The sequence below is a fragment of the Oncorhynchus kisutch genome, linkage group LG14 (assembly GCF_002021735.2).
Source record: "Oncorhynchus kisutch isolate 150728-3 linkage group LG14, Okis_V2, whole genome shotgun sequence".
NCBI classification, from domain to species: Eukaryota; Metazoa; Chordata; class Actinopteri; order Salmoniformes; family Salmonidae; genus Oncorhynchus; species Oncorhynchus kisutch.
Window position 1 is genome coordinate 76,586,931 of NC_034187.2, and position 72,089 is coordinate 76,659,019.

The following is a 72,089-nucleotide window of genomic DNA, read 5'->3' on the forward strand; positions in this document are numbered from 1 at the left end:
AGTGATAACATAAACATCTAGACTTGTAGAGTAACCCAACAGTGATAACACACACATCTAGAGACTTGTAGAGTAACCCAACAGTGATAACATACACATCTAGAGACGTGTAGAGTAACCCAACAGTGATAACATACACATCTAGAGACTTGTAGAGTAACCCAACAGTGATAACATTAACATCTAGAGACTTGTAGAGTAACCCAACAGTGATAACATACACATCTAGAGACTTGTAGAGTAACCCAACAGTGATAACATAAACATCTAGACTTGTAGAGTAACCCAACAGTGATAACATACACATCTAGAGACTTGTAGAGTAACCCAACAGTGATAACATACATATCTAGAGACTTGTAGGGTAACCCAACAGTGATAACATACACATCTAGACTTGTAGAGTAACCCAACAGTGGTAACATACATATCTAGAGACTTGTAGAGTAACCCAACAGTGATAACATACATATCTAGAGACTTGTAGAGTAACCCAACAGTGATAACATACACATCTAGAGACTTGTAGAGTAACCCAACAGTGATAACATACATATCTAGAGACTTGTAGAGTAACCCAACAGTGATAACATACACATCTAGACTTGTAGAGTAACCCAACAGTGGTAACATACATATCTAGAGACTTGTAGAGTAACCCAACAGTGATAACATACATATCTAGGACTTGTAGAGTAACCCAACAGTGATAACATAAATATCTAGACTTGTAGAGTAACCCAACAGTGATAACATAAATATCTAGACTTGTAGAGTAACCCAACAGTGATAACATAAACATCTAGACTTGTAGAGTAACCCAACAGTGATAACATAAACATCTAGACTTGTAGAGTAACCCAACAGTGATAACATACACATTGAGAGACTTGTAGAGTAACCCAACAGTGATAACATACATATCTAGAGACTTGTAGAGTAACCCAACAGTGATAACATAAACATCTAGAGACTTGTAGAGTAACCCAACAGTGATAACATACATATCTAGAGACTTGTAGAGTAACCCAACAGTGATAACGTAAACATCTAGAGACTTGTAGAGTAACCCAACAGTGATAACATATATATATATATATAGAGACTTGTAGAGTAACCCAACAGTGATAACATACATATCTAGAGACTTGTAGAGTAACCCAACAGTGATAACATACATATCTAGAGACTTGTAGAGTAACCCAACAGTGATAACATACACATCTAGAGACTTGTAGAGTAACCCAACAGTGATAACATACACATCTAGACTTGTAGAGTAACCCAACAGTGATAACATACACATCTAGAGACGTGTAGAGTAACCCAACAGTGATAACATACACATCTAGAGACTTGTAGAGTAACCCAACAGTGATAACATTAACATCTAGAGACTTGTAGAGTAACCCAACAGTGATAACATACACATCTAGAGACTTGTAGAGTAACCCAACAGTGATAACATAAACATCTAGACTTGTAGAGTAACCCAACAGTGATAACATACACATCTAGAGACTTGTAGAGTAACCCAACAGTGATAACATACACATCTAGACTTGTAGAGTAACCCAACAGTGATGACATACATATCTAGAGACTTGTAGAGTAACCCAAAAGTGATAACATACATATCTAGAGACTTGTAGAGTAACCCAACAGTGATAACATACATATCTAGAGACTTGTAGAGTAACCCAACAGTGATAACATAAACATCTAGACTTGTAGAGTAACCGAACAGTGATAACACACACATCTAGAGACTTGTAGAGTAACCCAACAGTGATAACATACACATCTAGAGACGTGTAGAGTAACCCAACAGTGATAACATACACATCTAGAGACTTGTAGAGTAACCCAACAGTGATAACATTAACATCTAGAGACTTGTAGAGTAACCCAACAGTGATAACATAAACATCTAGACTTGTAGAGTAACCCAACAGTGATAACATAAACATCTAGGCTTGTAGAGTAACCCAACAGTGATAACATACATATCTAGAGACTTGTAGAGTAACCCAAAAGTGATAACATAAACATCTAGAGACTTATAGAGTAACCCAACAGTGATAACATACACATCTAGAGACTTGTAGAGTAACCCAACAGTGATAACATAAACATCTAGACTTGTAGAGTAACCCAACAGTGATAACATACACATCTAGAGACTTGTAGAGTAACCCAACAGTGATAACATACACATCTAGAGACTTGTAGAGTAACCCAACAGTGATAACATACACATCTAGAGACTTGTAGAGTAACCCAACAGTGATAACATAAACATCTAGAGACTTGTAGAGTAACCCAACAGTGATAACTAAACATCTAGACTTGTAGAGTAACCCACAATGATACACTACACATCTAGAGACTTGTAGAGTAACCCAACAGTGATAACATACATATCTAGAGACTTGTAGAGTAACCCAACAGTGATAACATACATATCTAGAGACTTGTAGAGTAACCCCAACAGTGATAACATACATATCTAGAGACTTGTAGAGTAACCTAACAGCGATAACATAAACATCTAGAGACTTGTAGAGTAACCCAACAGTGATAACATACACATCTAGAGACTTGTAGAGTAACCCAACAGTGATAACATACACATCTAGAGACTTGTAGAGTAACCCAACAGTGATAACATACACATCTAGAGACTTGTAGAGTAACCCAACAGTGATAACATACACATCTAGAGACTTGTAGAGTAACCCAACAGTGATAACATAACATCTAGAGACTTGTAGAGTAACCCAACAGTGATAACATACACATCTAGAGACTTGTAGAGTAACCCAACAGTGATAACATACACATCTAGAGACTGTAGAGTAACCCAACAGTGATAACATACACATCTAGAGACTTGTAGAGTAACCCCAACAGTGATAACCATACACATCTAGAGACTTGTAGAGTAACCCAACAGTGATAACATACACATCTAGAGACTTGTAGAGTAACCCAACAGTGATAACATCCACCATCTAGAGACGTGTAGAGTACCCAACCGTGATAACATACACATCTAGAGACTTGTAGAGTACCCAACAGTGATACATACACATACTAGGAGACTTGTAGAGTAACCCACAGTGATAACATCACATTCCTAGAGACTTGTAGAGTAACCGCACAGTGATAACATACATATCTAGAGGACTTGTAGAGTAACCCACAGTGATAACATACCACATCCTGAGAGTAACCCAATTGTAGAGTAACAACAAAAGTGATAACCCACATTAACATATCCTAGAGACTTGTAGAGTAACCAACCAGTGATAACCTACCACATCTAGTACTTGTAGAGTAACCCAACAGTGGTACATACATATCTAGTTAGAACCCAGGAAAAAAATACTAGAGACTTGTAGAGTAACCCAACAGTGATAACATACATATCTAGAGACTTGTAGAGTAACCCAACAGTGATAACATAACATCTAGAGACTTGTAGAGTAACCCAACAGTGATAACATACATATCTAGAGACTTGTAGAGTAACCCAACAGTGATAACATACATATCTAGAGACTTGTAGAGTAACCCAACAGTGATAACATACACATCTAGAGACTTGTAGAGTAACCCAACAGTGATAACATAAACATCTAGACTTGTAGAGTAACCCAACAGTGATAACATACACATCTAGAGACTTGTAGAGTAACCCAACAGTGATAACATACACATCTAGAGACTTGTAGAGTAACCCAACAGTGATAACATACACATCTAGAGACTTGTAGAGTAACCCAACAGTGATAACATAACATCTAGAGACTTGTAGAGTAACCCAACAGTGATAACATACACATCTAGAGACTTGTAGAGTAACCCAACAGTGATAACATACACATCTAGAGACTTGTAGAGTAACCCAACAGTGATAACATACACATCTAGAGACTTGTAGAGTAACCCAACAGTGATAACATACATATCTAGAGACTTGTAGAGTAACCCAACAGTGATAACATACACATCTAGAGACTTGTAGAGTAACCCAACAGTGATAACATACACATCTAGAGACTTGTAGAGTAACCCAACAGTGATAACATAAACATCTAGAGACTTGTAGAGTAACCCAACAGTGATAACATACACATCTAGAGACTTGTAGAGTAACCCAACAGTGATAACATACACATCTAGAGACTTGTAGAGTAACCCAACAGTGATAACATACACATCTAGAGACTTGTAGAGTAACCCAACAGTGATAACATACACATCTAGAGACTTGTAGAGTAACCCAACAGTGATAACATACACATCTAGAGACTTGTAGAGTAACCCAACAGTGATAACATACACATCTAGAGACTTGTAGAGTAACCCAACAGTGATAACATACACATCTAGAGACTTGTAGAGTAACCCAACAGTGATAACATACACATCTAGAGACTTGTAGAGTAACCCAACAGTGATAACATAACATCTAGAGACTTGTAGAGTAACCCAACAGTGATAACATACACATCTAGAGACTTGTAGAGTAACCCAACAGTGATAACATACACATCTAGAGACTTGTAGAGTAACCCAACAGTGATAACATACATCTAGAGACTTGTAGAGTAACCCAACAGTGATAACATACACATCTAGAGACTTGTAGAGTAACCCAACAGTGATAACATACACATCTAGAGACTTGTAGAGTAACCCAACAGTGATAACATACACATCTAGAGACTTGTAGAGTAACCCAACAGTGATAACATACACATCTAGAGACTTGTAGAGTAACCCAACAGTGATAACATACACATCTAGAGACTTGTAGAGTAACCCAACAGTGATAACATACACATCTAGAGACTTGTAGAGTAACCCAACAGTGATAACATACACATCTAGAGACTTGTAGAGTAACCCAACAGTGATAACATACACATCTAGAGACTTGTAGAGTAACCCAACAGTGATAACATACATATCTAGAGACTTGTAGAGTAACCCAACAGTGATAACATACACATCTAGAGACTTGTAGAGTAACCCAACAGTGATAACATACACATCTAGAGACTTGTAGAGTAACCCAACAGTGATAACATACACATCTAGAGACTTGTAGAGTAACCCAACAGTGATAACATACATATCTAGACTTGTAGAGTAACCCAACAGTGATAACATACACATCTAGAGACTTGTAGAGTAACCCAACAGTGATAACATAACATCTAGACTTGTAGAGTAACCCAACAGTGATAACATACACATCTAGACTTGTAGAGTAACCCAACAGTGATAACATACACATCTAGAGACTTGTAGAGTAACCCAACAGTGATAACATACACATCTAGAGACTTGTAGAGTAACCCAACAGTGATAACATACATATCTAGAGACTTGTAGAGTAACCCAACAGTGATAACATACACATCTAGAGACTTGTAGAGTAACCCAACAGTGATAACATACACATCTAGAGACTTGTAGAGTAACCCAACAGTGATAACATACATATCTAGAGACTTGTAGAGTAACCCAACAGTGATAACATACATATCTAGAGACTTGTAGAGTAACCCAACAGTGATAACATAAACATCTAGACTTGTAGAGTAACCCAACAGTGATAACATACACATCTAGAGACTTGTAGAGTAACCCAACAGTGATAACATACACATCTAGAGACGTGTAGAGTAACCCAACAGTGATAACATACACATCTAGAGACTTGTAGAGTAACCCAACAGTGATAACATAACATCTAGAGACTTGTAGAGTAACCCAACAGTGATAACATACACATCTAGAGACTTGTAGAGTAACCCAACAGTGATAACATAAACATCTAGACTTGTAGAGTAACCCAACAGTGATAACATACACATCTAGAGACTTGTAGAGTAACCCAACAGTGATAACATACACATCTAGAGACTTGTAGAGTAACCCAACAGTGATAACATACACATCTAGACTTGTAGAGTAACCCAACAGTGATAACATACATATCTAGAGACTTGTAGAGTAACCCAACAGTGATAACATACATATCTAGAGACTTGTAGAGTAACCCAACAGTGATAACATACACATCTAGAGACTTGTAGAGTAACCCAACAGTGATAACATACACATCTAGACTTGTAGAGTAACCCAACAGTGATAACATACATATCTAGAGACTTGTAGAGTAACCCAACAGTGATAACATACATATCTAGAGACTTGTAGAGTAACCCAACAGTGATAACATACATATCTAGAGACTTGTAGAGTAACCCAACAGTGATAACATACATATCTAGACTTGTAGAGTAACCCAACAGTGATAACATAAACATCTAGACTTGTAGAGTAACCCAACAGTGATAACATAAACATCTAGACTTGTAGAGTAACCCAACAGTGATAACATACACATCTAGAGACTTGTAGAGTAACCCAACAGTGATAACATACATATCTAGAGACTTGTAGAGTAACCCAACAGTGATAACATACACATCTAGAGACTTGTAGAGTAACCCAACAGTGATAACATACATATCTAGAGACTTGTAGAGTAACCCAACAGTGATAACATACACATCTAGAGACTTGTAGAGTAACCCAACAGTGATAACATAACATCTAGAGACTTGTAGAGTAACCCAACAGTGATAACATACACATCTAGAGACTTGTAGAGTAACCCAACAGTGATAACATACACATCTAGAGACTTGTAGAGTAACCCAACAGTGATAACATACACATCTAGAGACTTGTAGAGTAACCCAACAGTGATAACATACACATCTAGAGACTTGTAGAGTAACCCAACAGTGATAACATACACATCTAGAGACTTGTAGAGTAACCCAACAGTGATAACATAAACATCTAGAGACTTGTAGAGTAACCCAACAGTGATAACATACACATCTAGAGACTTGTAGAGTAACCCAACAGTGATAACATACATCTAGAGACTTGTAGAGTAACCCAACAGTGATAACATACACATCTAGAGACTTGTAGAGTAACCCAACAGTGATAACATACACATCTAGAGACTTGTAGAGTAACCCAACAGTGATAACATACACATCTAGAGACTTGTAGAGTAACCCAACAGTGATAACATACACATCTAGAGACTTGTAGAGTAACCCAACAGTGATAACATACATATCTAGAGACTTGTAGAGTAACCCAACAGTGATAACATACATATCTAGAGACTTGTAGAGTAACCCAACAGTGATAACATACACATCTAGACTTGTAGAGTAACCCAACAGTGATAACATACACATCTAGAGACTTGTAGAGTAACCCAACAGTGATAACATACACATCTAGAGACGTGTAGAGTAACCCAACAGTGATAACATACACATCTAGAGACTTGTAGAGTAACCCAACAGTGATAACATTAACATCTAGAGACTTGTAGAGTAACCCAACAGTGATAACATACACATCTAGAGACTTGTAGAGTAACCCAACAGTGATAACATAAACATCTAGACTTGTAGAGTAACCCAACAGTGATAACATAAACATCTAGACTTGTAGAGTAACCCAACAGTGATAACATACACATCTAGACTTGTAGAGTAACCCAACAGTGATAACATACATATCTAGAGACTTGTAGAGTAACCCAACAGTGATAACATACATATCTAGAGACTTGTAGAGTAACCCAACAGTGATAACATACACATCTAGAGACTTGTAGAGTAACCCAACAGTGATAACATACACATCTAGACTTGTAGAGTAACCCAACAGTGATAACATACATATCTAGAGACTTGTAGAGTAACCCAACAGTGATAACATACATATCTAGAGACTTGTAGAGTAACCCAACAGTGATAACATAAATATCTAGACTTGTAGAGTAACCCAACAGTGATAACATAAATATCTAGACTTGTAGAGTAACCCAACAGTGATAACATAAACATCTAGACTTGTAGAGTAACCCAACAGTGATAACATAAACATCTAGACTTGTAGAGTAACCCAACAGTGATAACATACACATCTAGAGACTTGTAGAGTAACCCAACAGTGATAACATACACATCTAGAGACTTGTAGAGTAACCCAACAGTGATAACATACACATCTAGAGACTTGTAGAGTAACCCAACAGTGATAACATACACATCTAGAGACTTGTAGAGTAACCCAACAGTGATAACATACACATCTAGAGACTTGTAGAGTAACCCAACAGTGATAACATACACATCTAGAGACTTGTAGAGTAACCCAACAGTGATAACATACACATCTAGAGACTTGTAGAGTAACCCAACAGTGATAACATACACATCTAGAGACTTGTAGAGTAACCCAACAGTGATAACATACACATCTAGACTTGTAGAGTAACCCAACAGTGATAACATACACATCTAGACTTGTAGAGTAACCCAACAGTGATAACATACACATCTAGAGACTTGTAGAGTAACCCAACAGTGATAACATACATATCTAGAGACTTGTAGAGTAACCCAACAGTGATAACATACACATCTAGAGACTTGTAGAGTAACCCAACAGTGATAACATACACATCTAGACTTGTAGAGTAACCCAACAGTGATAACATACATATCTAGAGACTTGTAGAGTAACCCAACAGTGATAACATACATATCTAGAGACTTGTAGAGTAACCCAACAGTGATAACATAACATCTAGACTTGTAGAGTAACCCAACAGTGATAACATAACATCTAGACTTGTAGAGTAACCCAACAGTGATAACATACACATCTAGACTTGTAGAGTAACCCAACAGTGATAACATACACATCTAGAGACTTGTAGAGTAACCCAACAGTGATAACATACACATCTAGAGACTTGTAGAGTAACCCAACAGTGATAACATACATATCTAGAGACTTGTAGAGTAACCCAACAGTGATAACATACACATCTAGAGACTTGTAGAGTAACCCAACAGTGATAACATACACATCTAGAGACTTGTAGAGTAACCCAACAGTGATAACATACACATCTAGAGACTTGTAGAGTAACCCAACAGTGATAACATACACATCTAGAGACTTGTAGAGTAACCCAACAGTGATAACATAAACATCTAGAGACTTGTAGAGTAACCCAACAGTGATAACATACACATCTAGAGACTTGTAGAGTAACCCAACAGTGATAACATAAACATCTAGACTTGTAGAGTAACCCAACAGTGATAACATACACATCTAGAGACTTGTAGAGTAACCCAACAGTGATAACATACATATCTAGAGACTTGTAGAGTAACCCAACAGTGATAACATACATATCTAGAGACTTGTAGAGTAACCCAACAGTGATAACATACATATCTAGAGACTTGTAGAGTAACCCAACAGTGATAACATACATATCTAGAGACTTGTAGAGTAACCCAACAGTGATAACATAAACATCTAGAGACGTGTAGAGTAACCCAACAGTGATAACATACATATCTAGAGACTTGTAGAGTAACCCAACAGTGATAACATACATATCTAGAGACTTGTAGAGTAACCCAACAGTGATAACATACATATCTAGAGACTTGTAGAGTAACCCAACAGTGATAACATAAACATCTAGACTTGTAGAGTAACCCAACAGTGATAACATACACATCTAGAGACTTGTAGAGTAACCCAACAGTGATAACATACACATCTAGAGACGTGTAGAGTAACCCAACAGTGATAACATACACATCTAGAGACTTGTAGAGTAACCCAACAGTGATAACATTAACATCTAGAGACTTGTAGAGTAACCCAACAGTGATAACATAAACATCTAGAGACTTGTAGAGTAACCCAACAGTGATAACATACACATCTAGAGACTTGTAGAGTAACCCAACAGTGATAACATACATATCTAGAGACTTGTAGAGTAACCCAACAGTGATAACATACATATCTAGAGACTTGTAGAGTAACCCAACAGTGATAACATACATATCTAGAGACTTGTAGAGTAACCCAACAGTGATAACATACACATCTAGAGACTTGTAGAGTAACCCAACAGTGATAACATAAACATCTAGACTTGTAGAGTAACCCAACAGTGATAACATACACATCTAGAGACTTGTAGAGTAACCCAACAGTGATAACATACACATCTAGAGACTTGTAGAGTAACCCAACAGTGATAACATACACATCTAGAGACTTGTAGAGTAACCCAACAGTGATAACATACATATCTAGAGACTTGTAGAGTAACCCAACAGTGATAACATACACATCTAGAGACTTGTAGAGTAACCCAACAGTGATAACATAAACATCTAGACTTGTAGAGTAACCCAACAGTGATAACATACACATCTAGAGACTTGTAGAGTAACCCAACAGTGATAACATACACATCTAGAGACTTGTAGAGTAACCCAACAGTGATAACATACACATCTAGAGACTTGTAGAGTAACCCAACAGTGATAACATTAACATCTAGAGACTTGTAGAGTAACCCAACAGTGATAACATAAACATCTAGAGACTTGTAGAGTAACCCAACAGTGATAACATACACATCTAGAGACTTGTAGAGTAACCCAACAGTGATAACATACATATCTAGAGACTTGTAGAGTAACCCAACAGTGATAACATACATATCTAGAGACTTGTAGAGTAACCCAACAGTGATAACATACATATCTAGAGACTTGTAGAGTAACCCAACAGTGATAACATACACATCTAGAGACTTGTAGAGTAACCCAACAGTGATAACATAAACATCTAGACTTGTAGAGTAACCCAACAGTGATAACATACACATCTAGAGACTTGTAGAGTAACCCAACAGTGATAACATACACATCTAGAGACTTGTAGAGTAACCCAACAGTGATAACATACACATCTAGAGACTTGTAGAGTAACCCAACAGTGATAACATAACATCTAGAGACTTGTAGAGTAACCCAACAGTGATAACATACACATCTAGAGACTTGTAGAGTAACCCAACAGTGATAACATAAACATCTAGACTTGTAGAGTAACCCAACAGTGATAACATACACATCTAGAGACTTGTAGAGTAACCCAACAGTGATAACATACATATCTAGAGACTTGTAGAGTAACCCAACAGTGATAACATACACATCTAGACTTGTAGAGTAACCCAACAGTGATAACATACATATCTAGAGACTTGTAGAGTAACCCAACAGTGATAACATAAACATCTAGAGACGTGTAGAGTAACCCAACTGTGATAACATACATATCTAGAGACTTGTAGAGTAACCCAACAGTGATAACATACATATCTAGAGACTTGTAGAGTAACCCAACAGTGATAACATACATATCTAGAGACTTGTAGAGTAACCCAACAGTGATAACATAAACATCTAGACTTGTAGAGTAACCCAACAGTGATAACATACACATCTAGAGACTTGTAGAGTAACCCAACAGTGATAACATACACATCTAGAGACTTGTAGAGTAACCCAACAGTGATAACATACACATCTAGAGACTTGTAGAGTAACCCAACAGTGATAACATAACATCTAGAGACTTGTAGAGTAACCCAACAGTGATAACATAAACATCTAGACTTGTAGAGTAACCCAACAGTGATAACATAAACATCTAGACTTGTAGAGTAACCCAACAGTGATAACATACACATCTAGAGACTTGTAGAGTAACCCAACAGTGATAACATACACATCTAGAGACTTGTAGAGTAACCCAACAGTGATAACATACACATCTAGAGACTTGTAGAGTAACCCAACAGTGATAACATAAACATCTAGAGACTTGTAGAGTAACCCAACAGTGATAACATACACATCTAGAGACTTGTAGAGTAACCCAACAGTGATAACATAAACATCTAGACTTGTAGAGTAACCCAACAGTGATAACATACACATCTAGAGACTTGTAGAGTAACCCAACAGTGATAACATACATATCTAGAGACTTGTAGAGTAACCCAACAGTGATAACATACATATCTAGAGACTTGTAGAGTAACCCAACAGTGATAACATACATATCTAGAGACTTGTAGAGTAACCCAACAGTGATAACATACATATCTAGAGACTTGTAGAGTAACCCAACAGTGATAACATACACATCTAGAGACTTGTAGAGTAACCCAACAGTGATAACATACATATCTAGAGACTTGTAGAGTAACCCAACAGTGATAACATACATATCTAGAGACTTGTAGAGTAACCCAACAGTGATAACATACATATCTAGAGACATGTAGAGTAACCCAACAGTGATAACATAAACATCTAGACTTGTAGAGTAACCCAACAGTGATAAGATACACATCTAGAGACTTGTAGAGTAACCCAACAGTGATGACATACACATCTAGAGACTTGTAGAGTAACCAAACAGTGATAACATAAATATCTAGACTTGTAGAGTAACCCAACAGTGATAACATAAATATCTAGACTTGTAGAGTAACCCAACAGTGATAACATAAATATCTAGACTTGTAGAGTAACCCAACAGTGATAACATAAACATCTAGACTTGTAGAGTATCCCAACAGTGATAACATACACATCTAGAGACTTGTAGAGTAACCCAACAGTGATAACATAAATATCTAGACTTGTAGAGTAACCCAACAGTGATAACATAAACATCTAGACTTGTAGAGTATCCCAACAGTGATAACATACACATCTAGAGACTTGTAGAGTAACCCAACAGTGATAACATACACATCTAGAGACTTGTAGAGTAACCCAACAGTGATAACATACACATCTAGACTTGTAGAGTAACCCAACAGTGGTAACATACATATCTAGAGACTTGTAGAGTAACCCAACAGTGATAACATACATATCTAGAGACTTGTAGAGTAACCCAACAGTGATAACATAAATATCTAGACTTGTAGAGTAACCCAACAGTGATAACATAAACATCTAGACTTTTAGAGTAACCCAACAGTGATAACATAAACATCTAGACTTGTAGAGTAACCCAACAGTGATAACATACACATCTAGAGACTTGTAGAGTAACCCAACAGTGATAACATACACATCTAGAGACTTGTAGAGTAACCCAACAGTGATAACATAAACATCTAGACTTGTAGAGTAACCCAACAGTGATAACATACACATCTAGAGACTTGTAGAGTAACCCAACAGTGATAACATACATATCTAGAGACTTGTAGAGTAACCCAACAGTGATAACATACACATCTAGAGACTTGTAGAGTAACCCAACAGTGATAACATACATATCTAGAGACTTGTAGAGTAACCCAACAGTGATAACATACATATCTAGAGACTTGTAGAGTAACCCAACAGTGATAACATAATATCTAGACTTGTAGAGTAACCCAACAGTGATAACATACACATCTAGACTTGTAGAGTAACCCAACAGTGATAACATAAACATCTAGACTTGTAGAGTAACCCAACAGTGATAACATACACATCTAGAGACTTGTAGAGTAACCCAACAGTGATAACATACATATCTAGAGACTTGTAGAGTAACCCAACAGTGATAACATACACATCTAGAGACTTGTAGAGTAACCCAACAGTGATAACATAAACATCTAGAGACTTGTAGAGTAACCCAACAGTGATAACATACACATCTAGAGACTTGTAGAGTAACCCAACAGTGATAACATACACATCTAGACTTGTAGAGTAACCCAACAGTGATAACATACACATCTAGAGACTTGTAGAGTAACCCAACAGTGATAACATACATATCTAGAGACTTGTAGAGTAACCCAACAGTGATAACATACATATCTAGACTTGTAGAGTATCCCAACAGTGATAACATACACATCTAGAGACTTGTAGAGTAACCCAACAGTGATAACATACACATCTAGAGACTTGTAGAGTAACCCAACAGTGATAACATACACATCTAGAGACTTGTAGAGTAACCCAACAGTGATAACATACACATCTAGACTTGTAGAGTAACCCAACAGTGATAACATACATATCTAGAGACTTGTAGAGTAACCCAACAGTGATAACATAAATATCTAGACTTGTAGAGTAACCCAACAGTGATAACATAAACATCTAGACTTGTAGAGTAACCCAACAGTGATAACATACACATCTAGACTTGTAGAGTAACCCAACAGTGGTAACATACATATCTAGAGACTTGTAGAGTAACCCAACAGTGATAACATACATATCTAGGACTTGTAGAGTAACCCAACAGTGATAACATAAATATCTAGACTTGTAGAGTAACCCAACAGTGATAACATAAATATCTAGACTTGTAGAGTAACCCAACAGTGATAACATAAACATCTAGACTTGTAGATAACCCAACAGTGATAACATAACATCTAGACTTGTAGAGTAACCCAACAGTGATAAATACACATCTAGAGACTTGTAGAGTAACCCAACAGTGATAACATACATATCTAGAGACGTGTAGAGTAACCCAACAGTGATAACATACACATCTAGAGACTTGTAGAGTAACCCAACAGTGATAACATACACATCTAGAGACTTGTAGAGTAACACAACAGTGATAACATACACATCTAGAGACTTGTAGAGTAACCCAACAGTGATAACATACACATCTAGAGACTTGTAAAGTAACCCAACAGTGATAACATAAACATCTAGAGACTTGTAGAGTAACCCAACAGTGATAACATACACATCTAGAGACTTGTAGAGTAACCCAACAGTGATAACATAAACATCTAGACTTGTAGAGTAACCCAACAGTGATAACATACACATCTAGACTTGTAGAGTAACCCAACAGTGGTAACATACATATCTAGAGACTTGTAGAGTAACCCAACAGTGATAACATACATATCTAGAGACTTGTAGAGTAACCCAACAGTGATAACATACACATCTAGAGACTTGTAGAGTAACCCAACAGTGATAACATACACATCTAGACTTGTAGAGTAACCCAACAGTGGTAACATACATATCTAGAGACTTGTAGAGTAACCCAACAGTGATAACATACATATCTAGGACTTGTAGAGTAACCCAACAGTGATAACATAAATATCTAGACTTGTAGAGTAACCCAACAGTGATAACATAAATATCTAGACTTGTAGAGTAACCCAACAGTGATAACATAAACATCTAGACTTGTAGATTAACCCAACAGTGATAACATAAACATCTAGACTTGTAGAGTAACCCAACAGTGATAAAATACACATCTAGAGACTTGTAGAGTAACCCAACAGTGATAACATACATATCTAGAGACGTGTAGAGTAACCCAACAGTGATAACATACACATCTAGAGACTTGTAGAGTAACCCAACAGTGATAACATACACATCTAGAGACTTGTAGAGTAACACAACAGTGATAACATACACATCTAGAGACTTGTAGAGTAACCCAACAGTGATAACATACACATCTAGAGACTTGTAAAGTAACCCAACAGTGATAACATAACATCTAGAGACTTGTAGAGTAACCCAACAGTGATAACATACACATCTAGAGACTTGTAGAGTAACCCAACAGTGATAACATACACATCTAGACTTGTAGAGTAACCCAACAGTGATAACATAACATCTAGAGACTTGTAGAGTAACCCAACAGTGATAACATACACATCTAGAGACTTGTAGAGTAACCCAACAGTGATAACATACACATCTAGAGACTTGTAGAGTAACCCAACAGTGATAACATACACATCTAGAGACTTGTAGAGTAACCCAACAGTGATAACATACACATCTAGAGACTTGTAGAGTAACCCAACAGTGATAACATACACATCTAGAGACTTGTAGAGTAACCCAACAGTGATAACATACACATCTAGAGACTTGTAGAGTAACCCAACAGTGATAACATAACATCTAGACTTGTAGAGTAACCCAACAGTGATAACATACACATCTAGAGACTTGTAGAGTAACCCAACAGTGATAACATACATATCTAGAGACTTGTAGAGTAACCCAACAGTGATAACATACATATCTAGAGACTTGTAGAGTAACCCAACAGTGATAACATACATATCTAGAGACTTGTAGAGTAACCCAACAGTGATAACATACATATCTAGAGACTTGTAGAGTAACCCAACAGTGATAACATAAACATCTAGAGACGTGTAGAGTAACCCAACAGTGATAACATACATATCTAGAGACTTGTAGAGTAACCCAACAGTGATAACATACATATCTAGAGACTTGTAGAGTAACCCAACAGTGATAACATACATATCTAGAGACTTGTAGAGTAACCCAACAGTGATAACATAAACATCTAGACTTGTAGAGTAACCCAACAGTGATAACATACACATCTAGAGACTTGTAGAGTAACCCAACAGTGATAACATACACATCTAGAGACGTGTAGAGTAACCCAACAGTGATAACATACATATCTAGAGACTTGTAGAGTAACCCAACAGTGATAACATAAATATCTAGACTTGTAGAGTAACCCAACAGTGATAACATAAACATCTAGACTTTTAGAGTATCCCAACAGTGATAACATAAACATCTAGACTTGTAGAGTAACCCAACAGTGATAACATACACATCTAGAGACTTGTAGAGTAACCCAACAGTGATAACATACACATCTAGAGACTTGTAGAGTAACCCAACAGTGATAACATACACATCTAGAGACTTGTAGAGTAACCCAACAGTGATAACATAAACATCTAGAGACTTGTAGAGTAACCCAACAGTGATAACATACACATCTAGAGACTTGTAGAGTAACCCAACAGTGATAACATAAACATCTAGACTTGTAGAGTAACCCAACAGTGATAACATACACATCTAGAGACTTGTAGAGTAACCCAACAGTGATAACATACATATCTAGAGACTTGTAGAGTAACCCAACAGTGATAACATACATATCTAGAGACTTGTAGAGTAACCCAACAGTGATAACATACACATCTAGACTTGTAGAGTAACCCAACAGTGATAACATACACATCTAGACTTGTAGAGTAACCCAACAGTGATAACATAAACATCTAGACTTGTAGAGTAACCCAACAGTGATAACATACACATCTAGAGACTTGTAGAGTAACCCAACAGTGATAACATACATATCTAGAGACTTGTAGAGTAACCCAACAGTGATAACATAAACATCTAGAGACTTGTAGAGTAACCCAACAGTGATAACATAAACATCTAGACTTGTAGAGTAACCCAACAGTGATAACATACACATCTAGACTTGTAGAGTAACCCAACAGTGATAACATACACATCTAGAGACTTGTAGAGTAACCCAACAGTGATAACATACATATCTAGAGACTTGTAGAGTAACCCAACAGTGATAACATAAACATCTAGAGACTTGTAGAGTAACCCAACAGTGATAACATAAACATCTAGACTTGTAGAGTAACCCAACAGTGATAACATACACATCTAGAGACTTGTAGAGTAACCCAACAGTGATAACATACACATCTAGAGACTTGTAGAGTAACCCAACAGTGATAACATACACATCTAGAGACTTGTAGAGTAACCCAACAGTGATAACATACACATCTAGAGACTTGTAGAGTAACCCAACAGTGATAACATAAACATCTAGAGACTTGTAGAGTAACCCAACAGTGATAACATACACATCTAGAGACTTGTAGAGTAACCCAACAGTGATAACATACACATCTAGAGACTTGTAGAGTAACCCAACAGTGATAACATACACATCTAGAGACTTGTAGAGTAACCCAACAGTGATAACATACATATCTAGAGACTTGTAGAGTAACCCAACAGTGATAAAATACATATCTAGAGACTTGTAGAGTACCCAACAGTGATAACATACATATCTAGAGACTTGTAGAGTAACCCAACAGTGATAGACTTGTAGATGTAAACCAACAGTGTAACATAACATCTAGACTTAGAAGTAACCCAACAGTGATAACATAAACATCTAGACTTGTAGAGTAACCCAACAGTGATAACATACACATCTAGAGACTTGTAGAGTAACCCAACAGTGATAACATACATATCTAGAGACTTGTAAGTAACCCAACAGTGATAACATAACATCTAGAGACTTGTAGAGGTACCCAACAGTGATAACATGAATATCTAGACTTGTAGAGTACCAACAGTGATAACATAAACATCTAGACTTGTAGAGTAACCCGAACAGTGATAACATACACATCTAGAGACTTGTAGAGTAACCCAACAGTGATAACATACATATCTAGAGACTTGTAAGTAACCAACAGTGATAACATAAACATCTAGAGACTTGTAGAGTAACCCACAGGTGATAACATAAACATCTAGACTTGTAGAGTAACCCAACATGATAACATACACATCTAGAGACTTGTAGAATAACCCAACAGTGATAACATAAACATCTAGACTTGTAGAGTACCCAAACAGTGATAACATACACATCTAGAGACTTGTAGAATAACCCAAAAGTGATAACATACACATCTAGAGACTTGTAGAGTAACCCAACAGTGATAACATAAACATATAGACTTGTAGAGTAACCCAACAGTGATAACATACACATCTAGAGACTTGTAGAGTAACCCAACAGTGATAACATACATATCTAGAGGACTTGTTAGAGTAACCCAACAGTGATAACATACATATCTAGAGACTTGTAGACTAACCCAACAGTGATAACATACATATCTAGAGACTTGTAGAGTAACCCAACAGTGATAACATACATATCTAGAGGACTTGTAGAGTAACCCAACAGTGATAACATACATATCTAGAGACTGTAGAGTAACCCAACAGTGATAACATAAACATCTACACTTGTAGAGTAACCCAAACAGTGATAACATACACATCTAGAGACTTGTAGAGTAACCCAACAGTGATAACATACATATCTAGAGACTTGTTAGAGTAACCCAACAGTGATAACATACATATCTAGAGACTTGTAGAGTAACCCAACAGTGATAACATACATATCTAGAGACTTGTAGAGTAACCCAACAGTGATAACATAAACATCTAGAGACGTGTAGAGTAACCCAACAGTGATAACATACACATCTAGAGACTTGTAGAGTAACCCTACAGTGATAACATACATATCTAGAGACTTGTAGAGTAACCCAAAAGTGATAACATACATATCTAGAGACTTGTAGAGTAACCCAACAGTGATAACATACATATCTAGAGACTTGTAGAGTAAACCCAACAGTTGATAACATACATATCTAGAGACGTGTAGAGTAACCCAACAGTGATAACATACATTCTAGAGACTTGTAGAGTAATCCAACAGTGATAACATAAACATCTACACTTTAGAGTAACCCAACAGTGATAACATACACATCTAGAGACTTGTAGAGTAACCCAACAGTGATAACATACATATCTAGAGACTTGTAGAGTAACCCAACAGTGATAACATAAACATCTAGAGACTTGTAGAGTAACCCAACAGTGATAACATACACATCTAGAGACTTGTAGAGTAACCCAACAGTGATAACATAAACATATAGACTTGTAGAGTACCCAACAGTGATACATACACATCTAGAGACTTGTAGAGTAACCCAACAGTGATAACATACATATCTAGAGACTTGTAGAGTAACCCAACAGTGATAACATACATATCTAGGACTTTGTAGAGTAACCCAAACAGTGATAACATACATATCTAGAGACTTGTAGAGTAACCCAACAGTGATAACATACATATCTAGAGACTTGTAGAGTAACCCAACAGCTGATAACATACATATCTAGAGACTTGTAGAGTAACCCAACAGTGATAACATAAAATCACACTTGTAGAGTAACCCAACAGTGATAACATGCATATCTAGAGACTTGTAGAGTAACCCAACAGTGATAACATACACATTTAGAGACTTGTAGAGTAACCCAACAGTGATACATACACATCTAGAGACGTGTAGAGTAACCCAACAGTGATAACATACATATCTAGAGACTTGTAGAGTAACCAACAGTGATAAACATACATATCTAGGCAAGACTTGTAGAGTAACCCAACAATGATAACATACACATCTAGACTTGTTAGAGTAACCCAACAGTGATAACATACACATTTAGAGACTTGTAGAGTAACCAACAGTGATAACATTAAACATCTAGGCTTGTGGAGTAACCCAACAGTGATAACATACATATCTAGAGACGTGTAGAGTAACCCAACAGTGATAACATAAACATCTAGAGACTTGTAGAGTAACCCAACAGTGATAACATACACATCTAGAGACTTGTAGAGTAACCCAACCGTGATAACATACACATCTAGAGACTTGTAGAGTAACCCAACAGTGATAACATTAACATCTAGAGACGTGTAGAGTAACCCCAACAGTGATAACATACACATCTAGAGACTTGTAGAGTAACCCAACAGTGATAACATTAACATCTAGAGACTTGTAGAGTAACCCAACAGTGATAACTACATATCTAGAGACTTGTAGAGTAACCCAACAGTGTGATAACATAAATATCTAGACTTGTAGAGTAACCCAACAGTGATAACATAAACATCTAGACTTTTAGAGTATCCCAACAGTGATAACATAAACATCTAGACTTGTAGAGTAAACCCAACAGTGATAACATACACATCTAGAGACTTGTAGAGTAACCCAACAGTGATAACATACACATCTAGAGACTTGTAGAGTAACCCAACAGTGATAACATACACATCTAGAGACTTGTAGAGTAACCCAACAGTGATAACATAAACATCTAGAGGACTTGTAGAGTAACCCAACAGTGATAACATACACATCTAGAGACTTGTAGAGTAACCCAACAGTGATAACATAAACATCTAGACTTGTAGAGTAACCCAACAATGATAACATACACATATAGAGACTTGTAGAGTAACCCAACAGTGATAACATACATATCTAGAGACTTGTAGAGTAACCCAACAGTGATAACATACATATCTAGAGACTTGTAGAGTAACCCAACAGTGATAACATACACATCTAGACTTGTAGAGTAACCCAACAGTGATAGCATACACATCTAGACTTGTAGAGTAACCCAACAGTGATAACATAAACATCTAGACTTGTAGAGTAACCCAACAGTGATAACATACACATCTAGAGACTTGTAGAGTAACCCAACAGTGATAACATACATATCTAGAGACTTGTAAAGTAACCCAACAGTGATAACATAAACATCTAGAGACTTGTAGAGTAACCCAACAGTGATAACATAAATATCTAGACTTGTAGAGTAACCCAACAGTGATAACATAAACATCTAGACTTTTAGAGTATCCCAACAGTGATAACATAAACATCTAGACTTGTAGAGTAACCCAACAGTGATAACATACACATCTAGAGACTTGTAGAGTAACCCAACAGTGATAACATACACATCTAGAGACTTGTAGAGTAACCCAACAGTGATAACATACACATCTAGAGACTTGTAGAGTAACCCAACAGTGATAACATAAACATCTAGAGACTTGTAGAGTAACCCAACAGTGATAACATACACATCTAGAGACTTGTAGAGTAACCCAACAGTGATAACATAAACATCTAGACTTGTAGAGTAACCCAACAATGATAACATACACATATAGAGACTTGTAGAGTAACCCAACAGTGATAACATACATATCTAGAGACTTGTAGAGTAACCCAACAGTGATAACATACATATCTAGAGACTTGTAGAGTAACCCAACAGTGATAACATACACATCTAGACTTGTAGAGTAACCCAACAGTGATAGCATACACATCTAGACTTGTAGAGTAACCCAACAGTGATAACATAAACATCTAGACTTGTAGAGTAACCCAACAGTGATAACATACACATCTAGAGACTTGTAGAGTAACCCAACAGTGATAACATACATATCTAGAGACTTGTAAAGTAACCCAACAGTGATAACATAAACATCTAGAGACTTGTAGAGTAACCCAACAGTGATAACATGAATATCTAGACTTGTAGAGTAACCCAACAGTGATAACATAAACATCTAGACTTGTAGAGTAACCCAACAGTGATAACATACACATCTAGAGACTTGTAGAGTAACCCAACAGTGATAACATACATATCTAGAGACTTGTAAAGTAACCCAACAGTGATAACATAAACATCTAGAGACTTGTAGAGTAACCCAACAGTGATAACATAAACATCTAGACTTGTAGAGTAACCCAACAGTGATAACATACACATCTAGAGACTTGTAGAATAACCCAACAGTGATAACATAAACATCTAGACTTGTAGAGTAACCCAACAGTGATAACATACACATCTAGAGACTTGTAGAATAACCCAAAAGTGATAACATACACATCTAGAGACTTGTAGAGTAACCCAACAGTGATAACATAAACATATAGACTTGTAGAGTAACCCAACAGTGATAACATACACATCTAGAGACTTGTAGAGTAACCCAACAGTGATAACATACATATCTAGAGACTTGTAGAGTAACCCAACAGTGATAACATACATATCTAGAGACTTGTAGACTAACCCAACAGTGATAACATACATATCTAGAGACTTGTAGAGTAACCCAACAGTGATAACATACATATCTAGAGACTTGTAGAGTAACCCAACAGTGATAACATACACATCTAGAGACTTGTAGAGTAACCCAACAGTGATAACATACACATCTAGAGACTTGTAGAGTAACCCAACAGTGATAACATAAACATCTAGAGACTTGTAGAGTAACCCAACAGTGATAACATACACATCTAGAGACTTGTAGAGTAACCCAACAGTGATAACATAAACATCTAGACTTGTAGAGTAACCCAACAATGATAACATACACATATAGAGACTTGTAGAGTAACCCAACAGTGATAACATACATATCTAGAGACTTGTAGAGTAACCCAACAGTGATAACATACATATCTAGAGACTTGTAGAGTAACCCAACAGTGATAACATACACATCTAGACTTGTAGAGTAACCCAACAGTGATAGCATACACATCTAGACTTGTAGAGTAACCCAACAGTGATAACATAAACATCTAGACTTGTAGAGTAACCCAACAGTGATAACATACACATCTAGAGACTTGTAGAGTAACCCAACAGTGATAACATACATATCTAGAGACTTGTAAAGTAACCCAACAGTGATAACATAAACATCTAGAGACTTGTAGAGTAACCCAACAGTGATAAACATGAATATCTAGACTTGTAGAGTAACCCAACAGTGATAACATAAACATCTAGACTTGTAGAGTAACCCAACAGTGATAACATACACATCTAGAGACTTGTAGAGTAACCCAACAGTGATAACATACATATCTAGAGACTTGTAAAGTAACCCAACAGTGATAACATAAACATCTAGAGACTTGTAGAGTAACCCAACAGTGATAACATAAACATCTAGACTTGTAGAGTAACCCAACAGTGATAACATACACATCTAGAGACTTGTAGAATAACCCAACAGTGATAACATAAACATCTAGACTTGTAGAGTAACCCAACAGTGATAACATACACATCTAGAGACTTGTAGAATAACCCAAAAGTGATAACATACACATCTAGAGACTTGTAGAGTAACCCAACAGTGATAACATAAACATATAGACTTGTAGAGTAACCCAACAGTGATAACATACACATCTAGAGACTTGTAGAGTAACCCAACAGTGATAACATACATATCTAGAGACTTGTAGAGTAACCAACAGTGATAACATACATATCTAGAGACTTGTAGACTAACCCAACAGTGATAACATACATATCTAGAGACTTGTAGAGTAACCCAACAGTGATAACATACATATCTAGAGACTTGTAGAGTAACCCAACAGTGATAACATACATATCTAGAGACTTGTAGAGTAACCCAACAGTGATAACATACATATCTAGAGACTTGTAGAGTAACCCAACAGTGATAACATAAACATCTACACTTGTAGAGTAACCCAACAGTGATAACATACACATCTAGAGACTTGTAGAGTAACCCAACAGTGATAACATACATATCTAGAGACTTGTAGAGTAACCCAACAGTGATAACATACATATCTAGAGACTTGTAGAGTAACCCAACAGTGATAACATACATATCTAGAGACTTGTAGAGTAACCCAACAGTGATAACATAAACATCTAGAGACGTGTAGAGTAACCCAACAGTGATAACATACACATCTAGAGACTTGTAGAGTAACCCTACAGTGATAACATACATATCTAGAGACTTGTAGAGTAACCCAAAAGTGATAACATACATATCTAGAGACTTGTAGAGTAACCCAACAGTGATAACATACATATCTAGAGACTTGTAGAGTAACCCAACAGTGATAACATACATATCTAGAGACTTGTAGAGTAACCCAACAGTGATAACATACATATCTAGAGACTTGTAGAGTAATCCAACACTGATAACATAAACATCTACACTTGTAGAGTAACCCAACAGTGATAACATACACATCTAGAGACTTGTAGAGTAACCCAACAGTGATAACATACATATCTAGAGACTTGTAGAGTAACCCAACAGTGATAACATAAACATCTAGAGACTTGTAGAGTAACCCAACAGTGATAACATACACATCTAGAGACTTGTAGAGTAACCCAACAGTGATAACATAAACATATAGACTTGTAGAGTAACCCAACAGTGATAACATACACATCTAGAGACTTGTAGAGTAACCCAACAGTGATAACATACATATCTAGAGACTTGTAGAGTAACCCAACAGTGATAACATACATATCTAGAGACTTGTAGAGTAACCCAACAGTGATAACATACATATCTAGAGACTTGTAGAGTAACCCAACAGTGATAACATACATATCTAGAGACTTGTAGAGTAACCCAACAGTGATAACATACATATCTAGAGACTTGTAGAGTAACCCAACAGTGATAACATAAACATCTACACTTGTAGAGTAACCCAACAGTGATAACATGCATATCTAGAGACTTGTAGAGTAACCCAACAGTGATAACATACACATTTAGAGACTTGTAGAGTAACCCAACAGTGATAACATACACATCTAGAGACGTGTAGAGTAACCCAACAGTGATAACATACATATCTAGAGACTTGTAGAGTAACCCAACAGTGATAACATACATATCTAGAGACTTGTAGAGTAACCCAACAATGATAACATACACATCTAGACTTGTAGAGTAACCCAACAGTGATAACATACACATTTAGAGACTTGTAGAGTAACCCAACAGTGATAACATACACATCTAGAGACGTGTAGAGTAACCCAACAGTGATAACATAAACATCTAGAGACTTGTAGAGTAACCCAACAGTGATAACATACATATCTAGAGACTTGTAGAGTAACCCAACAATGATAACATACACATCTAGACTTGTAGAGTAACCCAACAGTGATAACATAAACATCTAGGCTTGTGGAGTAACCCAACAGTGATAACATACATATCTAGAGACGTGTAGAGTAACCCAACAGTGATAACATAAACATCTAGAGACTTGTAGAGTAACCCAACAGTGATAACATACACATCTAGAGACTTGTAGAGTAACCCAACAGTGATAACATACACATCTAGAGACTTGTAGAGTAACCCAACAGTGATAACATTAACATCTAGAGACGTGTAGAGTAACCCAACAGTGATAACATACACATCTAGAGACTTGTAGAGTAACCCAACAGTGATAACATTAACATCTAGAGACTTGTAGAGTAACCCAACAGTGATAACATACATATCTAGAGACTTGTAGAGTAACCCAACAGTGATAACATACACATCTAGAGACGTGTAGAGTAACCCAACAGTGATAAAATACACATCTAGAAACTTGTAGAGTAACCCAACAGTGATAACATACATATCTAGAGACTTGTAGAGTAACCCAACAGTGATAACATACACATCTAGACTTGTAGAGTAACCCAACAGTGATAACATACATATCTAGAGACTTGTAGAGTAACCCAACAGTGATAACATACATATCTAGAGACTTGTAGAGTAACCCAACAGTGATAACATAAACATCTAGACTTGTAGAGTAACCCAACAGTGATAAAATAAACATCTAGGCTTGTAGAGTAACCCAACAGTGATAACATACATATCTATAGACTTGTAGAGTAACCCAACAGTGATAACATAAACATCTAGACTTGTAGAGTAACCCAACAATGATAACATACACATCTAGAGACTTGTAGAGTAACCCAACAGTGATAACATACATATCTAGAGACTTGTAGAGTAACCCAACAGTGATAACATACATATCTAGAGACTTGTAGAGTAACCCAACAGTGATAACTTAAACATCTAGAGACTTGTAGAGTAACCCAACAGTGATAACATACATATCTAGAGACTTGTAGAGTAACCCAACAGTGATAACATACATATCTAGAGACTTGTAGAGTAACCCAACAATGATAACATACACATCTAGACTTGTAGAGTAACCCAACAGTGATAACATAAACATCTAGGCTTGTAGAGTAACCCAACAGTGATAACATAAACATCTAGGTTTGTGGAGTAACCCAACAGTGATAACATACATATCTAGAGACGTGTAGAGTAACCCAACAGTGATAACATACACATTTAGAGACTTGTAGAGTAACCCAACAGTGATAACATACACATCTAGAGACGTGTAGAGTAACCCTACAGTGATAACATACATATCTAGAGACTTGTAGAGTAACCCAACAGTGATAACATACATATCTAGAGACTTGTAGAGTAACCCAACAATGATAACATACACATCTAGACTTGTAGAGTAACCCAACAGTGATAACATAAACATCTAGGCTTGTGGAGTAACCCAACAGTGATAACATGCATATCTAGAGACGTGTAGAGTAACCCAACAGTGATAACATAAACATCTAGAGACTTGTAGAGTAACCCAACAGTGATAACATACACATCTAGAGACTTGTAGAGTAACCCAACAGTGATAACATACACATCTAGAGACTTGTAGAGTAACCCAACAGTGATAACATTAACATCTAGAGACGTGTATAGTAACCCAACAGTGATAACATACACATCTAGAGACTTGTAGAGTAACCCAACAGTGATAACATAAACATCTAGACTTGTAGAGTAACCCAACAGTGATAACATTAACATCTAGAGACTTGTAGAGTAACCCAACAGTGATAACATACACATCTAGAGACTTGTAGAGTAACCCAACAGTGATAACATAAACATCTAGACTTGTAAAGTAACCCAACAGTGATAACATACACATCTAGAGACGTGTAGAGTAACCCAACAGTGATAAAATACACATCTAGAAACTTGTAGAGTAACCCAACAGTGATAACATACATATCTAGAGACTTGTAGAGTAACCCAACAGTGATAACATACACATCTAGACTTGTAGACTAACCCAACAGTGATAACATACATATCTAGAGACTTGTAGAGTAACCCAACAGTGATAACATAAATTGCGGATACATGGAAGAGTGTTCCCTTTTAAGCAATACCTCTGTGACACTGACGTAGTCACTATTATTATACAATGTAGAAAATAGTGAAAATGAAGAAAAGCCCTGGAATGAGTGGGTGTGTCCAAACTTTTGACTTGTACTGTATGTCTAGGGTTTCAAGCTCTGGTTGATATTTAGTGAGTTGTGTTTGGTGGTCAGTGCAACCAAATACCAACATTTGAAGGAGATGTATCTTCTGCTTGGATAGTTTCATCTGTGCCACTGACTTACTGAAGTCTGGTTTTAATTCCAATTCTTCTACAATGTAATATTTGCTATGAAGAGATTCACGTCTCCATCTCAACAAAAAAATGAATGTTAAAGAATTAGCTGCAAGTGTCACAGAGAGAGAAAGTACATCTGTGGATGTGTGTGTGAGAGAGAAAGACACCTCAACTACAATCTTCTCTCTCTCTCTCTCTCTCTCTCTCTCTCTCTCTCTCTCTCTCTCTCTCTCTCTCTCTCTCTCTCTCTCTCTCTCTCTCTCTCTCTCTCCTCTCTCTCTCTCTCTCTCTCTCTCTCTCTCTCTCTCTCTCTCTCTCTCTCTCTCTCTCTCTCTCTCTCTCTCTCTCTCTCTCTCTCTCTCTCTCTCTCTCTCTACCTCTACCCCCCCTCTCTCTCTCTACCTCTACCCCCCCTCTCTCTCTCTACCTCTACCCCCCCTCTCTCTCTCTACCTCCACCCCCTCTCTCTTTCTCTACCTCCACCCCCTCTCTCCCTCTGTCATTGACACCTTCCCTCCCTACATCAAACTGAATTCCAGTCACCTCAGCTTGGGCTGGGTCCTTAAACCACATCAAACACCAGTAGTCCATTCCCTGTCAATTACTTCTCCTAAATCAAACCCACCAATAAAGACTGCACAGATCCGCTGGTGCTTTGGGCAGTCTGGCTTTTGTCACCGTGTTCATCTTCCCCCTCCTTGTCCCCAATAGAACAGATTGTCAGCTGCATACAGTAGCTCTGTATTCTGGGTTGTCATCCTTGACTGGTGAACTGATGAAGCTTGACCACTTGTTTATGTTTTACGGGGAGTGATAGAGAAGATAGCACATGTGAGAGGAGGCGGAGTATCGCTGTAGCTCAAATGTAATTGGCTGGACAACTTCATCATAAGAGTAGCTAGCGGACGGCGCGGCAATGATGCGTGTCTTCCCCCCTCCTCCTCTACTTGCTCCATTAAAGATCCATCAATATCCTCAATAATACAACACAACCCTCTTCCATTAAAGATCTATCAATATATCCCAGTTTCCTTCATATCTAGATCCATAATGGGTGAAAACAAAGACATGCTATTCTTGTGTATCTGAAAAGAGAAGCCATCATTATTTGCAAAGTGTGACAGTGTGTGTACATGAACGTGTGTGTTGTATGTGTGTCTGTATGTTTGTCTGTCTACATTTACGTGTCTGTGCTTGCATGCGCACGCGTGTATGTGTGAATACTCTGAGACGAGGGCTGTGCGTTTCCTTTGTGTACCTGGGGCCAGATAACGTAGCTTCGGTTGACTGGCTGAGTGCTCCAGCATCGGAGCAGAGTGGAAGGACAGGCCCTATCTGTAATGGTTTTCTCCTCTGCTCCCTATCTGCAAAAGAGTTCTCTGTATACTCCACACGCACACACACACACACACACACACACACACACACACACACACACACACACACACACCACACACACACACACACACACACATAGATCTGTGTTCACACACATGGGCATGCTCCTCAGAGCTATATTTATCTGGAGGGAGGGAGAGAGATATTATGGAGTGAGAGAAATTATATAGAGAGAGAGATTATGGTGTGAGAGAGTGATTATGGAGTGAGAGAGAGAGGTTATGGAGAGAGATATTCTGGAGTGAGAGGGAGATTATGGAGTGAGAGAGGGAGAGAGATTATGGAAAGAATGATAAAGAGTTTAGGGGGAGAGAGAGAGAGTATGGAGTGAGAGAGAAAGAGAGGGAGAGAGATTATGAGAGAGAGATATTATGGAGTGAGAGAGAGAGAGAGTGATTATGGAATGAGAGAGAGGGAGATTATGGAGTGAGAGAGATTCAGTCAGATTCAGTCAACTCACAGTCAGCCCACTGACACCCCTGTCAGACCACCGCAAAATCACAGTCTTCTTGAAAAGAGCAATACTCAATCATGAGGGATCAAAGCCAATGGAACTGAGTAATATTAAGAAATGCTATAGATGGAAGGAATGTAGCTTGGAAATCTGCCAAAAAACTATTAGACAACAACAAATTCAATCCCCATTAGACAACTTCCTGGATAAAACATTCCACTGTAATTCTGAAGGTGTAAACTTGGCAGAAGAAAATCTTAAAAGCATATTTTACCTCTCAGCTTCCCTATCAAATCTAAAAATCTGCAATAGAAAACCAAAGAAAATGAACAACAATGACACATGGTTTGATGAAAAATGTAAGAAGGAAATTGAGAAACCTGTCCAACCAAAAACATAGAGACCCAGAAAACCTGAGTCTACGCCTTCACTATGCTGAATCACTAAAACAATACAGAAATACACTACGGAAAAAGAAGGAACAGCACGTCAGAAATCAACTCTATGTAATTGAAGAATTCATAGACTAACAACTTTTGGGAAAATTGGAAAACACAAAACAACAACACAAAGAATTATTTATCCAATATTGAGATGTATGGGTAAACCACTTCTCTAATCTTTTTGGCTCTATAACAAAAGACAAACATAAAAAACATATACATGATCAAATACAAAATCTTATAATCAACTATTAAAGACTACCAGAACCCAGTGGATTCTCCAATTACCTTGAATGAGCTACAGGACAGAATATAAATCCTCCAACCCAAAAAGTAATGTGGTGTTGATGGTTCCTCAATGAAATGATCAACATACAGACAACAAATTCCAATTGGCTATACTAAGACTCTGTAACATCATCCTTAGCTCTGGCATCTTCCCCAATATTTGGAGCAAGGACTGATCACCCCAATCCACAAAAGTGAAGACAAATTTGACCCCATTAACTACTGTGGAATATGCGTCAACAGCAACCTTGGGGAAATCTTCTGCATTATCATTAACAGCAGACTTGTACATTTCCTCATTGAAAACAATGTACTGAACAAATGTCAAATTGGCTTCTTACCAAATTATCGTATGACAGACCACGTATTCACCCTGCACACCCTAATTGACAAACAAACAAACCAAAACAAAGGCAAAGTCTTCTCATGCTTTGTTGATTTCAAAAAAGCCTTTGACTCAATTTGGCATGAGGCTCTGCTATGCAAATTGATGGAAAGTGGTGTTGGGGGAAAAACATACGACATTATAAAATCCATGTACACAAACAACAAGTGTGCTGTTAAAATAGGCAAAAAAACACACATTTCTTCCCACAGGGCTGTGGGGTGAGACAGGGATGTTAAGCCCCACCCTCTTCAACATATATATCAACGAATCGGCATGGGCACTAGAACAGTCAGCAGCACCCGGCCTCACCCTACAAGAATCTGAAGTCAGATGTTTAGTTTTTACTGATGATCTGGTGCTTCTGTCACCAACCAAGGAGGGCCTACAGCAGCACCTAGATCTTCTGCACAGATTCTGCCAGACCTGGACCCTGACACTAAATCTCAGTAAGACCAAAATAATGGTGATTCAGAAAAGGTCCAGTCACAAGGACCACAAATACAAATTCCATCTACACACCATTGCCCTAGAGCACACAAAAAACGATACATACCTATCCACAAAGCTGTGAACGATCTGAGAAACAAGGTAGAAGGTCATTCTATGCCATCAAATGGAAAGTAAAATTCGACATACCAATTAGAATCTGGCTAAAAATACTTGACTGAGTTATAGAACCCATTGCCCTTTATGGTTGGGCTGTCTTTGGTCCGCTCACCAACCAATAATTCACAAAATGGGACAAAAAAAAATTGAGATTGCATGCAGAATTCTGCAAAAATATCCTCCATGTACAACGTAGAACACCAAATAATGCATGCAGAGCAGAATTAGGACGATACCCGCTAATTATCAAAATCCAGAAAAGAGCTGTTAAATTCTACATCCACCTAAAAGGAAGTGATTCCCAAACCTTCCCATAACAAAGCCATCACCTGCAGAGAGATGAACCTGGAGAAGAATCCCCTAAGCAAGCTGGGGCTCTGTTCACAAACACAAACACAAACACAAACACACCCCACAGAGCCCCAGTACAGCAACACAATTAGACCCGACCAAATCATGAGAAAACAAAAATAGAATTACTTGACACATTGGAAAGAATTAACAAAAAAAACTGAGCAAACTAGAATGCTATTTGTCCCTAAACAGAGAGTACACAACGGCAGAATACCTGACCAATGTGACTGATCCAAACTTAAGGAAAGCTTTGACTACGTACAGACTCGGTGAGCATAGCCTTGCTATTGAGAAAGGCCGCCGTAGGCAGACCTGGCTCTCAAGAGAAGACAGGCTATGTGCTAGAGGTCGACCGATTATGATTTTTCAGTGCCGATACCGATACCGATTATTGGAGGACAAAAAAAGCCGATGCTGATTAAATCGGCCAATTTTATATAATTATTTGTAATAATGACAATTACAACAATACTGAATGAACACTTATTTTAACTTAATATAATAAATCAATAAAATCAATTTAGGCTCAAATAAATAATGAAACATGTTCAATTTGGTTTAAAGAATGCAAAAACAAAGTGTTGGAGAAGAAAGTAAAATTGCAATATGTGCCATGTAAGACATCTAACGTTTAAGTTCCTTGCATCAAAGCTGGGACCGAGAGACTGAAAAACAGCTTCTAACTCAAGGCCATCAGACTGTTAAACAGCCACCACTAACATTGAGTGGCTGCTGCCAACACACTGACTCAACTCCAGCCACTTTAATAATGGGAATTGATGGGAAATGATGTAAAATATATCACTAGCCACTTTAAACAATGCTACCTAATATAATGTTTACATACCCTACATTATTCATCTCATATGTATACGTATATACTGTACCCTATATCATCTACTGCATCTTTATGTAATACATGTATCACTAGCCACTTTAACTATGCCACTTTGTTTACATACTCATCTCATATGTATATACTGTACTCGATACAATCTACTGTATCTTGCCTATGCCGCTCTGTACCATCAGTCATTCATATATCTTTATGTACATATTCTTAATCCCCTTACACTTGTGTGTATAAGACAGTAGTTTTGGAATTGTTAGTTAGATTACTTGTTGGTTATTACTGCATTGTCGGAACTAGAAGCACAAGCATTTCGCTACACCCGCATTAACATCTGCTAACCATGTGTATGTGACAAATACAATTTGATTTGATTTGGTCAGAACATGAGAACATATGAAAGCTGGTGGTTCCTTGGATAGGGGAGACGCTAGCGTCTCAAGTGGCCAATAGCCTCGGGAAATGCAGAGCGCCAAATTCAAATAAAACGCTATAAAACTCAAACTTTCATTAAATCACACATGCAGGGTACTCAATTAAAGCTACACTCGTTGTGAATCCAGCCAACATGTCAGATTTTAAAAATGCTTTTCGGCGAAAGCATGAGAAGCTATTATCTGATAGCATGCACCCACCTGAACCACCTGAACCAGTTGTAAACAAAAGAACTAGCGTGGCAGGCGCTACACAAAACGCTGAAATAAAATATAAAACATGCATTACCTTTGACGAGCTTCTTTGTTGGCACTCCAATATGTCCCATAACATCACAATTGGTCCTTTTTTTCGATTAATTCCGTCCATGTATACCCAAAATGTCCATTTATAAAGCAGGTTTGATCCGGAAAAAAACTGCTTTCCAAAACACAACGTCACTACAAAACATTTCAAAAGTTGCCTATAAACTTTGCCAAAATATTTCAAACTACTTTTGTAATACAACTTTAGGTATTTTTAAACGTTAATAATCGATCAAATTGTAGACGGGGCAATCTGTATTCAATAGAGCAAGTAAACAAAACATGCACCATTTTCCCTCTTGCGTAACTATCAACAGTGTAACGTTGTTCCAGGATGTGCCCCTTCTTCGTTTCACCAATGATTAACTTCAACCCAATTCCAAAGACTGGTGACATCCTGTGGAAGTCGTAGGAACTGTAAAATGGTCGCTATCAAATTTCCCTTGGCAAAGACATCTGAGGGAACGGTCAAAGGAAAAAAATTAAATAAATTCTGAACAGTTTTTCCTCTGGATTTTGCTTGCTACATAAGTCCTCTTATAGTCACAGACATGATTGAACCAGTTTTAGAAACTTCAGAGTGTTGTCTATCCACACCTACTAATCATATGCATATAATATATTCCTGGCATGAGTAGCAGGAAGTTGAAATTGTGCACGCTATTTATCCAAAAGTGGAAATGCTGCCCCCTATCCTTATTAACATGAGTCTTCAATATTCCCAGGTAAGTAGTTTTAGGTTGTAGTTATTATAGGAATTATAGGACTATTTCTCGCTATACCATTTGTATTTCATTAACCTTTGACAATTGGATGTTCTTATAGGCACTTTAGTATTTCCAGTGTAACAGTATAGCTTCCGTCCCTCTCCTTACTCCTACCTGGGCTCGAACCAGGAACACATCGACAACAGCCACCCTCAAAGCAGCGTTACCCATGCAGAGCAAGTCTCAGAGCGAGTGACGTTATTTGCAGCACCCCACTAACTAGCTAGCCATTTCACATCGGTTACACCAGCTTAATCTCGGGAGTTGATAGGCTTGAAGTCATAAACAGCTCAATGCTTGAAGCACAACACAGAGCTGCTGGTAAAACACACGAAAGTGCTGTTTGAATGAATGCTTACGAGCCTGCTGCTGCCTACCATCGCTCGGTCAGACTGCTCTATCAAATCATAGACTTAATTATAACATAATAACACACAGAAATACGAGCCTTAGGTGATTAATATGATCGAATCCGGAAACTATCATCTCGGAAACAAGATGTTTATTCTTTCAGTGAAATACGAAACCGTTCCGTATTTTATCTAACGGGTGGCATCCATCTAAATATTCCTGTTACATTGCACAACATTCAATGTTATGTCATAATTACGTAAAATTCTGGCAAATTAGGCGGCCCAAACTGTTGTATTTCCACTGAATGCGTGCAATGAATGCAAGAGAAGTGACACAATTTCACCTGGTTAATATTGCCTGCTAACCTGGATTTCTTTTAGATAAATATGCAGGTTTAAAAATATATACTTCTGTGTATTGATTTTAAGAAAGGCATTGATGTTTATGGTTAAATACACATTGGAGCAATGATACGCACCGTATCGATTATATGCAACGCAGGACACGCTAGATAAACTAGTAATATCATCAACCATGTGTAGTTAACTAGTGATTATGATTGATTGTTTTTTTATAAGATACGTTTAATGCTAGCTAGCAACTTACCTTGGCTTCTACTGCATTCACATAACAGGCAGGCTCCTCGTGGAGTGCAATGTAATCAGGTGGTTAGAGCGTTGAACTAGTTAAGCGTAAGGTTGCAAGATTGAATCCCCCGAGCTGACAATGTAAAAATCTGTCGTTCTGCCCCTGAACGAGGCAGTTAACCTACTGTTCCTTGCCTAGTTAACTTGCCTAGTTAAATAAAGGTGTAAAAAAAAATTTGAGAGCATCTTGACTGGCTGCGTTAAGGCAACTATTTGGCATCTGACCGCAAGGCGCTACAGAGGGCAGTGCGTATGGCTTAGTATGTCACTGGGGCCGAGCTCAGTGCCATGTAGGACCTCTAGACCAGGCTCCTGAACAACTTCTACCCCCCAAGCCATTAGACTTCTGAACAGTTAAAGCTGTAATTTGTAACTTTTTGGGTCACGTACACTATATATACAAAAGTATGTGCACACCACTTGAAATGAGTGGATTAGGCTATTTCATCCACACCCATTGCTGACAGGTGTATAAAATCGAGCACAGACCAACAAGTCAGTTTGTTAATTGTCTGCCCTGTTAGAGCTACCCCGGTCAACAGTAAGTGTTGTTACTGTGAAGTGGAAACATCTAGGAGCAACAACGGCTCCGCCGCAAAGTGGTAGGGCACTCAAGCTCACAGAACAGGACTGCCAAGTGCTGATGCGCATAGTGTGTAAAATCATCTGTCCTTGGTTGCAACACTCATTACCGAGTTCCAAACTGCCTCTGGAAGCAACGTCAGCACAATAACAGTTTGTCAGCAGCTTCATTAAATGGGTTTCCATGGCCGGGCAGCCACCCACAAGACTAAGATTACCATGCGCAATGCCAACCTTTGGCTGGAGTGATGTAAAGCTTGCCGCCATTGGACTCTGGAGCAGAGTGAACGCATTATATAGAGTGATGAACCACGCTTCAACATCTGGCAATCTGTGTTTGGTAGATACCAGGCGACCACTACTTTCCACAATGCATAGTGCCAACTGTAAAGATTGGTGGATGAGGAATAATTGTCTGGGGCTGTTTTTCATGGTTCGGGCTAAGTCGCTTAGTTCCAGTGAAGGGAAACGATTCTGTGCTTACAACTTGTGGCAACAGTTTGGGGAAGGCCCTTTCTTGTTTCGGCATGACAATGCCCCAGTGCACAAAGTGAAGTTCATACAGAAATATGAGGTGTGGAAGAACTTGACTGGCCTGCACAGAGCCCTGACCTCAATCCCATTGAACACATTTGGGAGGAATTGGAACACCGACTGCAAGAAAGACCTAATCGCCCAACATCAGTGCTCGACCTCACTAATGCTCGTCAAACATCTCATTCCAAAATCATGGGCATTAATATGGAGTTGGGCCCCCCCTTTGCTACTATTACTGCCTCCACTCTTCTAGGAAGGCTTTCAACCAACAGGGGTGCATGGTATTTGTGTGTGGTCGTGCATGTGCTTGTGGTCGTGAGTGTGTGTGTTCCTGTGTGTGTATATGTGTTGGGGAGGTGAAGTGTATTCGACAGCAGATGAGATCATCTATCTCTGAACATATCCAAAAACAACATCTATCCCAAAATATGCTTTTGTTCCCAATCTCCAAGAAAAACTATTTTCCCTCTTCCACATCTCTCTGAAAATCGTATTTCTCTATTCCCATGTTAGGCATTTGAGATTCTCCTGGGCTTGATGCTGTGTGTTTTTATGTGGTTTTCTGCAGCAAAGAAAGGCAGCATGATCTGAAAGCCACAGACGCAACACATACCCTGAGACAGACAGAGAAAGACAAAATATATTACGAAGGAAATCAAGAATGAAACCAAGAATGAAGGGAAGAGAGAAAGAAAACAGGAAAGACATGAAAAAAGAAAAGGGGTACATATATTCACCCACAGGCACCAGGCAGCCTCTGCACTGCAGCAGGTGATTAAATAGCCCATTTGTGCACGATGGAGTTGGCATGATGCCACGCTGGTGCCTCACCACCCTGCATCCCGATACCCTCCCGTCAGAGCTACTACAGCGGATGTCAGGAACACTTCAAGGCTGAGTCAAAAATGGCACCCTAATCCCTATGGGGTCCCTGGTCAAAAGGAGTGTGCTACATAGTGAATAGGGTTCCATTTGAGACACGACCCAAGGGTGATCCTCCACATCCTCCACATCCTCCACTGCCTGAGGAGCTGATGTTCAGACCTGTCTAATGCTTCCCTTGATTAAAAGCTAAGGATGCAATTTGCCTGATTCATTTGGTGAGCATAATAGGGAAAAGGATGTGTGTGTTTGCGTGTGTGTGTTTGCGTGTGTATGTGTGTGTGTGTGTACGCTTGTGCATGGTATATGTTCCCTGTCATGTCTTCATGACTCTTTAGTTGATCTGTTGCAGGTGGAAACTGAGCTGCACCGTCTTAACCACAGAGGGCCCACATGGCAGTAGCATTATATATCCCAGTTGTCCCCCTCTCAGACACAGTGACTCACTGCCTGACACACTTTCCCACTCCCTCAACTAGCCTACCCCCTGGAGGCCATGATGGTGACAGAGATGAATTACACTCCCAGGGCTCACCCGTCTGCACACACACACACACACACACACACACACACACACACACACACACACACACACACACACACACACACACACACACACACACACACACACACACACACACACACACACACACACACACACACACACACACACACACACACACACACACGAACACACACCACCTGGAAAGAACTGATTGACACCCTGGACTTGGTGGTCTCCTGCTGAACTGGAGGAAATAAAGAACATCTTTATTGTATGTATCCATTGACATAATGATCAACAAATTGCTCATGTCAAGCCAGTCAGGGCAGATGGCTGTTAAGGTACAGCTTTAATAGTAGTTTTTGAGGAAATGTTATTTTCAAACTAAAGTGTAAAACTCATGGTATACTGCTTCACGTGCATCTCAAATCCAATAAAACGAATCAAATGCCATTCTGAGAGAGATTGATGTGCAGCTGCTTGTATTTCTAGCATCCTAATATGTCTAGTAACCTACTGTGTCTAGCAAACTAACATTTCTACTAAGCTAATATGTCTAGTAACCTAATATGTCTATTAACCTAATATGTCTAGTAACCTACTATGTCTAGTAAACTAACATTTCTACTAAGCTAATATGTCAAGTAACCTAATATGTCTAGTAACCTAATATGTCTAGTAACCTACTATGTCTAGTAAACTAACATTTCTACTAAGCTAATAAGTCTAGTAACCTAATATGTCTAGTAACCTAATATGTCTAGTAACCTAATATATCTAGTTACGTAATATGTTTAGTAACCTAATATGTCTAGTAACCTAAAATGTCTAGTAACCTAATATGTGTTTGCTAAACCAATTATCGTCATTTGTATTTCCATGTAACCCAATTTCACTTTCCATTAATGTCTCTGAACCCTCTGTTTCAGAATAGTTTGGATCGACATTTGATTGACAGCTGAGGTGAGAATAGATTGTTGCCGTGACAACATGCACTTCTGTGCCAGATTACAGAGCGACCCCTGATTACAGAGCCACCCCTGATTACAGAATGACCACTGGTTACAGTGCGACCCCTGATTACATAGCCAGCCCTGAATACAGAGCGACCCCTGATTACAGAGCAGCCCTGATTACAGAGCAAACCCTGATTACAGAGCCAGACTTGAATACAGAGCAGCCCTGATTACAGAGCAGCCCTGATTACAGAGCAGCCCTGATTACAGAGCAAACCCTGATTACAGAGCAGCCCTGATTACAGAGCAGCCCTGATTACAGAGCGACCCCTGATTACAGAGCCAGCCTTGATTACAGAGTGACCTTTGATTACAGAGCAGCCCTGATTACAGAGCAAACCCTGATTACAGAGCCAGCCTTGAATACAGAGCGACCTTTGATTACAGAGCAGCCCTGATTACAGAGCGAACCCTGAAAAGCTGTTACAACACAGCACATAGCCGTTCCCTTTTTTTCTCTAATTTGTCAAGTAAACAAAAGAAAATCCACCAGTCATCAATTGATAGGGTCTTTCCCTTCTTCCAAGAACATTAGCCTTGCCATATAATTAAAACAATTACAGAGATAACCAAATCCAATCAACTATGGACTTTTTCACTATACAGATATCTATTGACCACCTGAATCGTCCAGTTAGAAATAACAGTTTTGGCATTCAGCTACATTGGCCTACAGCACAAACGATAAGATTACTTTAGTACAACATAGACAGCTAGCAAAGACTGATCGATTTCCTGTACAGAGCACAGTGCTCCACTGTTAGAGGTGCCTTTTTACGGTTGTGAGTGTGTGGCTCAAAATATAGACTTTGTCTCAAATGACACCCTATTCCCATTATAGTGCACTACTTGTGACCAGGGCCTATTGGGCTCTGGTCAAAACAGGTGCACTATAAAGAGATTAGGGGGCCAATTGGGATGCAGATAGGTTATGGAGGACATAAAACACTATTAAGTCACATCACTTCATGGATTGCTGACAAAGAATGTTCTGCTAGGGGAATCTATGCATTCTATGAAACACATTACGCAAGTGTGCAAGAGATCAATTTCTTTGGCTGGATGTAAATCCATAAAGGAAGTCAATTACAAATGTAGGCAACTTAATGAATACTACGCCTCGCACTGTCAAATATTCAGCCATTGCTGTTTTTCCTTCTCTCTTTATCGGTCTCACTCGGTTTCTCTCCATTTCGGGTTCTCTCCATTTATATATCTCTCTCTATCTCTCTCTCCCTGTCTCCCTGTCTTTCTCTCTCTCTCTCTCTCTTTCCCTTTCTCCCTTCAGCTCTGGAATGGCTGATTACTCGTTTGTCAGGCGAGGGACGTTTGGGACATACAGATGTCTGCTGAACTGGAAGCCTGCGTTGGCAGCAGCTGCCAAACTGACGCAGAGGAGCAAAGACTGGCAGCAAAACTATCTGCAGTTTAACTTATATACACACACACTCCTCCCTTCATCCCTCCCTCCATCTCTGCCGCCATGTAATATTCTCTCCATCCAGAAAGGGGGATTAGAACTCACACTTTCACACATACCCTTCCTTCTCTCTCTCCCTCTCTCCCTCTCTCCCTCCCTCTCTCCCTCCTTCTCTCTCTCCCTCCCTCCCTCCATCCCTCCACCCAGAGAGTATTCAAAGCCATACTTTCAGAAACACTCTTCTCTCTTTCCCTCCTTCCCCTTCCTCTCTCTCCCTCGTTACATCTCTCCTTTCCAGAGTCGGGTATTTAAACCTGTCTGCATTGGCAGGTGTTGAACACAAACACAGGTGCTGTATGACCAACAGACGGTAGCCAAGGGAACCCTGGGCTAAAAACTGGAAGTGATTGGCTGGGTTTGTGCGAGGAACGTTTGCATTTTTGGACAGCCTCCATGTTTGCATATTTGATGCTCATACATGATGTTGGCTTGGTCCAGATGTTGTGGATTCCAGTGCTCTACTTTCCTCTCTGCAATAGATAGGTATAATATACATGGTAATAGAGAGGAATTTATTTTCCAGGTCTCTATTGGGAAATATACACTGAATAAATTGAATGAAATATAAACACAATAAATATACACTGACTGTACAAAACATTAGGAACACCTGCTCTTTCCATTACACAAACTGATCAGGTGAATCCAGGTGAAATCTATGATCCCTTATTGATTCCACCTGTTAAATACACTTCAATCAGTGTAGTTGAAGGGGAGGAGACAGGTTAAAGAAGGATTTTTCTGGCTTGTGAAAATTGAGAGGGTGAATGGGCAAGACGAAACCTGGGGTATGGTAGTATGTACCAGGCGCACAGGTTTGAGTGTGTCAAGAAGTGCAACCCTGCTGGTTTTTCCAAGCTCAACAGTTTCCCATGTGCATCAAGAATGGTCCACCACCTAAAGGACATCCAGCCAACTTGACACAGCTGTGGGAAGCATCCCAGGGGAACTCCTTCGACACCTTGTAGAATCATTGCCCCAACGAATTGTGGCTGTGGAAAACGGGGTGCAACTCAATATTAGGAAAGTGTTCCTAATGTTGTGTTCACTCAGCGCATATCATTTCTTTCTTCATTACTCTCTCTCTCTGTTTCTCTCGCTCTCTCTCTTGTTTCCTCTCTCTCTGTTATCCTCTATATCCTCTGGCTAACCAGCAGAGTCACGACAAATCCCAAATCCCCACCTCCCTCCCCTCCTACAGAAACTCAGTGCTTTTACTCAGCCGTTGTGTTTAGCCACCCTTACACAGTACTTGTCTCCACTCTTGTAGCATTTAACTCTCACCCTAATGGACCTCTCTCAGGACAAGGGACTCATCTGCAGTAGTGTGTTGGCCCACTCTATTTTGGAAAGATGTCAATACCGAGCCAGTGAGTCAGGGGAAAGAGGCCCTGGCAAGACACAGAATCCATTTGGAGCACTTAGGCAGCCAAGAATCCAACAAAAAATGTAAATGAGAAAGAATGGAGAGATGACCAGTAGGCAGGCAGCAGGGGCCACTAGTGCAGTCTCCCATGGGTTTTGGATAAACGAGGAGAAATTTAAGTAAAAATGCACTATGCTAGAAATAACAATGGCATCATTATGACTGTTTGGATCCGGGTATGCCATCTGTTTCCTGTCAGTACACCCCGCCATTTCACTAACATGCAAGCAGTGATTATATGTCTTCCATTTTATTCAGTTGTGTTAGTGGAAAGCTGTCGTAAATACTGAATACTCTTAAGTAAACTGAAAACGTGTCTATTTATTGTATTATAATTTGGAAACAATATGGTTGAATAAAACTTCAAAATACTCAGGAAACAGACAAGTGAATACAACATATGCCTAAAGGAAAATGACTCTCAGCCTGGACCACACAGCAACACTATATATACAAAAGTATGTGGACATCCCTTCAAATTAGTAAATTTGGTCACTTCAGCTACACCCGTTGATGACAGGTGTATAAAATGTAGTACACAGCCATGCGGCTTCCGGCAAGGCCTACACACACACACACGGATAGAGAGAGAGACACACCTGTCTGTGCTATTCCCCTTGCTCTGCAAGGTTTGCAGCTTTTGTGGAGTGATGGGTAACAATGCTTCATGGGAGGCAGTTGTTGATGTATGAAGAACGTCCCTCGTTTCGAGCCCAGGTAGGGGTGAGGAGAGGGACGGAAGCTATACTGATACACATACAGAAATGGTTTATTGAGATTGGTCTGGAAGAACTTGACTGGCCTGCACAGAGCCCTGAATTCAACCCCATCGAACACCTTTGGGATGAATTTGAACGTCGACTGCAAGCCAGGCCTAATTGCCCAACATCAGTGGCAGACCTCACTAATGCTCTCATGACTGAATGGAAGCAAGCCCCCTCAGCAATGTTCTAACATCTAGTGGAAAGCCTTCCCAGAAGAGTGGAGGCTGTTTTAGCAGCAAAGCAGGGACCAACTCCATATTAATGCCCATGATTTTGGAATGAGATGTTGGACGAGCAGGGGTCCACATACATTTGGTCATGTACAGTCATGGCCAAAAGTTTTGAGAATGACACAAATATTAATTTTCACAAAGTCTGCTGCCTCAGTTTGTATGACGGCAATTTGCATATACTCCAGAATGTTATGAAGATTGATCAGATGAATTGCAATTATTTGCAAAGTCCCTCTTTGCCATGCAAATGAACTGAATCCCCAAAAAACATTTCCACTGCATTTCAGCCCTGCCACAAAAGGACAAGCCGACATCATGTCAGTGATTCTCTCATTAACACAGGTGTGAGTGTTGACGAGGACAAGGCTGGAGATCACTCTGTCATCCTGATTGAGTTCAAATAACAGTCTGGCAGCCTCAAAACGAGAGTGGTGCTTGGAATTATTGTTCTTCCTCTGTCAACCACTGTTACCTGCAAGGAAACACGTGCCGTCATCATTGCTTTTCACAAAAAGGGCTTCACAGGCAAGGATATTGGTGCCAGTAAGATTGCACCTAAATCAACCATTTATCGGATCATCAAGAACTTCAAGGCGAGCGCTTCAATTGTTGTGCAGAAGGCTTCAGGGCGCCCAAGAAAGTCCAGCAAGCGCCAGGACCTTCTCCTAAAGTTGATTCAGCTGAGGGATTGGTGCACCACCAGTACACAGCTTGCTCAGGAATGGCAGCAGGCAGGTGTGAGTGCATCTGCACACACAGTGAGGTGAAGAGCTTTGGAGGATCGCCTGGTGTCAAGAAGGGCAGCAAAGAAGCCACTTCTCTCCAGGAAAAACATCAGTGACAAACTGATATTCTGCAAAAGGTTCAGGGATTGGACTGCTGAGGACTGCGTTAAAGTCAAACTTGTCCGGAGAAGACAAGGTGAGCACTACCATCAGTACTGTGTCATGCCAACAGTAAAGCATCCTGAGACCATTCATGTGGGGTGTTGCTTCTCAGCCAAGGGAGTGTTCTCACTCACAATTTTGCCAAAGAACACAGCCATGAATAAAGAATGGTACCAACACATCCTCCAACAGCAACTTCTCCCAACCATCCAGGAACAGTTTGGTGACGAACAGTTCCTTTTCCAGCATGATGGAGCACCTTGCCATAAGGCAAAAGTGATAACTAAGTGGCTCGGTGAACAAAACATCGATATTTTGGGTCCATGGCCAGGAAACTCCCCAGACCTTAATCCCATTGAGAACTTGTGGTCAATCCTCAAGAGGCGGGTAGACGAACAAAAACCCACAAATTCTGACAAACTCCAACCATTGATTATGCAAGAATGGGCTGCCATCAGTCAGGATGTGGCCCAGAAGTTAATTGACAGCATGCCTGGGGAGATTGCAGAGGTCTTGAAAAAGAAGGGTCAACACTGCAAATATTGACTCTTTGCATCAACGTAATGCAATTGTCAATAAAAGCCTTTGACACTCATGAAATGCTTGTAATTATACTTCAGTTTTCCACAGTAACATCTGACAAGAATATCTAAAGACACTGAAGCAGCAAAAGTTGTGAAAATGTATATTTGTGTCATTCTCAAAACTTTTGGCCACGACTGTTCTATGATCCCCTGTCACCCACAGTAGTCTGGACACACTGTCCTTACCGAAGCAGAGAGGGGGAAGAGAGAGAGAGAGAGAGAGAGAGAGAGAGCGAGAGAGAGAGAGAGAGAGAGAGACAGAAAGAGAGAGCGAGAGAGAGACAGAAAGAGAGAGCCTTTGGTGGATTACCAGGCCAGAACGTCCTCGATACAGAATGTCTATATGTACTTTTGAGAGTGGGCTAGGATCCAGATGCTAGTCCTAGCCTTCAGCCAGAGTGATCCAGATGCAGGGCCCAGCCACCAGCCAGAGTAATCCAGATGCTAGGCCCAGCCACCAGCAAGTGATCCAGATGCTAGGCCCAGCCACCAGCCAGAGTAATCCAGATGCTAGGCCCAGCAACCAGCCAGAGTGATCCAGATGCTAGGCCCAGCCACCAGCAAGTGATCCAGATGCTAGGCCCAGCCACCAGCCAGAGTAATCCAGATGCTATGCCCAGCCACCAGCAAGTGATCCAGATGCTAGGCCCAGCCACCAGCCAGAGTGATCCAGATGCTAGGCCCAGCCGCCAGCCAGAGTGATCCAGATACCATGCCCAGCCACCAGCCAGAGTGATCCAGATGCTGGCCCAGCCGCCAGCCAGAGTGATCCAGATGCTAGGCCCAGCAACCAGTCAGAGTGATCCAGATGCTAGGCCAAGCCACCAGCCAGAGTGATCTAGATGCTATGCCCAGCCGCCAGCCAGAGTGATCCAGATGCTATGCCCAGCCACCAGCCAGAGTGATCCAGATGCTAGGCCCAGCCACCCGCCAGCAAGTAATCCAGATGCTAGGCCCAGCCACCAGCCAGAGTGATCCAGATGCTATGCCCAGCTGCCAGCCAGAATGATCCAGATGCTAGTCCCAGCCACCAGCCAGAGTGATCCAGATGCTAGGCCCAGACGCTTGCAGCCAGAGTGATCCAGATGCTAGGCCCAGCCACCCGCCAGCAAGTAATCCAGATGCTAGTCCCAGCCACCAGCCAGAGTGATCCAGATGCTATGCCCAGCCGCCAGCCAGAATGATCCAGATGCTAGTCCCAGCCGCCAGCCAGAGTGACCCAGATGCTAGGCCCAGATGCTTGCAGCCAGAGTGATCCAGATGCTAGGCCCAGCCACCAGCCAGAGTGATCCAGATGCTAAGCCCTGCCACCAGCCAGAGTGATCCCAATGCTATGCCCAGCCGCCAGTCAGAGTGATCCAGATGCTAGACCCAGCCACCAGCCAGAGTGATCCAGATGCTAGGCCCAGACACTTGCAGCCAGATAGAGCGAGGAAGGAAGGAGTCATTTTAAAGGATTTTACAACATTCGACAAAGCATTATCCTCCTTAAAGTGGGGAGGGTGGCTTCGGGCAAGGCCTACACACACACACGGATAGAGAGAGAGACACACCTGTCTGTGCTCAGCAGTGATTGGGGGAAGGGGATCAATAGGAATAAAGCTTAGGAAGAAAAACAAACACATCCTCTCATCTTAGAGTTCAGAAACACTGCAGCAGCATGCCAACAGGAGCAACCCTGTGTGTGTGTTTGCGTGTGCGTGTGCGCGTGTGTGTGCGTGTATGCGCGCGTGTGTGTGTGCTTCAAATAGATGTCCTGGATGGGTCGCAGCAGAGTGATGTTCTCGGCCATCTTCACCACCAACTGGAGGGCCTTTCGGTCGTGGACAGAGCAATTCCCATACCAGGCTGTGACGAAATCGGTAAGGAAGCTCTTGATGGTGCAAAGATAGTACTTGGAGAGGACCCGGGGTGGCAAGCTGCTCTCTTGAGAAGAGTGTTGGTGTTGTTGGTCATTGTCAAGACCTTGTTGATGTGGACTTAAAACTGCTGACTCTCTCTATTGCAGTCCCAATTTATCTAGAACGGGGCATGTTCACTCCTCTGCTTTCTGAAGTCAACAATCAACTCCTTTGTTTTGCTGACATTGAGGCAGTGGTTGTTGTCCTGGCACCCCAATGCCAGTTCACTTACCTCCTCCCTATAGGCTGACTTCTCGTTTTTGGTTATCAGGCCCACAACCGTGGTGTCATCTGCAAACATGATGATAGAGTTGGGGTCAAAGCCACAGATGTTGTGGGTGAACATGGAGTACAGCAGAGGACTGAGGACACCCCTGGGGGTCCCTGTGTTAAGAGTCAGTGTGGAGGAGATGTTGTTGCCAATCCTCACAGCCTGTGGTGGTCTGCCTATCAGGAAGTCCAGGAACAGTTGCAGAGGATGGTGTTCAGACCCTAGGCTCTGAGCTTGGTGTTGAGCTTGGAGGGAACACTAGTGTTGAATGCTGAACTGTAGTTAATGAAAAGCATTCTCACATTGGTGTTAAAATTGTCCAGATATTTATGGCCGTGTGAATAGGGATGGAAATGGATCTGTTGGAGCCGTAGGCAAATTGTAGTGCGTCCAGTGTGCCTGGCATGCTGGCCTTGAACTACTTCATGATGACTGGGGTGAGTGTGATGGGGCGATAGTCATTTGGGCATGTCACCTTGCTTTTCTTGGGCACTGGGACAATGGTGGTCTCCTTGAAGCAGGTGGAGACTACAACCTGGGGCAGGGACAGGTGTTGAAGAAGTCAGAGAAGACGCATGCCAGCTGATCAGCACATACTCTGTGGATACGTCCAGGGATGCCATCTGTGCCGTTTTTTCACATCATCCTCGGAGAGCGAAAGCAGCTGGTTGTCCGGATCAGCAAGAGTCTTCCTTGATTACTTGGTATTGTCTGCCTCGAAGCGAATATAGATTGTGTTATTAAGCTCATCTGGGAGGGACGCTTCGGTGGGCACCACACAGCTGGATTTGCCTTTGTTGTCCGTGATAGTCTGTAGTCCTTGCCAGATGCGCTGTGTGTCTAAGTTGTCTAACAACAATTCAAGTTTGAGTTTGTATTGTCTTTTTGCATCCCACATGGATTTGCAGAGCTCGTACCTACATGCCTGCCACCGAGTCATCAGGGTTTCTTTTGCTGACATTGAATGCTGCAGTACAGGCTCTCAGGAGTGTGTGGACATTTCTGTTCACCCAGGGTTTTTGGTTGGGGTATGTCCAAATTGTTATTGTTTGTACAACATCAAATCAAATCATATTTGTCAGAGTATATAGGTAGGGTAGGTAGGGGTAAAGTGACTATGCATAGAAATGAAACAGCGAGCAGCAGCAGTATAAAAACAAGGGGGGGGGGGTGTCACTAGTCATAAGGTTTGGGCCGTGTGGTTTGGGCCGAGAACAGTCTGTGATTTGGGTAACTTGAATCTTGACAATTTCTTGGGCACATATCCAAAAAATGCCTACGACTGACGATGTAAACTCAGCAAAAAAAAAATCCTCTCACTGTCAACTGTGTTTATTTTCAGCAAACTTAACATGTGTAAATATTTGTATGAACATGACAGGATTCAACAACTGAGACATAAACTGAACAAGTTCCGCAGACATGTGACTAACAGAAATGGAATCAAGTGTCCCTGAACAAATGGGGGATCAAAATCAAAAGCAACAGTCAGTATCTGGTGTGGCCACCAGCTGCGTTAAGTACTGCAGTGATTCTCTTCCTCATGGACTGCACCAGATTTGTCAATTCTTGTGGTGAGATGCTACCCCACACTTCCACCAAGGCACCTGCAAGTACCCGGACATTACTGGGGGAAATGGCCCTAGCCCTCACTCTCCAATCCAACAGGCCCCAGATGTGCTCAATGGGATTGAGATCCGGGCTCTTCGCTGGCCATGGCAGAACACTGACATTCCTGACTTGCAGGAAATCACGCACAGAACGAGCAGTATGGCTGGTGGCATTGTCATGCTGGAGTGTCATGTCAGGATGAGCCTGCAGGAAGTGTACCACATGAGGGAGCAGGATGTCTTCCCTGTAATGTACAGTGTTGAGATTGCCTGCAATTAGAACAAGCACAGTCCGATGATGCTGTGACACACCGTCTCAGACCAGGATGGACTCTCCACCTCCAAATCGATCCCGCTCCAGAGTACAGGCCTCGGTGTAATGCTCATTCCTTCGACGATAAATGCAAATGCGTCCATCACCCCTGGTGAGACAAATCCGCAAATCATCAGTGAAGAGCACTTTTTGCCAGTCCTATCTGGTCCAGCGACTGTGGGTTTGTGCCCATAAACGACATTGTTGCCTGTGATGTCTGGTATTGTGGACAGTCTGGGCACTGATGGAGGGATTGTGCGTTATTGGCGTATCTCGAGCAGTTGTTGTTGCCATCCTGTACTTGTCCCGCAGGTGTGATGTTCGGTAGTACCGATCCTGTGCAGGTGTAGTTACACGTGGTCTGCCGCTGTGAGGACGATCAGCTGTCCGTCCTGTCTCCCTGTAGCGCTGTCTTAGGCGTCTCACAGTATGGACATGGCAATTTATTGCCCTGGCCACATATGCAGTCCTCATGCCTCCTTGCCGCATGCCTAAGGCACACAAATGAGCAGGGACCCTGGGCATATTTCTTTTTACATTTTTCAGTGTCAGTAGAAAGGCCTCTTAAGTGTCCTAAGTTTTCATAACTTCGACCTTAATTGCCTACCGTCTGTAAGCTGTTAGTGTTTTAACAACCGTTTCACAGGTGCATGTTTGTTAATTGTTTATGGTTCATTGAACAAGGATGGGAAACAGTGTTTAAACCCTTTACAATGAACATCTGTTGAAATTATTTCAATTTTTTAAAATTCTCTTTGAAAGAAAGGTTCCCGAAAAAGGGATGTTTCTTTTTGTGTTGAGTGTATATTCTTCAATGTTGATGGATGAGTCCTGGGTGGAGGAATCTTTTAACATATTCCAATCGGTATTCTCAAAACAGTCCTGCAGCATTGAGTTTGCCCCCTCTGTCATACAGGTGTGACAAGCTTGTAGCATCATACCCAAGAGGATTCCATGCTGTAATAACTGCCAAAGGTGCTTCATCAAAGTACTGAGTAAAAGGTCTGAATACTTGTGTCTGTCCTATGTCTGAGAGAAATAAGAAGAATCAGAAAAGTCTTCTTTTTTTACATGTTTTAACCCCTTAGCTTTGTCACTGAACAGTGTCCGTATATACAGTCATGTAGATAAGAATTTGGACACAAGTTGCATAATTTTTGCTCTGTACGCAACCACAATGGATTTGAAAGGAAACAATCAAGATGTGCTGTAAGTGTAGACTTTCATCTTGAATTTAACATTAGCCAGCAGGACCCAGCAAGAACCTTCTCACCTGGAAGCATAGATGGTCTAGCAAGTTTAAAACACATATCACCAACATGTATCCTGCCCCACAAGAGAAAAAAACATGCTAGACCATGTATATATAAACATCCGTATATATAAACATCCGCCATTCCCCTCCCCCTCTTCGGACAATCAGATCCCATCTCTTTGTTCCTACTCTCCGCCTACAAGCAGCAACTCAAGAGGGAGCAACCAACACAGAATAATGAGGTGCTGGACAGAGGATTGGTTTCTCCCATTCCTCTCTGCAGATCCTCACAAGCTATGTCAGGATGGATTGGGAGCATTGCTGCAAAGATATTTTCAGGTCTCTCCAGAGATGTTCGATCTGGTTCAAGTCTGGGCTCTGGCTGGGCCTCTCAAGGACATTCCGAGACTTGTCCCGAAGCCACTCCTGTGTTTTCTTGGCTTTGTGCTCAGGGTTGTTGTCCTATTGGAAGGTTATCCTTTGTCCCCAGTCTGAGGTCTTGAGCGCTTTGGATCAAGTTTTCATTAAGGGTCTCTGCACTTTGCTCTGTTCAGTTTTTGCCGCGATTCTGACTAGTCTACCAGTCCCTGCCGCCAAAAAACAACCCCACAGTATGATGCTGCAACCACCATGCTTCACAGTAGGGATGGTGCCATTTTTCCTCCAGTCGTGACTCTTGGCATTCAGGCCAAAGAGCTCAGTCTTGGTTTCATCAGACCAGAGAATCTTGTTTATCATGGTCTGAGAGTCTTTAGGTGACTTTTGACAAACTCCAAGCAGTCTGTTATGTGTCTTTTACTGAGGAGTGGTATCCCTCTGGCCACTGTACCATAAAGGCCTGATTGATGGAGTGCTGTAGAGATGGTTGTCCTTTTGGAAGGTTCTCCCATCTCCACAGAGGAACTCTAGAGCTCTGTCAGAGTGACCATCGGATTCTTGGTCACCTCCCTGACCAAGGCCCTTCTCCCCCGAATGTTCATTTTGACCGGGTGGCTAAGAAGAGTTTTGGTGGTTCCAAACTTATTCCATTTAAGAATGATGAAGGTCACTGTGTTCTTGGGGACCTTCAATGCTGCAGAAATGTTTTGGTACCCTTCCCCAGATCTGTGCCTCAACACAATCCTGTCTCGGAGCTCTACGGACAATTCCTTCGACCTCATAGCTTGGTTGTTGCTCTGACATGCACTGTCAACTGTGGGACCTTATATAAACAGGTCTGTGCCTTTCCAAATCATGTCCAATCAATTGAATTCACCACGGGCAGACTCCAATCAAGTTGTTGAAATATCTCAAGGATGATCAATGGAGACAGGATGCACCTGAGCTGACTTTCAGATCTCATAGCAAATGGTCTGAGTATGTATCCTTATAAGATATTTCAGTGTTTTATTTGTAATAAAGTATCAAACATTTCCCTTTGTCAATATGGGGTATTGTGTGTAGATTGCTGATAATATATTTTTAAATAGGCTGTAACGTAAAAAGACCTGCTGGCACGAAAATAGGCATGAATGATCAGTTCCCGAAGGAAATTGCAGAACTGCACAAAGTACTGTACCCAATCTTCAAGGAAAATAGATTAAAAGGGAAACGTGTAGCTCTCATAGTCGATAAACTGCATATTGATAACCAAATGTTAAGAGACAAACACTACTCCATGGCTATTTTAAATATTACAAAGTTCCCATAGAGGAGTCGAAAAATGGAACACCCAATACTTGCCATGGTTGGGGTTGTAATAACACAAATATATAGAAAAGCAATATAATACAATTGTTGGAGAAATAAACTAGTTTTAGACTTTCCATTTATAGTATTTCATAAATTGATAAGACATAATTTGAAGAAAAGATAATTAACTAAATAATACCTTCAAATAAAAGGAACTGGAACACAAAAGAACTGAATCAACATGGCACAGATAAAACACCGAAGACATAGAAGGCACAGTATGCGCGGATGTATTGTGATGGAAGGTGGGGTGTGTGTTTTTGTGTTTGGAAAAGTGTGGAGTTAATTGAGTGAAAAAGGACACGGGTTGCAGAGCTCATGTGTGTTTGTGAGCAGGGGTTGGGAGAGAGAGCTTTCAAATTTTTTTTTTACAGGCCTATCATCATGGAACGGTCCCCAAGCCTATACCCTAGACACTCACCTGAGCGATCCATACACTAAGGAGAAGTCGTTATATGTTTTATGGGCCAACTGTGAGTAGCCTATACGTAGCCAAATCAGAAAGATGAATGAGGTCATAGACCTACTAAAGCAGCACCGCCGCCTCTAGATTCTGAGCCTGCCTGGCTGGGATGGTCCTACAAAGACAAAGCCCCGGAATGGTAGAGCATAATATACAAGGAAATTCTAAAAGCTGCTAATGAGAACATTGACCACCTTGTACCTAGCCGGTGGGGATTCAAGTGGGGTGCCCCCACCCAGGCAGTGGCTGTGCCGGCAACACTAGCTGCAGTAACCCATGGGGAGGGGGTCACACTCGGACATTCAGAGAGGGGGCATATTATTGTGGCCCTGGTGGCACAAAATCATCAAAACATCACTGCTCTAGAGGAAATCTGCATGGAGGAATGGGCCAAAATACCAGCAACAGTGTGTGAAAACCTTGTGAAGACTTACAGAAAATGTTTGACCTCTGTCATTGCCAACAAAGGGTATATAACAAACTATAAAATTTTGTTATTGACCAAATACTTATTTTCCGCCATAATTTGCAAATAAATTCATAAAAGATCCTACAATGTGATTTTCAGGATTTTTATTCCTTATTTTGTCTGTCATAGTTGAAGTGTACCTATGAGGAAAATGACAGGCCTCTCTCATCTTTTTAAGTGGGAGAACTTGCACATTTGGTGGCTGACTAAATACTTTTTTGCCCCACTGTATATAATACAAGAACAGCTTCAGTCTCTCGGTCCCAGCTTTGATGCACCTGTACTGACCTCGCCACTACCATTTTTCAGGGGAATGTTTGTTGTAAAATTTCCAATATTAATTGATTAGATGTATAACCTCATCTTTTTTTAACTGAAGCAAGTTTGTTACTGAACTACAATCCATTAAGTCTTAACACTGAGTATGCGCTAGATGGTATTGGTATAAACAGGCAGTGAATCGGGTGGTTGCTGTCCTTGATGATCTGTTTGGCCTTCCTGTGACATCAGGTGCCGTAGGTGTCATGGAGGGCAGGTAATTTGTCCCCGGTGATGTGTTGTGCAGACCGTCCCACTCTCTGGAGAGCCTTGCAGTTGAGGGCGGTGCGGTTGTCATACCAGGCTGTGATACTGTCTGTAAAAGTTTGTCAGGGTTTTGGGTGACAAGCCACATTTTTTCAGCCTCCTGAGGTTGAAGAGGTGCTGTTGCGCTTTCTTTACCAAACTGTCTGTGTGGGTGGACCATTTCAGTTTGTCTGTGATGTGTACGCAGAGGAACTTAAAACTTAACACCTTCTTCACTGCTGTCCATTCAATGTGGATAGGGGGGTGCTCCCTCTGCGGTTTCCCGAAGAACATGATCAGCTCCTTTGTTTTGTTGACATTGAGTGTGAGGTTGTTTTCCTGACACCACAATCCGAGTGCCCTCACCTAGGCTTTTTCGTCGTTGTTGGTAATCAAGCCCACTACTGTTGTGTCATCTGCAAACTTGATGATTGAGTTGGAGGCGTACATGGCCATGCAATCGTGGGTGAACAAGGAGTACAGGAGGGGGCTGAGCATGCACCCTTGTGGGGCCCCAGTGTTGAGGGTTAGTTAAGTGGAGATGTTGTTTCCTACCTTCATCACCTGAGGGTGGCCCATCAGAAAGTCCAGGACCCAGTTGCACAGAGCGGGGTTGAGACCCAGGGCCTCCAGCTTGATGATGAGCTTGAAGGGTACTATGGTGTTGATTGCTGAGCTGTAGTCAATGAACAGCATTCTTACATAGGTATTCCTCTTGTCCAGATGGGATAGGGCAGTGTGCAGTGTGATGGCGATTGCATCGTCTGTGGACCTGTTGGGGCAGTATGCAAACTGAAGTGGTTCTAGGGTGGCCGGTAAGGTGTGTGTATGGAGTGTGGAAGGACCACCAGGGGGCAGGCTGGTCTCACAGATAGTAGCCCATTCCGGCATGTGAGTCAAGGGGATCAGAGGCAATTAAGCACAGCTGACGGTACTAATGACCTATTCTCTTCCCCCTGCAAGAGAGAGAGGAGGTAACCAGCAGTGATTGCTTCACCAAAGGAGAGGACTTACCGGACGGAATGGAGAAGAAGAGAACAAACTACCTCTTGGTAATGGCAACCACGGATCCACACCACCACCCGAAGGGAGCTCTCCACGAACGGATAGTTAAGGCAGTGACACACCCGTAATTTATATTATAGTTAAAAGTTACTCACCTTGTGTTCCTTTTTCCTGTAAAGAAGAAGATTTGTGTTTTCCTTTTGAGATCATCCTTGATTGTGTGGGATAGTTTAAGAAGAAAGAAATACCTCAATAGAGAACTTTGTTCAATGTAAGAAAACCTGCTCCTAACTCATTTATTCCACCTTTCCGCTTTAGAGCAACCTCAAAGTACTTGGTCCGCTCACATTGGTGGAGAATGCAGGCAGTAGGTGGACGAGTTACACAAGGATAAGTGAGGAAACTGAAAATCTACCTGAGGAATCAAGAAAGATGGATAACGCTCAACTACAACAGTTGATCACGGCGCAGCAGACAACCATAGAACTCATGCAACAACAGCTGAGCCAACGAGAAGAACCGAGATTGAAGCCAAGAGCGGCTGCTCGCGCCATCTTACCTCGCCTCTCAAAGGAGGATGATATTGATGCTTTCATCATGATGGTCGAAAGGACGGCCACCTTGGAAGAGTGGCCACACACAGAATGGGCGAGCGTGTTAGCCCTTCTTTTGACCGGGAAACCCAGGAGCCTGCTATGACCAGCGAAGCTGCTATTGGCGACTAAAAAACGAGATTCTGTCCCAGTACCAGCTGACCGCCCGACATAGAGCCGTAATGTTCCATCAGTGGACCTATATATATATATATATATATATTTGTTCACTTTTATTTGACCAAGTAGGCCAGTTGAGAACAAGTTCTCATTTACAACTGCTACCTGGCCAAGATAAAGCTAAGCAGTGCAACAAAAACAATACAGAGTTACACATGGGATAAACAAACGTACAGTCAAAAACAAAATAGAAAAATCTGTATACAGTGTGTGCAAAGGAAGTAAGGAGGTAAGGCAATAAATAGGCCAATTGTGGTGAAGTAATTACAATTTAGCAATTTACACTGGAGTGATATGTGCAGATGAGAATGTGCAAGTAGACATACTGGTGTGCAAAATAGCAGAACAAATAAATATGGGGATGAGGTAGATAGTTGGTTGGATGGATGGGCTATTTACAGATGGGCTGTATACAGCTGCAGCGATCGGTAAGCTGCTCTGACAGCTGACGCTTAAAGTTAGTGAGGGAGATATGTCTCCAACTTCAGTGATTTTTGCAATTCGTTCCAGTCGTTGGCAGCAGAGAACCGGAAGGAAAGGCGGCCAAATTAGGTGTTGGCTTTGGGGATGACCAGTGAAATATACCTGTGACCAGTGAGCTGAGATAAGGTGGAGCTTTACCTATCAAAGACTTATAGATGACCTGGAGCCAGTGGGTTATGCGACGAATATGTAGCGAGGACCAGCCAACGAGAGCATACGGGTCGCAGTGGTGGGTAGTATATGGGGCTTTGGTGACAAAATGGATGGCACTGTAATAGACTGCATCCAATTTGCTAGTAGAGTGTTGGAAGCTATTTTGTAAATGACATCATCAAGGTCAAGGATCGGTAGGATAGTCAGTTTTATGAGGGTATGTTTGGCAGTGTGAGTGAAGGAGGATTTGTTGCAAAATACGAAGCCGAATCTAGATTGAACTTGTATTGGAGATGCTTAACGTGAGTCTGGAAGAGAGTTTACAGTCTAGCCAGAAACCTAGGTATTTATATATTCTCAGTCAGAACAGTTCAGAGTAGTGATGCTAGTCGGGCGTGCGGGTGCAAGCAGCGATCAGTTGAAGAGCATGTATTTTGTTTTACTAGCATTTAAGAGCAGTTGGAGGCCATGGAAGGAGTGTAGTATGGCATTGAAGTTCGTTTGGAGGTTTGTTAACACAGAGTCCAAAGAAGGGCCCAATGCATACAGAATGGTGTCGTCTGCGTAGAGGTGGATCAAATAATATCACACGGAAGGAGCGACATCATTGATATATACAGAGAAAAGAGTCGGCCCCAGAATTGAATCCTGTGAACCCGCCATAGAGTCTGCCAGAGGTCCAGACAACAGGCCCCCCGAGTTGACACACTGAACTATATCTGAGAAGTAGTTGGTGAACCAGGCGAGTTAGTCATTAGAGAAACCGAGGATGTTGAGTCTGCCGATAGGAATACAGTGATTGACAGAGTCGAAAGCCTTGGCCAGGTCGATGAAGACGGCTGCACAGTACTGTCTTTTGTCGATGTGGTTATGATATCGTTTAGGACCTTGAGCGTGGCTGAGGTGCACCCATGACCAACTCGGAAACCAGATTGCATAGTGGAGAAGGTACAGTGTGATTCTAAATGGTCGGTGATCTGTTTGTTCACTTGGCTTTCAAAGACTTTGGAAAGGCAGGGCTGTATGGATATAGGTCTGTAACAGTTTGGGTCTAGAGTGTCTCCCCTTTTGAAGAGGGGGATGACCGCGGCCGATTTCCAATCATTAGGAATCTCAGACGATATGAAAGAGAGGTTGTCCAGATTTTTTTGCAGCTCTTTCAGATCATCAGCTGTCTGGATTTGGGTGAAGGAGAAGGGGGGCAGGGGGTTGGGCCAGGTGCTGCGGGGGGTGCGGGGGGTGCAGAGCTGTTGGCCGGAGTTGGGGTGGCCAGGTGGAAAGCGTGGCCAGCCATAGAGAAATACTCATTGAAATTCTCGATTATGATGGATTTATCAGTGGTGACAGTGTTCCTAGCCTCAGTGCAGTGGGCAGCTGGGAGGAGGTCCTCTTATTTTCCATGGATTTTATAGTGTCCCAGAACTTTTTGGAATTAGTGCTGCAGGACGCAAATTTCTGTTTGAAAAAGCTAGCCTTTGCTTTCCTAACTGACTGTGTGTATTTGTTCCCGACTGCCCTGAAAAGTTGCATATCGCAGGGACTATTCGAAGCTAGTGCAGTACGCCAAAGGTTGTTTTTGTGCTGGTCAAGGGCAGTCAAGTCTGGAGTGAACCAAGGGCTATATCTGATCTTATTTCAAAATTTTTCGAAAGGGGAATGCATATTTAAGATGGTGAGGAAAGCACGTTTAAAAAACAACCAGGCATCCTCTACTGACGGGATGAGATCAATATTCTTCCAGGATACCCGGGCCAGGTCAATTAGAAAGGCCTGCTCACAGAAGTGTTGTAGGGAGCGTTTGACAGTGATGAGGGGTGGTCGTTTGACCGCGGACCCATAACGGACGCAGGCAAGGAGGCAGTGATCGCTGAGATCCTGGTTGAAAAGCGCAGAGGGTTATTTAGTGGGCAAGTTGGTCAAGATGATATCTATGAGGGTGCCCATGCTTACGGATTTGGGTAAATTCCTAGTTAATTTGTGTGAGACTGAGGGCATATAGCTTAGATTGTAGGATGTCTGGGGTGTTAATCATATCCCAATTTTGGTCGCCTAGTAGTACAAACTCTGATTATAGATGGGGGGCAGTCAATTCACATATGGTGTCCAGGGCAGAGCTGGGAGCTGAGGGTGGTCTATAACAAGTGGCAACAGTGAGGGACATATTTCTGGAGAGATGGATCTTTAAAAGTAGAAATTTGTTTGGGCATAGAAGTTAGTTTGGGCGTATGACAGAACTCTGCAGGCTATCTCTACAGCAGATTGCAATTCCGCTCCCTTTAGCATTTCTGTCTTGACGGAAATATTGTAATTCAGGGTGGAAATTTCATAATTTTTGGTGGCCTTCCTAAGCCAGGATTCAGACACGGCTTGGACATCAGGGATGGCAGAGTGTGCTAAAACAGTGAATAAAGCAAACTTAGGAAAGAGGCTTCTGATGTTAACATGCATGAACCCAAGGCTTTTACGGTTGCAGAAGTCAACAAATGAGAGTGCCTGGGGACACAAAGGGGCCTGGGTTAACCTCTACATCACCAGAGGAACAGAGGAGGAGTAGGATGAGGGTACAGCTAAACGCTATAAGAACTGTTTGTCAGTGCTTTGGGAACAGAGAATAAAATGAGCATATTTCTGCACGTGGTAGGATAGATTCAGGGCATAGTGGACAGACAAGGGTATAATAGGGTGCAGGTACATTGGGGGTAAACCTGGGCTTTGAGTGACGATGAGAAAGGTTGCATCTCTGGAGGTGCCAGTTAAGCTAGGTGCGGTCTACGTATGTGTGGGGGAGAAGGGGGCTCTCTGAGGCATGTTGAGCAGGAAAACAAAATTAAGCACTGTGTTAATGAACAGTCCAGCAGGAATCAGCTGTGTAACCGAGCGATCATAGAATTATAGAGACAGTTCAGTACCGCTCAACATAGAGACCCAAATCTACGGGATGCTATGAGGAAGGTGAAGGTGATCAACGGGAAAAATGTTGATCAGGTGAGCCCTCTCTTCCCTGCTATGCAATTAGGCGGGCCTCTGTATTGGGTTGTGCAACGAAGGGGGGGGAAAACAGGAATTACTAACTAGACCACCATTAGTAATTCCTGTTTTCCCCCTCTTCGACTGGAATGTATATATAATGGCTGGAATATTTCAATTTTGGAGAATCTCTTATAAAATGGGTTAGCATTATGTATAGGTGTAAAATAGTAAATAATAGCTACATCTCAGAAAGTTTTAAACTGTCAAGTGGAGTAAAACAAGGTTGGCAAATATTTACATATCTATTTATTATTGCAATCGGAATGTTAGCTGTTAAAATCAGATCCAACAATAATATTAAGGGATTAGAAATCCAGGGTTTTAAAACAAAGGTATCATTGTAATCTGATAATTAATGTTTTATTTTAAATCCACAATTAGAATCCCTCCACAGCCTCATAGAGGATCTAGATACTTTTTCTAACCTCTCTGAATTACAACCAAATGATGTGTGTGTACTGTACTATATTACGTATTGGATCACTTAAAAATACAACTTTGACATTACCGTGTAGTTGAGCAATAAAATGGTCTGAATATACTCGATACTGGACATACTCGATATACATATCCCAAAACAAAAGATCTCACTCCAATAAATCTTTATAGAAAGTTAGCAAAAATAGTTAAGATCTTGCTACCATGGAAAGGAAAATACATGTATATTTGTGGAAAAATCACCCTGATTACCTATTTAGCCATATGACAGTTTACCTAAAGTAATTGCTTATGGTTTGCCTACACCTAGCGACCTGTTTTCTTTGTACTACATGAGTAAACAAATATTCAATTTTATTTGGAATGGCAAGTCAGACAAAATTAAAAGTGCTTATTTATATAATGAATACAAAATCGGAGCACAAAATATTAAAGCATTAGACCTCTCACTAAAGGCGTCAGTCATACAAAAGTTATACTTAAATACGAACTGGTTGTCTAGCAAATTAGTAAAATTGTCTAACTCCCATGTTCAATAATGGTCTTCTTCCCTTCTCAGATTACAACTACTCACTTAACCTCCAAAATATCGTTATTTATTAAACAAGCCATAGAAAGTTGGTTGCAATTTCAGTTGAATCCACCAGAAAAGACAGAAATGACAGAAATGAAGGCTATTCCATGAACCTGCCAGGCTATTTAATGAATCTGCCAGTTGCGATACATCACAGGGCTCTGGGCGATACTTAACAGGGCTCTGGGCGATACTTAACAGGGCTCTGGGTGATACTTAACAGGGCCCTGGGCGATACTTAACAGGGCCCTGGGCGATACTTAACAGGGCCCTGGGCGATACATAACAGGGCTCTGAACGATACATAACAGGGCTCTGAATGATACATAACAGGGCTCTGAACAGTACTTAACAGGGCTCTGAGTGATACATAACAGGGCTCTGAGCGATACCTAACAGGGCTCTGAGCGATACTTAACAGGGCTCTGAACAATACTTAACAGGGCTCTGAACGATACTTAACAGGGCTCTGAGCGATACTTAACAGGGCTCTGAACAATACTTAACAGGGCTCTGAACGATACTTAACAGGGCTCTGAACAATACTTAACAGGGCTCTGAACAATACTTAACAGGGCTCTGAACGATACTTAACAGGGCTCTGGGTGATTCTTAACAGGGCTCTGAATAATACTTAACAGGGCTCTGAGCAATACTTAACAGGGCTCTGAGCAATACTTAACAGGGCTCTGAACGATACTTAACAGGGCTCTGGGTGATACTTAACAGGGCTCTGAACGATACTTAACAGGGCTCTGGGTGATTCTTAACAGGGCTCTGAATAATACTTAACAGGGCTCTGAGCAATACTTAACAGGGCTCTGAACGATATTTAACAGGGCTCTGGGTGATTCTTAACAGGGCTCTGAATAATACTTAACAGGGCTCTGAGCAATACTTAACAGGGCTCTGAACGATACTTAACAGGGCTCTGGGTGATACTTAACAGGGCTCTGAGTGATACTTAACAGGGCTCTGAGCAATACTTAACAGGGCTCTGAACGATACATAACAGGGCTCTGAACGATACATAACAGGGCTCTGAGCAATACTTAACAGGGCTCTGAACGATACTTAACAGGGCTCTGGGTGATACTTAACAGGGCTCTGAGCAATACTTAACAGGGCTCTGAACGATACTTAACAGGGCTCTGGGTGATACTTAACAGGGCTCTGAACGATACTTAACAGGGCCCTGGGTGATACTTAACAGGGCTCTGAGCGATACTTAACAGGGCTCTGAACAATACTTAACAGGGCTCTGAACAATACTTAACCGGGCTCTGGGTGATACTTAACAGGGCTCTGAACGATACTTAACAGGACTCTGGGTGATACTTAACAGGGTTCTGAGCAATACTTAACAGGGCTCTGGGTGATATTTAACAGGGCTCTGAACAATACTTAACAGGGCTCTGGGTGATACTTAACAGGGCTCTGAGCAATACTTAACAGGGCTCTGGGTGATACTTAACAGGGCTCGGAACAATACTTAACAGGGCTCTGGGTGATACTTAACAGGGCCCTGAGCAATACTTAACAGGGCTCTGGGGGATACTTAACAGGGCGATGAACGATACATAACAGGGCTCTGAGCAATACTTAACAGGGCTCTGAACGATACTTAACAGGGCTCTGGGTGATACTTAACAGGGCTCGGAACAATACTTAACAGGGCTCTGGGTGATACTTAACAGGGCCCTGAGCAATACTTAACAGGGCTCTGGGTGATACTTAACAGGGCTCTGAACGATACATAACAGGGCTCTGAGCAATACTTAACAGGGCTCTGAACAATACTTAACAGGGCTCTGAACAATACTTAACAGGGCTCTGAGCAATACTTAACAGGGCTCTGAACGATACTTAACAGGGCTCTGGGTGATACTTAACAGGGCTCTGAACGATACTTAACAGGGCTCTGAACAATACTTAACAGGGCTCTGAACGATACTTAACAGGGCTCTGAACAATACTTAACAGGGCTCTGAGCAATACTTAACAGGGCCCTGGGCGATACATAACAGGGCTCTGAACGATACATAACAGGGCTCTGAATGATACATAACAGGGCTCTGAACAGTACTTAACAGGGCTCTGAGTGATACATAACAGGGCTCTGAGCGATACGTAACAGGGCTCTGAGCGATACTTAACAGGGCTCTGAACAATACTTAACAGGGCTCTGAACGATACTTAACAGGGCTCTGAGCGATACTTAACAGGGCTCTGAACAATACTTAACAGGGCTCTGAACGATACTTAACAGGGCTCTGAACAATACTTAACAGGGCTCTGAACAATACTTAACAGGGCTCTGAACGATACTTAACAGGGCTCTGGGTGATTCTTAACAGGGCTCTGAATAATACTTAACAGGGCTCTGAGCAATACTTAACAGGGCTCTGAGCAATACTTAACAGGGCTCTGAACGATACTTAACAGGGCTCTGGGTGATACTTAACAGGGCTCTGAACGATACTTAACAGGGCTCTGGGTGATTCTTAACAGGGCTCTGAATAATACTTAACAGGGCTCTGAGCAATACTTAACAGGGCTCTGAACGATATTTAACAGGGCTCTGGGTGATTCTTAACAGGGCTCTGAATAATACTTAACAGGGCTGTGAGCAATACTTAACAGGGCTCTGAACGATACTTAACAGGGCTCTGGGTGATACTTAACAGGGCTCTGAGTGATACTTAACAGGGCTCTGAACGATACTTAACAGGGCTCTGGGTGATACTTAACAGGGCTCTGAACGATACTTAACAGGGCCCTGGGTGATACTTAACAGGGCTCTGAGCGATACTTAACAGGGCTCTGAACAATACTTAACAGGGCTCTGAACAATACTTAACCGGGCTCTGGGTGATACTTAACAGGGCTTTGAACGATACTTAACCGGGCTCTGGGTGATACTTAACAGGGCTTTGAACGATACTTAACAGGGCTCTGGGTGATACTTAACAGGGCTCTGAGCAATGCTTAACAGGGCTCTGGGTGATACTTAACAGGGCTCTGAGTGATACTTAACAGGGCTCTGAGCAATACTTAACAGGGCTCTGAACGATACATAACAGGGCTCTGAACGATACATAACAGGGCTCTGAGCAATACTTAACAGGGCTCTGAACGATACTTAACAGGGCTCTGGGTGATACTTAACAGGGCTCTGAGCAATACTTAACAGGGCTCAAAACGATACTTAACAGGGCTCTGGGTGATACTTAACAGGGCTCTGAACGATACTTAACAGGGCCCTGGGTGATACTTAACAGGGCTCTGAGCGATACTTAACAGGGCTCTGAACAATACTTAACAGGGCTCTGAACAATACTTAACCGGGCTCTGGGTGATACTTAACAGGGCTTTGAACGATACTTAACAGGGCTCTGGGTGATACTTAACAGGGCTCTGAGCAATACTTAACAGGGCTCTGGGTGATATTTAACAGGGCTCTGAACAATACTTAACAGGGCTCTGGGTGATACTTAACAGGGCTCTGAGCAATACTTAACAGGGCTCTGGGTGATACTTAACAGGGCTCGGAACAATACTTAACAGGGCTCTGGGTGATACTTAACAGGGCCCTGAGCAATACTTAACAGGGCTCTGGGTGATACTTAACAGGGCTCTGAACGATACATAACAGGGCTCTGAGCAATACTTAACAGGGCTCTGAACGATACTTAACAGGGCTCTGGGTGATACTTAACAGGGCTCTGAGCAATACTTAACAGGGCTCTGAACGATACATAACAGGGCTCTGAACGATACATAACAGGGCTCTGAGCAATACTTAACAGGGCTCTGAACAATACTTAACAGGGCTCTGAACAATACTTAACAGGGCTCTGAGCAATACTTAACAGGGCTCTGAACGATACTTAACAGGGCTCTGGGTGATACTTAACAGGGCTCTGAACGATACTTAACAGGGCTCTGAACAATACTTAACAGGGCTCTGAACGATACTTAACAGGGCTCTGAACAATACTTAACAGGGCTCTGAGCAATACTTAACAGGGCTCTGAACGATACTTAACAGGGCTCTGGGTGATACTTAACAGGGCTCTGGGTGATACTTAACAGGGCTCTGAACGATACTTAACAGGGCCCTGGGTGATACTTAACAGGGCTCTGAGCGATACTTAACAGGGCTCTGAACAATAATTAACAGGGCTCTGAACAATACTTAACAGGGCTCTGGGTGATACTTAACAGGGCTTTGAACGATACTTAACAGGGCTCTGGGTGATACTTAACAGGGCTCTGAGCAATACTTAACAGGGCTCTGGGTGATATTTAACAGGCCTCTGAACAATACTTAACAGGGCTCTGGGTGATACTTAACAGGGCTCTGAGCAATACTTAACAGGGCTCTGGGTGATACTTAACAGGGCTCGGAACAATACTTAACAGGGCTCTGGGTGATACTTAACAGGGCCCTGAGCAATACTTAACAGGGCTCTGGGTGATACTTAACAGGGCTCTGAACAATACTTAACAGGGCTCTGGGTGATACTTAACAGGGCTCTGGGTGATACTTAACAGGGCTCTGAGCAATACTTAACAGGGCTCTGGGTGATACTTAACAGGGCTCTGAGCAATACTTAACAGGGCTCTGGGTGATACTTAACAGGGCTCTGAACAATACTTAACAGGGCTCTGAACAATGCTTAACAGGGCTCTGAGCGATACTTAACAGGGCTCTGGGTGATACTTAACAGGGCTCTGAACGATACTTAACAGGGCTCTGAACGATACTTAACAGGGCTCTGGGTTATTCTTAACAGGGCTCTGAACAATACTTAACATGGCTCTGGGTGATACTTAACAGGGCTCTGAGCGATACTTAACAGGGCTCTGGGTGATACTTAACAGGGCTCTGAACGATACTTAACAGGGCTCTGGGTGATTCTTAACAGGGCTCTGAACGATACTTAACAGGGCTCTGAACAATACTTAACAGGGCTCTGAACAATGCTTAACAGGGCTCTGAATGATACTTAACAGGGCTCTGGGTGATACTAACAGGGCTCTGAGCAATACTTAACAGGGCTCTGAACGATACTTAACAGGGCTCTGAACAATGCTTAACAGGGCTCTAGGTGATACTTAACAGGGCTCTGGGTGATACTTAACAGGGCTCTGAGCAATACTTAACAGGGCTCTGAACGATACTTAACAGGGCTCTGAACAACGCTTAACAGGGCTCTGAGCAATACTTAACAGGGCTCTGAACAATACTTAACAGGGCTCTGAACAATACTTAACCGGGCTCTGGGTGATACTTAACAGGGCTTTGAACGATACTTAACAGGGCTCTGGGTGATACTTAACAGGGCTCTGAGCAATACTTAACAGGGCTCTGGGTGATATTTAACAGGGCTCTGAACAATACTTAACAGGGCTCTGGGTGATACTTAACAGGGCTCGGAACAATACTTAACAGGGCTCTGGGTGATACTTAACAGGGCCCTGAGCAATACTTAACAGGGCTCTGGGTGATACTTAACAGGGCTCTGGGTGATACTTAACAGGGCTCTGAGCAATACTTAACAGGGCTCTGAGCAATACTTAACAGGGCTCTGAACGATACTCAACAGGGCTCTGGGTGATACTTAACAGGGCTCTGAACGATACTTAACAGGGCTCTGAACAATACTTAACAGGGCTCTGAACGATACTTAACAGGGCTCTGAACAATACTTAACAGGGCTCTGAGCAATACTTAACAGGGCTCTGAACGATACTTAACAGGGCTCTGGGTGATACTTAACAGGGCTCTGGGTGATACTTAACAGGGCTCTGAACGATACTTAACAGGGCCCTGGGTGATACTTAACAGGGCTCTGAGCGATACTTAACAGGGCTCTGAACAATAATTAACAGGGCTCTGAACAATACTTAACAGGGCTCTGGGTGATACTTAACAGGGCTTTGAACGATACTTAACAGGGCTCTGGGTGATATTTAACAGGCCTCTGAACAATACTTAACAGGGCTCTGGGTGATACTTAACAGGGCTCTGAGCAATACTTAACAGGGCTCTGGGTGATACTTAACAGGGCTCGGAACAATACTTAACAGGGCTCTGGGTGATACTTAACAGGGCCCTGAGCAATACTTAACAGGGCTCTGGGTGATACTTAACAGGGCTCTGAACAATACTTAACAGGGCTCTGGGTGATACTTAACAGGGCTCTGGGTGATACTTAACAGGGCTCTGAGCAATACTTAACAGGGCTCTGGGTGATACTTAACAGGGCTCTGAGCAATACTTAACAGGGCTCTGGGTGATACTTAACAGGGCTCTGAACAATACTTAACAGGGCTCTGAACAATGCTTAACAGGGCTCTGAGCGATACTTAACAGGGCTCTGGGTGATACTTAACAGGGCTCTGAACGATACTTAACAGGGCTCTGAACGATACTTAACAGGGCTCTGGGTTATTCTTAACAGGGCTCTGAACAATACTTAACATGGCTCTGGGTGATACTTAACAGGGCTCTGAGCGATACTTAACAGGGCTCTGGGTGATACTTAACAGGGCTCTGAACGATACTTAACAGGGCTCTGGGTGATTCTTAACAGGGCTCTGAACGATACTTAACAGGGCTCTGAACAATACTTAACAGGGCTCTGAACAATGCTTAACAGGGCTCTGAATGATACTTAACAGGGCTCTGGGTGATACTAACAGGGCTCTGAGCAATACTTAACAGGGCTCTGAACGATACTTATCAGGGCTCTGAACAATGCTTAACAGGGCTCTAGGTGATACTTAACAGGGCTCTGGGTGATACTTAACAGGGCTCTGAGCAATACTTAACAGGGCTCTGAACGATACTTAACAGGGCTCTGAACAACGCTTAACAGGGCTCTGAGCAATACTTAACAGGGCTCTGAACAATACTTAACAGGGCTCTGAACAATACTTAACCGGGCTCTGGGTGATACTTAACAGGGCTTTGAACGATACTTAACAGGGCTCTGGGTGATACTTAACAGGGCTCTGAGCAATACTTAACAGGGCTCTGGGTGATATTTAACAGGGCTCTGAACAATACTTAACAGGGCTCTGGGTGATACTTAACAGGGCTCTGAGCAATACTTAACAGGGCTCTGGGTGATACTTAACAGGGCTCGGAACAATACTTAACAGGGCTCTGGGTGATACTTAACAGGGCCCTGAGCAATACTTAACAGGGCTCTGGGTGATACTTAACAGGGCTCTGGGTGATACTTAACAGGGCTCTGAGCAATACTTAACAGGGCTCTGAGCAATACTTAACAGGGCTCTGAACGATACTCAACAGGGCTCTGGGTGATACTTAACAGGGCTCTGAACGATACTTAACAGGGCTCTGAACAATACTTAACAGGGCTCTGAACGATACTTAACAGGGCTCTGAACAATACTTAACAGGGCTCTGAGCAATACTTAACAGGGCTCTGAACGATACTTAACAGGGCTCTGGGTGATACTTAACAGGGCTCTGGGTGATACTTAACAGGGCTCTGAACGATACTTAACAGGGCCCTGGGTGATACTTAACAGGGCTCTGAGCGATACTTAACAGGGCTCTGAACAATAATTAACAGGGCTCTGAACAATACTTAACAGGGCTCTGGGTGATACTTAACAGGGCTTTGAACGATACTTAACAGGGCTCTGGGTGATACTTAACAGGGCTCTGAGCAATACTTAACAGGGCTCTGGGTGATATTTAACAGGCCTCTGAACAATACTTAACAGGGCTCTGGGTGATACTTAACAGGGCTCTGAGCAATACTTAACAGGGCTCTGGGTGATACTTAACAGGGCTCGGAACAATACTTAACAGGGCTCTGGGTGATACTTAACAGGGCCCTGAGCAATACTTAACAGGGCTCTGGGTGATACTTAACAGGGCTCTGAACAATACTTAACAGGGCTCTGGGTGATACTTAACAGGGCTCTGGGTGATACTTAACAGGGCTCTGAGCAATACTTAACAGGGCTCTGGGTGATACTTAACAGGGCTCTGAGCAATACTTAACAGGGCTCTGGGTGATACTTAACAGGGCTCTGAACAATACTTAACAGGGCTCTGAACAATGCTTAACAGGGCTCTGAGCGATACTTAACAGGGCTCTGGGTGATACTTAACAGGGCTCTGAACGATACTTAACAGGGCTCTGAACGATACTTAACAGGGCTCTGGGTTATTCTTAACAGGGCTCTGAACAATACTTAACATGGCTCTGGGTGATACTTAACAGGGCTCTGAGCGATACTTAACAGGGCTCTGGGTGATACTTAACAGGGCTCTGAACGATACTTAACAGGGCTCTGGGTGATTCTTAACAGGGCTCTGAACGATACTTAACAGGGCTCTGAACAATACTTAACAGGGCTCTGAACAATGCTTAACAGGGCTCTGAATGATACTTAACAGGGCTCTGGGTGATACTAACAGGGCTCTGAGCAATACTTAACAGGGCTCTGAACGATACTTAACAGGGCTCTGAACAATGCTTAACAGGGCTCTAGGTGATACTTAACAGGGCTCTGGGTGATACTTAACAGGGCTCTGAGCAATACTTAACAGGGCTCTGAACGATACTTAACAGGGCTCTGAACAACGCTTAACAGGGCTCTGAGCAATACTTAACAGGGCTCTGGGTGATACTTAACAGGGCTCTGAACAATCAAAAGAGTTGAATTTACGGGAGAGAAAACATAGCAGTGTTATTTTATTCTCAATCCCTAACCAACTATCACCATAATGGCTTTGACAAGGGTGGTTCATTTTTTTAAACTAAAACCAATGAGCACACACACACACATCAGATCAAAAACATGTTTTTCATAGTACTAATGGCCCTCTCCCCTCATCTGTTATTGTATCTGGGGAGATACAAGGTGGAAGCCAATACCCAGTAGGCATCCATTATATTACATGACTATCAGTGTACACTCACACACAGACATGCAGACACGCACACACAGACACACACACACACACACACACGCCCATACTCGAGCACACACATGCACACACACACAGACACACACACACAGACACACACACACACGCACACACAGCCATTCACACGCAGACACACACACACACACACACACACACACACACACACACACACAGACAGACACACACACACACGCACACACACACACCATTCTATGACTATCAGATCACATCAGTGCAGATGAGGGATAAAGAAAAGACAGGAAAAGGGAGCACACATTAAACCAAATCTATTCACATTCAAATAGATAGGGCCTCCAAGGGCCACATCTGCTGGTTAACTTACTAAACACGGACTGCTTCAGACCTGTGTTGACAGGTTGGTTTGTTTCTCTGGAAGAGCCAGGGAGTAAACAAAAACACAACATCAAGAGGTCCTGCCCACCTCTGTATTTGGCTACAGAGATTTTTTATCAGAAAATGTACTATTGAGTGCATGTTTTTTAATGTGTATTTGCATAGATGATTGTCCAAAAAAACATACAATATACTTACTGGCCTTTGTGCCACTCCCAAAATAAGTCATCAAGTTTAACGTTTGACTAACAAAAATGAACAATGATGAATGCATTTGCATTGTCTTCCGTCTTCACTCATCTACTGTGTGGCTGTAAGGACAGAAACCCATACAATGCTTTACATGGTCGTGAGCTGTTCTGAAAGCATGTCCTATCATGATGTCCTGTACATTCAACTCAATTCAACTCAATTTCAACTAAATGTCAACTCAAATCAACTCAATTTCAATGTGATTTAAAAATGACATGGTCTACCGGACAATCAGACACAATGACAGGCTAAGGAACAATCAGAAACAATTACACCGTTTACAGGACAATCAGACACAATGACACTAGCAGAGAAAGTGGTGTAAACAGGTGGACTGGTGCTATTCTCTGCTGAAATGCACTGGCTGTGTCTGGACTGGAATTGAAGATGAGTTGCTACATATACAAGAGCAGCACACCCCCAGTGATTTGGAGGTGGACAAAATAACATAGAGATGAGTTGTGAATAAACTGCTCCCAAGGCAACGACAGCAGTGGGGTGGATTAGTTCAAGTTGGCTTCAGGAGTGTTTAGAACATCAATGTGAGGTTAAATGAGTATCAACTGTTAAATGGGACACTTCCCTGGAACCACCAAGTCCTCATCAAGGACGGTACTCTAGTGTATCAAGCAGGAACACACTCTCTCGGACATACACACACATACACCACTGAGCCTACTTGGAATCTTTTGTAGTATAAGAAGCTGTGTCTGGTTAAATATATATATACATTTTTTTTAAGCTTTATTTAACTAGGCAAGTCTTAAATACTTATTTACAAGTAGGGCCTACCCTGGCCAAACCCTAATTCAGACGACGCTGGGACAATTATGCACCGCCCTATTGAACTACCAACAACGGCCGGTTGTGAAACAGCCTGGAATCGAACCAGGGTATGTAGTGAAGCCTCTAGCACTGAGATGCAGTGCCAAAAAATGCTGCGCCACTCGGGAGGCTCAATATCGGAGCTGAGGATTCAAATTAGTGTTGAAATAAAAGAGTTGACCTCCAGATCAGTTGAGCATCTACTGAGCTCCTACTGAGACTCTACTGAGCTCCTACTGAGTTTATACTGAGCTCCTATTGAGACACTACTGAGACACTACTGAGCTCCTACTGAGACCCTACTGAGCTCCTACTGAGACCCTACTGAGCTTCTACTGAGACCCTACTGATCTCCAACTGAGAACTTACTGAGCTCCTACATAGACCGCACTGAGTGTCTACAGAGACCCTACAGAGACCCTACAGAGACCCTGCAGAGACCCTACAGAGCTCCTACTGAGCTCCTACTGAGCTCCTACTGAGACCCCACTGATCTTCTACTGAGACCCCACTGAGACCCTACTGAGCTCCCACTGGGACCCCACTAAGACCCCACTGATCTTCTACTGAGACCCCACTGATCTTCTACTGAGACCCCCTTGAGACCCTATGGAGACACTACTGAGACCCCACTGATCTTCGACTGAGACCCTACTGATGCCCCACTGAGACCCTCCTGAGACCCTCAGCCAGTAGACATTAACACTGGCTGATTGGGAAAGGTGTGTGTGTGTGTGTGTGTGTGTGTGTGTGTGTGTGTGTGTGTGTGTGTGTGTGTGTGTGTGTGTGTGTGTGTGTGTGTTTGTGTGTTTGTGTTTGTGTGCATCTGGGCATGTGTGAATCGCTTAATATTTAATCTATAGAATGTGAAGGTTCTTAAGCCAACATCAGAAATCGACACTCAAATGTAGTGTAATGTATTGGTAGTGTAATGTTTAGGCAGTGTATTGTAAAGGTAGTGAAATGTATAGGAAGTGTAATGTATAGGCAGTGTGATGTATAGGCAGTGTAATGTATACTCAGTATAATGTAGAGTTAGTGTAATGTATAGGCCCTTTGTGTAGTTAACCAACCCCCTCTGTCCACTCATCGTCATTTTACCTGTTGTTGTTGACTTAGCTGATTAGCTGTTGTTGCCTTACCTGTTGTTGCCTTAGCTAGCTCTCCCAATCAACACCTGTGATTGCTTTATGCCTCCCTTTATGTCTCTCTCAAATGTCAATATGACTTGTATACTGTTGTTTAGGATAATTATCATTGTTTTAGTTTACTGCGGAGCCCCTAGTCCCACTGTACATGACTCACATACCTCCTTTGTCCCACCTCCCACACATGTGGTGACCTTACCCAGTATAACCAGCATGTCCAGAGATGCAACCTCTCTTATCATCACTCAGTGCTTGGGCTTACCTCCACTGTACCCGCACCCCAACATACCCCTGTCTGCACATTATGCCCTGAATCTATTCTACCACGCCCAGAAATCTGCTCCCTTTATTCTCTGTCCCCAACCCACCAGACGACCAGTTTTGCTAGCCTTCAGCCATACCCTCATCCTACTCCTCCTCTGTTCCTCGGGTGATGTGGAGGCTAACCCAGGCCCTGCGTGTCCCCAGGAACTCTCATATGTTGACTTCTGTAATCTAAAAAGCTTTGGTTTCATGCATGTTAACATCAGAAACCTCCTCCCTAAGTCTGTCTTACTCTCTGCTTTAGCATACTCCGCCATCCCCAATGTCCTTGCCGTGTCTGAATCCTGGCTTAGGAAGGCCACCAAAAATGTGGAGATTTCCAGACCCAACTACAACATTTTCCGCCAAGATAGAACTGCCAAAGGGGGAGGAGTTGCAATCTACTGCAGAGACAGCTTGCAAAGTTCTGTCATACTTTCCAGGTCTATGCCCAAACAGTTCGAGCTTCTAATTTTAAAAATGAATCACTTCAGAAATAAGTCTCTCACTGTTGCCGCCTGTTATCCTCTCTGGAATATGTGGGACGGTAGCGTCCCAACTGGCCAACATCCAGTGAAAATGCAGAGCGCCAAATTCAAATACATTTCTATAAAAATGTAACTTCCATGAAATCACACATTCAATATACCAAATTAAAGCTACACTTGTTGTGAATCCAGCCAACGTGTCACATTTCAAAAATGCTTTACGACGAAAGCAAACAATGCTATTATCTGAGGATAGCACCCAAGCACTAGTAACCGGAAGGTTGTGAGTTCAAACCCCCGAGCTGACAAGGTACAAATCTGTCGTTCTGCCCCTGAACAGGCAGTTAACCCACTGTTCCCAGGCCGTCATTGAAAATAAGAATGTGTTCTTAACTGACTTGCCTATTTAAATAAAGGTAACAAATAAAATAAAAAAATTAAAAAAATAAAAACATGCCGTCATATATCAACCCTCCAGGCGCGACACAAAACGCAGAAATAAAGATATAATTCATGCCTTACCTTTGACGGTCATTTTGTTCGATTAATTCCCTTGATATATATCGAAAAGATCA